Consider the following 71,439-nt stretch of genomic DNA (forward strand, 5'->3'; position numbering starts at 1 on the left):
GTGGAGTGTTGGGGGGGTGGGGGGGAGTGATGGGGGATTATTGGGGGGGGAGTGTTGGGAGGGAGTGTTGGGGGGGAGTGATGGGGAGTGTTGGGGGGAGTGTTGGGGGGGAGTGATGGGGGAGTGTTGGTGGGGGAGTGTTGGGGGGGCGAGTTTTGGTGGGGAGTGTTGCGGGGTAGTATTGGGGGGAGTGTTGGGGGGGAGTGTTGGGGGGGAGTGTTGGGGGGGAGTGTTGGGGGAGTGTTGGGAGAGGAGTGTTCGGGGGAGTGATGGGGGGAGTGTTGGGAGGGAGTGTCGGGGCGGCGCCTGTTGGTGGGGGAGTGTTGGGGGGAGTGTTGGGGGGGGAGTGATGGGGGAGTGTTGGTAGGAGTGTTGGGGCGGCTTCTTTTGGTGGGGGAGTGTTGCGGGGGAGTGTTGGGGGGAGTGATGGGGAGTGTTGGGGGAGTGTTGGGGGAGTGATGGGGGGCAGTGATGGGGGAGTGTTGGGGGAGTGTTGGGGGAGTGTTGGGGGGGAATGTTGAGGGTGGGAGTGTTGGGCGGAGTGTTGGGGGGGAGTGTTGGGGGGGAGTGATGGGGGAGTGTTGGGGGAGTGTTGGGGGAGTGTTGGGGGGGAATGTTGAGGGTGGGAGTGTTGGGCGGAGTGTTGGGGGGGGAGTGTTGGGGGGGAGTGATGGGGGAGTGTTGGGGGAGTGTTGGGGGAGTGTTGGGGGGGAATGTTGAGGGTGGGAGTGTTGGGGGGAGTGTTGGGGGGAGTGATGGGGGAGTGATGGGGGGAGTTTGTGGGGGAGTGTTGAGGGTGGGAGTGTTGGGCGGAGTGTTGGGGGAGTGTTGGGGGGAGTGTTGTGGGGGGAGTGTTGGTGGAAGTGTTGGGGGGAGTTTTGAGGGTGGGAGTGTTGTGCGGAGTGTTGGGGGGAGTGTTGGGGGGGAGTGTTGGGGGGGAGTGTTGGGGGGAGTGTTGGGGGGAGTGTTGGGGGGAGTGTTGGGGGGAGTGCTGGGGGGAGTGTTGGGGGGGGAGTGTTGGGGGGGGAGTGTTGGGGGGGAGTGTTGGGGGGGAGTGTTGGGGGGAGTGTTGGGGGGAGTGTTGGGGGGAGTGTTGGGGGGGAGTGTTGGTGGGGAGTGTTGGGGGGAGTGTTGGGGGGAGAGCGTTGGTGGGAGTGTTGAGGGTGGGAGTGTTGAGGGTGGGAGTGTTGGGGGGAGTGTTGGGGGGAGTGATGGGGGGGTGATGGGGGGAGTGTTGGGGGGGAGTGTTGGGCGGAGTGTTCGGGGGAGTGTTGGGGGGAGTGTTGGGGGGAGTGTTGGGGGGGAGTGTTGGGGGGGAGTGTTGGGGGGGAGTGTTGGGGGGAGTGTTGGGGGGAGTGTTGGGGGGGAGTGTTGGGGGGGAGTGTTGGGGGGAGTGTTGGGGGGAGTGTTGGGGGGGAGTGTTGGGGGGGAGTGTTGGGGGGGAGTGTTGGGGGGGAGCGTTGGTGGTAGTGTTGGGGGGAGTGTTGAGGGGAGTGTTGGCGGGGAGTGTTGGGGGGGAGTGTTGGTGGGAGTGTTGTGGGGAATGTTGGGGGGAGTGTTGGGGGGAGTGTTGGGGGGGGGTAGTGTTGGGGGGTTAGTGTTGGAGGGAGTGTTGGGGGAGTGTTGGGAAGGGGGAGTGTTGGGGGGGAGTGTTGGGGAGCGTTGGGGGGGAGTGTTGGTGGGGGAGTGTTGGTGGGAGTGTTGGGGGGGGGAGTGTTTGTGCGAGTGTTGGGGGGAGTGTTGGGGGGGGAGTGTTGGTGGGAGTGTTGGGGTGAGTGTTGAGGGGAGTGTTGGGGGGAATGTTGGTGGGAGTGTTGGGGGGGAGTGTTGGAGGGAGTGTTGGGGGGGAGTGTTGGGGGGGAGTGTTGGGGGGGTAGTGTTGTGGGGGAGTGTTGGGGGGGAGTGTTGGGGGGGAGTGTTGGGGGGGAGTGTTGGGGGGGAGTGTTGGGGGGGAGTGTTGGGGGGGAGTGTTGGGGGGGAGTGTTGGGGGGGAGTGTTGGGGGGGGAGTGTTGGGGGGGGGAGTGTTGGGGGGGGAGTGTTGGGGGGAGTGTTGGGGGGAGTGTTGGGGGGGAGTGTTGGGGGGAGTGTTGGGGGGAGTGTTGGGGGGGGGGGGATATTTCCTGAGCACAGTTTATGAAAAGTAGGTTCAGGTTCTGTGGTGTGGTGAAGGGGTCTCGCTCAGGGAATCGCTCTGCACCGGACCCCTGTCAGAAAACAGATGTGGGTTAATCGGACTGAGCGAGCGAGCTGAGGACAAACATTTCTGGACAAGGAAACCGTCTGAGTACAAGCTGTTGGATTTGTGAAATCTGTCGGGTCCGTGGGACGTGGAAGCTCTGGTCTGGGCTCAGTTCGGTTTTAGTCCCTGACAGCTGGGAACCGGGAGGTTTTCCTGTGAGTATAGCAGGAAAATCCCCACATTCCTGACAGAAACAAATAAACAGCCGTTTCAAACATCTGGACATTTGCCAGCTCCCTTGCTGAAAGCTGGTGGTTGCTGAGGATTCCTGAACCAGGAATCTAGTGTTCCTCTCCCTCTCGTGGAGCTCAGTCTCAATAATCCAGGCGGATAATCCGCGTGCTGCTCCTGGGGCCCTCCACTGGGAGTCAAGGTTCCCGCCGCTGCTGTTTGAGAAAGGTCAGGCCGAGCTTCAGTCGCTCAACCAATATCCCCAAAACCAGATTGTCCGGTCTGAATGGCTGAGCAAGAGTCTTACACCAATAGTGACAGGGGGAGTCTGACACCAATAGTGACAGGGGGAGTCTGACACCAATAGTGACAGGGGGAGTCTGACACCAATAGTGACAGGGGGAGTCTGACACCAATAGTGACAGGGGGAGTCTGACACCAATAGTGACAGTGGGAGTCTGACACCAATAGTGACAGGGGGAGTCTGACACCAATAGTGACAGGGGGAGTCTGACACCAATAGTGACAGGGGGAGTCTGACACAATAGTGACAGGGGGAGTCTGACACCAATAGTGAGAGGGGGAGTCTGACACCCCAATAGTGAGAGGGGGAGTCTGACAACAATAGTGACAGGAGGTGCATCACACTGCAATACTGACAGGAGGAGTTTTTTTTCTGAGTTCTTTGAGATGGTAACAATCAAGGTGGACAAAGGGGACCCCTGTAGATGTGGTGTACTTTGATTTCCAAAGATCTTTTGATAAGATGCCGTATCAAAGTTAATACAGAAAATAGGCGCTCATGGTACAAGAGGTAACATATTTGCATAGGCTTTGATAACGAGCAGGGAGTAGGGGTAATGGTCTTTTTAGTTCTTTAGAATGCGCTTTGTTGGCTGTGAGGCATTTTGCCGTACCCTGAGGGTCTGGTAGGCGCTATGGAAATGCGAGTCTATTTTACAGATGGGCGATGGTAACTGTAATCACGAGATGTCTCCCTGCAGAGTTCCCCATTGCAATTCTTTCTCTGAGTCTCGGCTCCTCCGTTCCCATCCTGCACCAGAGCCGGCTGGGAAAATATCCCGGAGGCAGCAGGTTGACGCGATCTGGAATGTTCTGCCTCGAATGTCGCTGGACACGGATCCACTGGTCAAACTCAGAAGGGAACTGGATAAATATTTCTCCAGTCACGTACCAGCACAGACATGATGGGAAGAATGGCCCCCAATTGTTCTCGGGTTTATCACGGATCGAATGGGACTGAGGGTCCCAGTCTTGCTGATGGTCTCCCTACCTGCCACGCCTCCTCCACATCTGGGGTCCAGTTCTCCTTTAATATGGGTTTCACCACAGCGATGAACTGCACACCAACATACTGGACAAGAAACACATTGTCATTACTGCAGGACCAACCCCCTCCTGTTGCCTCCAGATGCATCCTCGCCGAGCCGAAAACCTAGCAATAGGTGGCCAGCAGCTTCCAGATAAATGCAGAGGTCGAAAAGATTAGCTTGTGTCTAACAACACAGCAACACAGGCAGCAAGTAACTCTTGTGAAAGAGCTGTGGGAGGTTGGCTTCTAACATACAAATCCAACACTCCTACGCTCACATTGCACTCCCAAACACCACTAACCTCACAATTATGTGACTCCAAAGTTGGTGTAAACTTTGTAAATCCCAACGGAAGTTGGCATGAAAAAATGAAAATCACTTATTGTCACGAGTAGGCTTCAATGAAGTTACTGTGAAAAGCCCCTAGTCGCCACATTCCGGCGCCTGTTCGGGGAGGCTGTTACGGGAATCGAACCATGCTGCTGGCCTGCCTGGGTCTGCTTTCAAAGCCAGCTCTTTAGCCCTGTGCTAAACCAGCCGCTGGATCAGCATTTTGGATCAGCAGGAGGCGGGTACACTAGAGGCAGCCGCAAGGGTCATTTGCATGGGATTATTATTTAATTAGATCTGCGGCTATCGACGGACGAACCCAAAACGTTCTCCCAGGTGGCATCCGTGACGCACTTTTGATGTTGTAAGTGTGCAGCCTCTGTTTAAATAGAAGCGGCAAACCTTTAAGTGCTTCCGCTTCTCCAGGTTTCCCCCTGACCGCTGCCCCCCTGCCCCCCACCCCGCCCCCCCCCCCCCCCCCCCACCCCTCCCCCTCCTTGCGCATGAGGAGCTGAAGAGGTGGAACACAGTCGGATAAGATCCAGCCTTGCCAACACTCCCGACTCGTGGCGAAGGAAACCAGGAGCAGGGTGGGCAGGGGCGGTTTTGCCAGCCTCATGTTGCCAACTGAGCCACCCGCAACCCGGCCGTCACAGCCCCTCGCTACTCGAATAAGGTGCCTTTATCCCCACATGGTGCTCAGTCCTTGCAGTTTGGGAGCACACGCCATTCTGATAGGCCAACAGGCTGAGCATTATGCAGTCCAATTTCCAGGCTGCCATTTCTCCTGGTCCTTTCACCTTCAATCCCGACAGTGCAGATGCAGGCCATGCACCCTATCAAGTCTGCCGCCACCCACCCGCCCCCAAAAGAGGACCCTGCTTAGGCCCACTCCCCAGCCCTATCCTTGTAACATCCCTGGACACTAGGGGCAATTTATCACGGCCAGTCCATCTAACCTGCACATCTTTGTGGGAGGAAACCGGAGCACCCGGAGGAAACCCACGCTCACACGGGGAGGACTCCACACAGTCCGCCAGGGTCGCAATCGATTCTGGGTCCCTGGCGCTGTGAGGCAGCAGCGCTACCCAATGTACCTGTCAGAGGGTCAGTACTGAGGGAGTGCTGCACTGTCAGAGGGTCAGTACTGAGGGAGTGCCGCACTGTCAGAGGGTCAGTACTGAGGGAGCGCTGCACTGTCAGAGGGTCAGCACTGAGGAGGTGCTGCACTGCCAGAGGGTCAGTACTGAGGGAGTGCCGCACTGTCAGAGGGTCAGTCCTGAGGGAGTGCTGCACTGTCAGAGGGTCAGTCCTGAGGGAGTGCCGCACTGTCAGAGGGTCAGTACTGAGGGAGTGCCGCACTGTCAGAGGGTCAGTACTGAGGGAGTGCTGCACTGTCAGAGGGTCAGTACTGAGGGAGTGCCGCACTGTCAGAGGGTCAGTACTGAGGGAGTGCCGCACTGTCAGAGGGTCAGTACTGAGGGAGAGCCGCACTGTCAGAGGGTCTGTACTGAGGGAGTGCTGCACTGTCAGAGGGTCAATACTGAGGGAGTGCTGCACTGTCAGAGGGTCAGTCCTGAGGGAGTGCTGCACTGTCAGAGGGTCAGTACTGAGGGAGTGCTGCACTGTCAGAGGGTCAGTACTGAGGGAGTGCTGCACTGTCAGGGTGTCAGTAATGAGGGAGTGCTGCACTGTCAGAGGGTCAGTACTGAGGGAGTGCCGCACTGTCAGAGGGTCAGTACTGAGGGAGTGCCGCACTGTCAGAGGGTCAGTACTGAGGGAGAGCCGCACTGTCAGAGGGTCTGTACTGAGGGAGTGCTGCACTGTCAGAGGGTCAATACTGAGGGAGTGCTGCACTGTCAGAGGGTCAGTCCTGAGGGAGTGCTGCACTGTCAGAGGGTCAGTACTGAGGGAGTGCTGCACTGTCAGAGGGTCAGTACTGAGGGAGTGCTGCACTGTCAGGGTGTCAGTAATGAGGGAGTGCTGCATCATCAGAGGGTCAGTACTGAGGGAGTGCTGCACTGTCAGAGGGTCAGTACTGAGGGAGTACTGCACTGTCAGAGGGTCAGTACTGAGGGAGTGCTGCACTGTCAGAGGGTCAGTACTGAGGGAGTGCTGCACAGTCAGAGGTTCAGTACTGAGGGAGTGCTGCACTGTCAGAGGGTCAGTACTGAGGGAGAGCCGCACTGTCAGAGGGTCAGTACTGAGGGAGAGCCGCACTGTCAGAGGGTCAGTACTGAGGTTGTGCTGCACTGTCTGAGGGTCAGTACTGAGGGAGTGCCGCACTGTCAGAGGGTCAGTACTGAGGGAGTGCTGCACTGTCAGAGGGTCAGTACTGAGGGAGTGCCGCACTGTCAGAGAGTCAGTACTGAGGGAGTGCCGCACTGTCAGTGGGTCAGTACTGAGTGAGTGCCGCACTTTCAGAGGGTCAGTACTGAGGGAGTGCTGCACTGTCAGAGGGTCAGTAGTGAGGGAGTACTGCACTGTCAGAGGATCAGTACTGAGGGAGTGCTGCACTGTCAGAGGGTCAGTACTGGGAGAGTGCTGCACTGTCAGAAGCTCAGTACTGAGGGAGTGCTGCACTGTCAGAGGGCCAGTGCTGAGGGGGTGCCGCACTGTCAGAGGGTCAGTACTGAGGGAGTGCTGCACTGTCAGAGGGTCAGTACTGAGGGAGTGCCGCACTGTCAGAGGGTCAGTACTGAGGGAGTGTTGCACTGTCAGAGGGTCAGTGCTGAGGGTGTGCTGCACTGTCAGAGGGTCAGTACTGAGGGAGTGCCGCACTGTCAGAGGGTCAGTACTGAGGGAGAGCCGCACTGTCAGAGGGTCTGTACTGAGGGAGTGCTGCACTGTCAGAGGGTCAATACTGAGGGAGTGCTGCACTGTCAGAGGGTCAGTCCTGAGGGAGTGCTGCACTGTCAGAGGGTCAGTACTGAGGGAGTGCTGCACTGTCAGAGGGTCAGTCCTGAGGGAGTGCTGCACTGTCAGAGGGTCAGTCCTGAGGGAGTGCTGCACTGTCAGAGGGTCAGTACTGAGGGAGTGCTGCACTGTCAGAGGGTCAGTACTGAGGGAGTGCTGCACTGTCAGGGTGTCAGTAATGAGGGAGTGCCGCACTGTCAGAGGGTCAGTACTGAGGGAGTACTGCACTGTCAGAGGGTCAGTACTGGGGGAGTGCTGCACTGTCAGAGGCTCAGTACTGAGGGAGTGCTGCACTGTCAGAGGGCCAGTGCTGAGGGGGTGTTGCACTGTCAGAGGGTCAGTACTGAGGGAGAGCCGCACTGTCAGAGGGTCAGTACTGAGGGAGAGCCGCACTGTCAGAGGGTCAGTACTGAGGGAGTGCTGCACTGTCAGAGGGTCAGTACTGAGGGAGTGCCGCACTGTCAGAGAGTCAGTACTGAGGGAGTGCCGCACTGTCAGTGGGTCAGTACTGAGTGAGTGCCGCACTTTCAGAGGGTCAGTACTGAGGGAGTGCTGCACTGTCAGAGGGTCAGTAGTGAGGGAGTGCTGCACTGTCAGAGGATCAGTACTGAGGGAGTGCTGCACTGTCAGAGGGTCAGTACTGGGAGAGTGCTGCACTGTCAGAAGCTCAGTACTGAGGGAGTGCTGCACTGTCAGAGGGCCAGTGCTGAGGGGGTGCCGCACTGTCAGAGGGTCAGTACTGAGGGAGTGCTGCACTGTCAGAGGGTCAGTACTGAGGGAGTGCCGCACTGTCAGAGGGTCAGTACTGAGGGAGTGTTGCACTGTCAGAGGGTCAGTGCTGAGGGTGTGCTGCACTGTAAGAGGGTCAGTACTGAGGGAGTGCTGCACTGTCAGAGGGTCAGTACTGAGGGAGTGCTGCACTGTCAGAGGGTCAGTACTGAGGGAGTGCTGCACTGTCAGGGCGTCAGTACTGAGGCAGTGCTGCACTGTCAGAGGGTCAGTACCGAGGGAGTGCTGCACTGTCAGAGGGTCAGTACTGAGGGAGTGCTGCACTGTCAGAGGGTCAGTACTGAGGGAGTGCTGCACTGTCAGAGGGTCAGTACTGAGGGAGTGCGGCACTGTCAGAGGGTCAGTACTGAGGGAGTGCTGCACTGTCAGAGGGTCAGTGCTGAGGGAGTGCTGCACTGTCAGAGGGTCAGTACTGAGGGAGTGCCGCACTGTCAGAGGGTCAGTACTGAGGGAGTGCCGCACTGTCAGAGAGTCAGTACTGAGGGAGTGCTGCACTGTCAGAGGGTCAGTACTGAGGGAGTGCTGCACTGTCAGAGGGTAAGTACTGAGGGAGTGCTGCACTGTCAGAGGGTCAGTACTGAGGGAGTGCTGCACTGTCAGAGGGTCAGTACTGAGGGAGTGCTGCTCTGTTGGATGCGCCGTCTTCCGGATGAGTTGTAGTCAAATTCCCTCTGAAACGGGCATATAAAGATCCCCGGGCACGATTTTGAAATTTTCCCAAGTGTCCTTCGATCATGAACGATGATCCGGAAATGCCGGCCTGTCATTCTTCCGAAGCGCCTCACCCCTGTGGCTGCCACGCCCAAACATCTCATTCCAGGAAAGTTTCAAGTTTAATTTCCTTCCCATGAGCCGTGAGAAAATCAGCAGGAAACGGTCGATATTTCCATCAATTGGTTAGGAAATCTAAACTGCGGAACTGGTTTGAGTTTGCCCATTCATGAGCCCTTTGTACAGGTGAACACAGAGAAGAGAAACAGATAAACTCATGTTACCGTTCCGCCCCTCAATCCAAAGATGCTTAAAGACCATTCCAGCGATATCGGTGTTGGTGTTATGCCCATCCTATTGCTGAGGTTAATGACGGCCAGGCGGCGGTTGATTGATTGAAGCATCTTGAATACGACAAAGATATTCAGATTAACGGGTCCAGGCAGTGGGTGGGTGCAGCGGGGAAAATCTGTCTGTCTGCCCCTTGAACCCCAGATGTGTTCATGTCTCGGTGGCCCCGGAGAGGGACACACGATGTTCACTGGAACGCTTGAGATCTCCCGTGACCCGTTGACACCTCAGGGGGCTGGATAGCAACATCAGCTGCCGTAACTCCACTTTCATTCGATTTTAGAAACACAGGAAGGCATCTTACCAAAAAGCAGCAAGGTGTCAGTTCCGGTGAGAAGAACGATGGGAATCCCGAGGGATTTCTCCCGGGATTTTAAGCCCCTCTGTCAAAAAAAAAAGTGAGTCGGCTTGGTTTACACCATCGAACATTTTCCATTTCGTGGAAGTTGTCTTTCATAAATACCTGCTGCTCTGCGACTTTGTTTGCAATTGCTGGATTTGCTGAACTGATTGAAGTGTCCAGTCTTGCCCCAGGGGAAGCAATGGTGTCTACACTGGGTTTCTGCACCACAACACAAGCCTCTCACAAATGGCCGCTGGCGTGCAGTTTGTTTGGCAGGTTTCCTATGGGTGGGCCAATGCCCGTGAGTCTAGAGAATTGTGAGAGGTTTGGGTGTCATCATGAACAATGACCCAGTAAAAGGGAATCCACCATGGATTCCTGCACACCCTGTCTTGGGAGAATGCTGTCTGCTACCGGACCCCTACTGCATAAAGAAAGGAATTAACGGAGCTCCGGCTCTTTTCCGTGAAGGTGCTGCTCGATTCTGGGAAAATAGCGTTTCTATAGCTCGCACTGCTAGCCTCTCTGCAGGCCCTTGAGGCGGTCAAAGGAGGGGGTCAGAGGAAGAAACTGCTCATTTGGCACGGTCGTCGTTACCTCTCTCCAGTCCGCCTCCTTCTACCACCGAAATATCTCGAGCTGTTTTCAAAGGTGTCTTCTCTCTCTGTGGTTCCTTCATGGAGACCATCGCTGTCTCCATCCGCGTGTTCTGAGATTGGCTCCTTCTGCCTTGAACTCCACATCATGGATTAGCGCAGCCCCTCTGTTAACACTTCGCAAGACAGAGTCCCACATTTCTGGTGCTTTCGCCAGTGCCATGATAGGCCTGTCCCAACGCTTGTCAACAGGGTTTCCCGTTGTTGCTTCCTCTATCGCCAGGGAACCTGGGGCAGGCGGGGGTAGGGGGGGCTCGCTGTCGGCAGGGTTGGAATATCCCTCCAACAGGAGAGTGTGGAAAATCCCGCCCATGGACACAGAATAATAATCTTTATTATTGTCACAAGTAGGCTAACATTAACACTGCACTAAAGTAACTGAAAATCCCCTCGTCGCCACATTCCGGCGCCTGTTCGGGTACACAGAGGGAGAATTCAGAATGTTCAAATTACCTAACCCCCGTCCTTCGGGACTTGCGGGAGGAAACCGGAGCACCCGGAGGAAACCCACGCAGACACGGGGAGAACGTGCAGACTCCGCGCAGACAGTGACCCAAGCCGGGAATCGAACCTGGGACCCTGGCGCTGTGAAGCAACAGTGCTAACCACCGTGCTCCTGTGCCGCCCACGGAATAAGGAACAGAAAAGGGGAAAGAGGAAAATGGAAGATACGACAAGTGCTTGAGGCCACGCTGGTAGAATAGAGATTCTGGAATTTTTCAAAGTCTTTATAGAATGTAGAATCCATTACTTTGGAATACTTGTACATGAACCCCATCTATTCAAATGAAATACCTTTCTTCATTATTTGAATTAGTGGTGTTAACAAATTTAAAAGAAAACGATCAACAGACATGTTAAAATAGAGGCGGAAGGAATTTCCTAATCATTGTGCAGAATGTCAAGGTGTATGGGAGATGTTTGAGGTCCTTCCCTATCGTTACCATCAAAATATTGAGTGAGCTTTGTGGAATACAACAACAGTCTAATTCAACAACAAAATTGGGGACATACTAAATTCAGCACATCCTGCTTATGTTATTCACACTCCAAGAAATATTAGGCAGGTATTAATCTGGGTGGCATGTGGGAAAATGCAGGAACAATCTAACTGCTCCATCTGACCTGCCCCTCGCGGTCGTGATGCTTTATGCGAGGAATGGGAATTTCACCCAGTATTCCGGTTAAGTAGCTCGTAGTGGCTTTCGTATCAATCTTACCTCATAATATTTGGGTGGAGCATTGTATCTGAAATGACTTCGGCCAAGTTCGAAAGCCAACTGTTCCAGTTTGTCTTCTTGCTCAAGCCTTGCCACACTCTTCTCAATGAAGGACATTACGCTGAAAGAGACATGTGATAGGTCACAACCAGAAACCTCCAGTCGAGAGTGGGGTGTGCAACACAGCGCATTTGTTGTTATTCCGCAACACCAGGTAACGGGTTATTGGAGCTGGGGAGGGAGAATAGAAAATCTACCTGGTCACGAGACTGATCCTGGCTCATTGACCCTCAGTGTCCTCTTTCTCGAGGGATAGGAGGTGTTATATATTTGGGGTTGTTGTGTGGTCACTTTCGAAGTCTAGTCGCGTGTATAGCTGGTGACATCATTGTCTGCTTTTCATGAGCTTTGCCCCAGTTTAGATGAAGCCTTTGTGCAGTTAACTGCTCTTCAAGAAACCTGCGTTGTCATTTGCATGCAACCCCATGGGCTTCAACTACACGTTCTTGGCGGCACGTGGCACAGTGGTTAGCATTGCTGCCTACGGCACTGAGGACCCGGGTTCGAATCCCGGCCCTGGGTCACTGTCCGTGTGGAGTTTGCACATTCTCCCCGTGTCTGTGTGGGTTTCACCCCCACAACCCAAAAGATGTGCCGGGTAGGTGGATTGGCCACGCTAAATTGTCCCTAATTGGAAATTTTTTTTAAAAAATGGGTACTCTAATTTTTTTTTAAAACTACACGCTCTTTTCTCCTCAGAGTCCAGAACATGTCAGGAGGGTGGTGGAAAGGTTACTTTTAAAACATCTTTCACAAGGATGTGTGTAGCCACCTAAGTTGGCCAAGTCCCGATTTAAAATGGCGAACGGCAAAGGCTGAAGGGAAATTCAGCCAACACAGGCTGTTCAGTTTTGGTCTCCTTACCTGAGAAAGGACATACTGGCACTGGAGGGTGTGCAGAGGAGATTCACTAGGTTAATCCCAGAGCTGAAGGGGTTGGATTACGAGGAGAGGTTGAGTAGACTGGGACTGTACTCGCTGGAATTTAGAAGGATGAGGGGGGATCTTATAGAAACATATAAAATTATGAAGGGAATCGATAGGATAGATGCGGGCAGGTTGTTTCCACTGGCGGGTGAAAGCAGAACTAGGGGGCATTGCCTCAAAATAAGGGGAAGTAGATTTAGGACTGAGTTTAGGAGGAACCTCTTCACCCAAAGGGTTGTGAATCTATGGAATTCCCTGCCCAGTGAAGCAGTAGAGGCTCCTTCATTAAATGTTTTGAAGATAAAGATAGATAGTTTTTTGAAGAATAAAGAAATAAAGGGTTATGGTGTTCGGGCCGGAAAGTGGAGCTGAGTCCACAAAAGATCAGCCATGATCTCATTGAATGGCGGAGCAGGCTCGAGGGGCCAAATGGCCGACTCCTGCTCCTAGTTCTTATGTTCTAAACCAGCAGGTGCAGGTTTGTGGTGTATTTAACTCTGCAAAAGCCCAGACAGCATCGATACCAGCGACCATCAGCATAATAATGTAGCAGCCATCTACATACTAATGAGCAATACCCGGGAACAATAGCAACATTTGGGACAAACAAAACTAAGCCAGACTCCCCGGCGCCAGCAGGAGCCAACACAAAAGAGGTTAACGAACACCTCAAGACCGCCCATCGATCAGGGAACCGCTCCAGTATTGGAGAAATCGAACCAAGCGATTGGGACAAAGTCCAATCACCTAGAACCAGGTACAGGGTCCGCCCCGAGAGGCGGGGAGCCCCTGGGGACTATAAAGTTAAGCCCCCAAGTTCAACTCGCTCTCTTCTTCCTGCCCGGGTCACCCAGCAACGCAAACCAACCTTGACCGTGACCGGTGCAGTGACTGCCGAAAGATCGTAAGTCTGAATTCAACGCTCGCTACGAGATAGGCTCTCAGGCAGAAGGCAGAGAGTTGGGATAAAAGGTTCTTTTTCGGAATGGCAACCGGTGACGAGTGGTGTCCCGCAGGGTTCAGTGTTGGGGCCACAGCTGTTCTCTTTATATATTAACGATCTAGATGACGGGACTGGGGGCATTCTGGCTAAGTTTGCCGATGATACAAAGATAGGTGGAGGGGCAGGTAGTATTGAGGAGGTGGGGAGGCTGCAGAAAGATTTAGACAGTTTAGGAGAGTAGTCCAAGAAATGGCTGATGAAATTCAACGTGGGCAAGTGCGAGGTCTTGCACTTTGGAAAAAAGAATAGAGGCATGGACTATTTTCTAAACGGTGACAAAATGCATAATGCTGAAGTGCAAAGAGACTTGGGAGTCCTAGTCCAGGATTCTCTAAAGGTAAACTTGCAGGTTGAGTCCGTAATTAAGAAAGCAAATGTAATGTTGTCATTCATCTCAAGAGGCTTGGAATATAAAAGCAGGGATGTACTTCTGAAGCTTTATAAAGCATTAGTTAGGCCCCATTTAGAATACTGTGAGCAATTTTGGGCCCCACACCTCAGGAAGGACATACTGGCACTGGAGCGGGTCCAGCGGAGATTCACACGGATGATCCCAGGAATGGTAGGCCTAACATACGATGAACGTCTGAGGATCCTGGGATTATATTCATTGGAGTTTAGGAGGTTGAGGGGAGATCTAATAGAAACTTGCAAGATAATGAATGGCTTAGATAGGGTGGATGTAGGGAAGTTGTTTCCATTAGCAGGGGAGACTAGGACCCGGGGGCACAGCCTTAGAATAAAAGGGAGTCACTTTAGAACAGAGATGAGGAGAAATTTCTTCAGCCAGAGAGTGGTGGGTCTGTGGAATTCATTGCCACAGAGGGCGGTGGAGGCCGGGACGTTGAGTGTTTTTAAGAGATTTTTACTCATTTTACTTTTATACCTTTTTCAACTTGTGTGTGTGTGTGTGTGGGGGGGGGGGGGGGGGGGTGGCGGGGGGGGGGGGGGGGGGGAAACGGTGGGGGGGACTGAAATGACATCACAGAAAAGCTGTGACCTGAGTGGCTGGTTGGGAATCTACACTAAATTAAAAAAATTAAGCATTGGTAACTAATTAAACATAATTACTGAATTATAATTTAGAGGGGTATCGAAGCCAGAGATCGGAGAGTACTATATTTAGCTTTCGCATTTCTATTAGAAATCTAGTGCTAGGAAACAGATAGTTAACAGTAACTTTAAAAACATTTAAAAAAATTTTTACTTTTAATTTTAATTAATTGACGCAATGTCAGTTAGAGGGGTGCAGTGCTCTGACTGTGAGATGTGGCAGGTCCGGGAGGCTTCCAGCGTCCCAAATGGCTTCATCTGCAGAAAGTGCACCCAACTGGAGCTCCTCACAGACCGCTTGGTTCGGTTGGAGCAGCAATTGGATGCACTTAGGAGCATGCAGGTGGCGGAAAGCGTCATAGATCGCAGTTATGTAAATGTGGTCACACCCAAGGTGCAGGCAGAGAAATGGGTGACCACCAGAAAGGGCAGGCAGTCAGTGCAGGAATCCCCTGTGGTTGTCCCCCTCTCGAACAGGTATACCCCTTTGGATACTGTCGGGGGGGATAGCCTATCAGGGGAAAACAGCAGCAGCCAGAGCAGTGGCACCACGGCTGGCTCTGATGTTCAGAAGGGAGGGTCAAAGCGCAGAAGGGCAATAGTAATAGGGGACTCTATAGTCAGGGGCACAGATAGGCGCTTCTGTGGACGTGAAAGAGACTCCAGGATGGTATGTTGCCTCCCTGGTGCCAGGGTCCAGGATGTCTCCGAACGGGTAGAGGGCATCCTGAAGGGGGAGGGCAAACAGGCAGAGGTCGTTGTACATATTAGTACTAACGACATAGGCAGGAAGGGGCATAAGGTCCTGCAGCAGGAGTTCAGGGAGCTAGGCAGAGGAAGTTAAAAGACAGGACCTCTATGGTTGTAATCTCGGGATTACTCCCTGGGTCACGTGCCAGTGAGACTAGAAATAGGAAGATAGAGCAGCTAAACACGTGGCTAAACAGCTGGTGTAGGAGGGAGGGTTTCCGTTATCTGGACCACTGGGAGCTCTTCCGGGGCAGGTGTGACCTATATAAGAAGGACGGGTTGCATCTAAACTGGAGAGGCATAAATATCCTGGCCGCGAGGTTTGCTAGTGTCACACGGGAGGGTTTAAACTAGTATGGCAGGGGGGTGGGCACGGGAGCAATAGGTCAGAAGGTGAGAGCATTGAGGGAGAACTAGGGAATAGGGACAGTGGGGCTCTGAGGCAGAGCAGACAGGGAGAAGTTGCTAAACACAGCGGGTCTGGTGGCCTGAAGTGCATATGTTTTAATGCAAGAAGTATTACGGGTAAGGCAGATGAACTTAGAGCTTGGATTAGTACTTGGAACTATGATGTTGTTGCCATTACAGAGACCTGGTTGAGGGAAGGGCAGGATTGGCAGCTAAACGTTCCAGGATTTAGATGTTTCAGGCGGGATAGAGGGGGATGTAAAAGGGGTGGCGGAGTTGCACTACTGGTTAGGGAGAATATCACAGCTGTACTGCGGGAGGACACCTCAGAGGGCAGTGAGGCTATATGGGTAGAGATCAGGAATAAGAAGGGTGCAGTCACAATGTTGGGGGTTTACTACAGGCCTCCCAACAGCCAGCGGGAGATAGAGGAGCAGATAGGTAGACAGATTTTGGAAAAGAGTAAAAACAACAGGGTTGTGGTGATGGGAGACTTCAACTTCCCCAATATTAACTGGGACTCACTTAGTGTCAGGGGCTTAGACGGGGCAGAGTTTGTAAGGAGCATCCAGGAGGGCTTCTTAAAACAATATGTAGACAGTCCAACTAGGGAAGGGGCGGTACTGGACCTGGTATTGGGGAATGAGCCCGGCCAGGTGGTAGAGGTTTCAGTAGGGGAGCATTTCGGGAACAGTGACCACAATTCAGTAAGTTTTAAACTTACAAGGATATCTGTAACAGATCTGTAACAGATTTAAACTGGACAAGGATAAGAGTGGTCCTAGGATGAATGTGCTAAATTGGGGGAAGGCTAATTATAACAATATTAGGCGGGAACTGAAGAACATAGATTGGGGGCGGATGTTTGAGGGCAAATCAACATCTGACATGTGGGAGGCTTTCAAGTGTCAGTTGAAAGGAATTCAGGACCGGCATGTTCCTGTGAAGAAGAAGGATAAATACGGCAATTTTCGGGAACCTTGGATAACGAGAGATATTGTAGGCCTCGTCAAAAAGAAAAAGGAGGCATTTGTCAGGGCTAAAAGGCTGGGAACAGACGAAGCCTGTGTGGAATATAAGGAAAGTAGGAAGGAACTTAAGCAAGGAGTCAGGAGGGCTAGAAGGGGTCACGAAAAGTCATTGGCAAATAGGGTTAAGGAAAATCCCAAGGCTTTTTACACGTACACAAAAAGCAAGAGGGTAGCCAGGGAAAGGGTTGGCCCACTGAAGGATAGGCAAGGGAATCTATGTGTGGAGCCAGAGGAAATGGGCGAGGTACAAAATGAATACTTTGCATCAGTATTCACCAAAGAGAAGAAATTGGTAGATGTTGAGTCTGGAGAAGGGTGAGTAGATAGCCTGGGTCACATTGAGATCCAAAAAGACGAGGTGTTGGGAGTCTTAAAAAATATTAAGGTAGATAAGTCCCCAGGGCCTGATGGGATCTACCCCAGAATACTGATGGAGGCTGGAGAGGAAATTGCTGAGGCCTTGACAAAAATCTTTAATCCTCACTGTCTTCAGGTGATGTCCAGGAGGACTGGAGAATAGCCAATGTTGTTCCTCTGTTTAAGAAGGGTAGCAAGGATAATCCAGGGAACTACAGGCCGGTGAGCCTTACTTCAGTGGTAGGGAAATTACTGGAGAGAATTCTTCGAGACAGGATCTACTCCCATTTGGAAACAAATGGACGTATTAGTGAGAGGCAGCATGGTTTTGTGAAAGGGAGGTCGTGTCTCACTAACTTGATAAGAGTTTTTCGAGGAGGTCACAAAGATGATTGATGCAGGTAGGGCAGTGGATGTTGTCTATATGGACTTCAGTAAGGCCTTTGACAAGGTCCCTCATGGTAGACTAGTACAAAAGGTGAAGTCACACGGGATCAGGGGTGAGCTGGCAAGGTGGATACAGAACTGGCTAGGTCATAGAAGGCAGAGAGTAGCAATGGAAGGATGCTTTTCTAATTGGAGGGCTGTGACCAGTGGTGTTCCACAGGGATCAGTGCTGGGACCTTTGCTGTTTGTAGTATATCTAAATGATTTGGAGGAAAACATAACTGGTCTGATTAGTAAGTTTGCAGACGACACAAAGGTTGGTGGAATTGCGGATAGCGATGAGGACTGTCAGAGGATACAGCAGGATTTAGATTGTTTGGAGACTTGGGCGGAGAGATGGCAGATGGAGTTTAATCCGGACAAATGTGAGGTAATGCATTTTGGCAGATCTAATGCAGGTAGGGAATATACAGTGAATGGTAGAACCCTCAAGAGTATTAAAAGTCAGAGAGATCTAGGAGTACAGGTCCACAGGTCACTGAAAGGGGCAACACAGGTGGAGAAGGTAGTCAAGAAGGCATACGGCATGCTTGCCTTCATTGGCCGGGGCATTGAGTATAATAATTGGCAAGTCATGTTGCAGCTGTATAGAACCTTAGTTAGGCCACACTTGGAGTATAGTGTTCAATTCTGGTCGCCACACTACCAGAAGGATGTGGAGGCTTTAGAGAGGGTGCAGAAGAGATTTACCAGAATGTTGCCTGGTATGGAGATCATTAGCTATGAGGAGCAGTTGAATAAACTCGGTTTGTTCTCACTGGAACGAAGGAGGTTGAGGGGCGACGTGATAGAGGTCTACAAAATTATGAGGGGCATAGACAGAGTGGATAGTCAGAGGCTTTTCCCCGGGGTAGAGGGGTCAATTACTAGGAGGCATAGGTTTAAGGTGAGAGGGGCAAGGTTTAGAGTAGATGTACGAGGCAAGTTTTTTACACAGAGGGTAGTGGGTGCCTGGAACTCGCTACCGGTGGAGGTTGTGGAAGCAGGGACGATAGGGACATTTAAGGGGCATCTTGACAAATACATGAATAGGATGGGAATAGAGGGATACGGACCCAGGAAGTGTAGAAGATTGTAGTTTAGTCGGGCAGCATGGTCGGCACGGGCTTGGAGGGCCGAAGGGCCTGTTCCTGTGCTGTACATTTCTTTGTTCTTTGTTCTTTGTTCTAAGACAGAAGTTGATAAATTCTTGATTTCTCGAGGAATTAAGGGCTATGAAGAGAGAGCGGGTAAATGGAGTTGAAATCAGCCATGATTGAATGGTGGAGTGGGCTCGATGGGCCGAATGGCCTTACGTCCGCTCCAATGTCTTATGGTCTTATAGGCACTCCTAGCTACCAATCTGTACCAACTTCGAATCCCGCAGACTCAGAACCCGAACGAAAGGCCATTTGTTCCCCTGACCTGGTGGGCCAGTCCGAAGTTAAGTATAGGCCTGTTAGTTGTAGAAGTAACTTAGACGTAGAATTTGTGCATGAGTAGCGATTACTGTGTATAATAAATGTGCTTTGATTTGAATCTTACTAATCGGTGTATTGAGTTATTGATCATTACTTGAACTTGAACCTCGTGGCGGTATCATAAAGATACCTGGCGACTCGAGAGCAAAGGTAATAAAACAGAGCAATTGAACCAACCAAAAAGTTAGCAACATGTGGGCGTCATTGGTTAGTCCCAGCATTTATAGCCCATCCCTAATTGCCCTTGAGAAGGCGATGGTTTGCTGACTCCCTGAACCGCTGCAGTCCATTTGGTGTAGGTACACCCACTGTGCAGTTAGGGAGGGAGTTCCAGGTTCGGTACCAGCGACAGTGAAGGATTATATATTTCCAAGTCAGGATTGTAATTTTCTTGTCGGATGGCCTGATTTATTACAGGAACACTTGTAGCTAAAGCGATAAATGATTTATTAACATTAACTGTGGGTAAACTATCTACAAGGCAACAGATGAAAAACAGCAAAATCACGCCAAGCAACCTCTCTCTTCAGCTTCCTCCAGCCAGTCTGAGGTCAGCTGACTTTAACATTCACTTAGACACTATTGAGACCCCTAGTGGTCAGTCGGTGAATAACAACACAACCATGATATCAGCGTAAGGACGATGTGTTTCTTGGAGGGGAATTTGCAGGTGGTGGTGTTCCCCATGTGCCAGCTAAAATCTCACCTCTTCGTTGAATTTTAGGGTCACACAAATGAACGTTTGTCGGAAAACAGCAAACACTTCAGAAGCAATTCATTACTTTGAAACACAATTAAGCCGTGTGTTAATGGACAGAGTTACCCAAATATTTTAAAAGTCCACTTATTAGGATTTTCAATTGTTACAAAGAATTTGCAATGAGCAAGCAGACAAACGCAGAAAGGTAGCTCCAGGGCGAAAGTCTCCGGTATCGGCGCGATGTCCGCCGACTGGCGCCCAAAACGGCACAAATCAGTCGGGCATCGCGCCGCTCCAAAGGTGCGGAATGCTCCGCATCTTGGGGGGCCGAGCCCCAACCTTAAGGGGCTGGCCCGCGGCGGACGAATTTCCGCCCCGCCAGCTGGCGGAAAAGGCCTTTGGAGCCCCGCCAGCTGGCGGCATTCCCGCGCATGCGCAGTGGAGGGAGTCTCTTCCGCCTCCGCCATGGTGGAGACCGTGGCGAAGGCGGAAGGGAAAGAGTGACCCCACGGCACAGGCCCGCCTGCGGATCGGTGGGCCCCGATCGCGGGCCAGGCCACCGTGGGGGCACCCCCCGGGGCTAGATCACCCCGCCCCCCCCCCACCCCCCCCAGGACCCCGGAGCCCGCCTGCGCCGCCTTGTCCCGCCGGTAAGGTAGGTGGTTTAATCTACGCCGGCGGGACAGACATTTTAGCGGCGGGACTTCGGCCCATCCGGGCCGGAGAATCGCAGGGGGGGGGAGCCCGCCAACCGGCGCGGCGCGGGGGTCGGAGATCCTCGCTCCAGGTGTCAGAGTAAAGCAGATACAGCGCAAAACAACAGTCATTACATAACTGTCGCATCATAACACGGGGAGAACGTGCAGACTCCGCACAGACAGTGACCCGAGGCTGGGAATCGAACCTGGGACCCTGGCGCCGTGAAGCAACTGTGCCAACCACTGTGCTACCTACTGTGCAACCAATTTGCGAACAGCAAACTCCCCCAGACAGTGAACAGGTGATCTGGACTTGGTGTGGCTGGTTTGGGGGGACGGGGACGGACGACGACTCCATTTTTGAATAGCGCGGCGAGATGTTTGACACTACCACGTCGTTGCTTGTGGGACCTTGCTGTGCGCAACGCCACGGTCGTTCCTCCTGCACCAGTGACTACAGTTCAGAAGTATTTCATTGGCTTTAGGAGGCTCTCGGATATCTGGGGGGGGGGGGGGGGGGGGATGAAAGGTGCTCTAGAAACTGGAGTCTTTCTATTTACAGTGAGATAATTAAAGACCCATCATGAAGCAGATCGAGAGAGGTCTCTGACTCTCGACGTCCAGCTCACTGAGCCGACCGGCAAACACAACGTACTGCGTTATAAATAGCCGCTGTAAAACACTTGCGATTATACAAAAGACGTTCACTCGACGGTCCCCCCCATTCCTCCCCACCCGCGATGTTCCCGCTCCTTTAAACAGTCCGCACATTAACGCCCTCCCGTTGTCACTTTAATGTTAAAGTTACTGACCGGAGGCCGTGCGATTGGAGCTCCTTGCTCAGCCTCAGCTGCTGAAGATCGTCTATGTCCCGGAAGAGGAAGAAGACATCCTTGCATTCTGGGTGCGTTTCAAACAGTCTGAAAGAGAGCAACACCGTTCAGAGTTAGCTCAACCACCCCCCACAATGGCCTTGTATCCTCCATGCCACCTCAGGACCATGCTGGGATGAAATCAAATAAAAGCCCAAAATTGAAATCCAACCTTCACTATTCCCATTCATGAAAGCCCATTCAAACTTTTTACATGTCGAGTACTTAATCGCTGCTGAAACAATATTCTATTATTAACCTCCCATCAAAATCCTTCCATTACATCTTTGAGCCGCCAATGACACGGTGAATTTAGAACTACTCTAATGAGCTAATTATGGCTTGTGGAAATCAGCCAAGCATTCATCAGGATCTCTTTGGGAAATATCAGCAAGCTGTAACTCATAGAGAATCATAGACAAGTTACAGCACAGAAGGAGGCCATTCATCCCATCTTGTCCATGCTAGCCCAAGGACACCCAGGTGCCCTTTCTAACCCCACCTTCCTGCCCCCGCTCCATAGCCCCCAGTGACTGTCAGGAAAGAGTTTTACTATTCACTGTCACCAGGAACATTTAAAAAAATGTTAAACAGCTGGCTTCACGGTTATACAGACCTTATCCATCCTTAAAGAGCCTTTATGTCTACTCCTTAAATTCATGATTCCCTCATTATTGGTTAAGGCCCCTTGCAACAGCACAAAATGGGGTTCATTTGAAATCAGCGCGAAGTTCAAATCTGAGTTCACTCAGTGAATCGTTCCTCGCCCACTTTCCCCTCCTGGTAAATATGGGATCGGTTGGAAGTTGGGGCAGGATTTCCACATCCAGGTCCTGGCCACCATTTTGGAAGCTCCGTGGACTCTCCAAGACCCTGGGGAAAATCCCGCCCTCAATGTGCAGTGTACAATTCTGCTGCCGAGGATAATCCTTGTCTGTGCTTCAATCTGTCCCTTTAAGGTTCCATCTTGAAGCCGGGTTGCTGCCTCTCGTTCGATTGCAAATCGCCAAAGGCTCTTCAAGATCAGGAAACAAATAGTTTCTTTTTTCAAAACTTTGTGGATATTTTGAAGTGTGACACACGCTCATTAGCCGTGAAATTATATTTATCTATATTCCTACACTCGCTTGCAACTCGCTCACAGCCCAGCTGATGGTCGGTCAGTGTATCCGTTGTTTTAGCTAAAGGATCATTATTACTACTCAAACCACAATGCATTATCCTGCTGCTAAATTGAAGGTTAATGCCCCTTTAAGGCCAGGACATAGGATTCATCCCTGCACTGTGAGGTTATACAGAGAGTAATTACTGTTCAGACTGGAGTCAGAACTGTGTGTTTGTGTGAAAGCAGAATCTGCAGATATTGGGGACAATTCTCCCAAGCAATTTCTAAGTGATCTCCGGTGGGAAGCGAGATTCACTGGGTGATCCAGATCGCAACCCACCCACTCTTAGAAATTTGCCTGGGGTGATTCGCGGTCGGGTGATGTGTAGGACATGAACCCTCGGAGATTGGGGCGCCATTTTCAAAGAGCACCCCAATCTCAGAATAACTCTCCCAACCCCCTCAACTTCTCACCTACAAAGACCTCCCACAATCACTGTCATCAGCCCCCATCCAGCAAGTGAGCGTCATCCCGATATGGACTGCCCCCCCCCCCCCTCAGCCCCCCCCCCTTCAGGCCCTGTGCCTTGCATTGCTGACCTGGTAGTATCGGGCTGGCACTGTCAGGGCACCAGGGGACAGTGCCAGGGCACTGTCCAGCCATGTCTCTGACCACCCGGCGCTATAAAGACCTCCGAGACCCCCACTATAGTCATCACGTCTATCCAGTGAAGTCAATAGTGATCCTCATCGAGGAACCCTCGCACGTTATTGTCTGAGAGATGTCGGCTTCTTCTGAGCTGGAAGAGTTCCTCCAGTGCAGACGCACTGTTCAGGCATCAGGGGTTGAAAAAGATCCAGTCTAAAAGAAATGCACTCAGGCGGAGCACCTGTTCTTTCTAGGAAGCACTTCAGAGGAGAGGAAACTCCACTCGAACAAACGCAGTCAGACAGGACACCTGCTCAATAGAGTTAATGGACCGAACTCCTGCTCCTAAAACATTTTACTGGACCTGGCAAAATATTTCTTGGTTATTTGCATAAATTTGCATTAACCATTGAATACCGAATGTGGTAGTTAGGAGGTCTGCGTGCTATATATGGGGAGGCAGTGGTGTGGCGGTATTGTCACTGGATCAGACATTCAGGTTAATGCTCTGGTTCGAGTCCCACCACAGCAGTGGGTGGCAGTTTGGGGTTTAGCTCAGTTGGCTGGACAGCTGGTTCGTGATGCGGAACGGGGCCAACAGCGTGGGTTCAATTCCCGGACCGGCTGAGGTTATCCCATGAAGGCTCTGCCTTCTCAACCCTGCCTTCTTCAACCTTCTCATGTCCACCCTCAGACTCCTCTGCTCCAAGGAAAACAACCCCAGTCTATCCAATCGCTATCTGTAGTATAATAACTGTAGGGGTTTCAGATATATTGTATTGTGGGTGTTCGTGAAGTAAGGGTTAAAAACCTGGGTTAGTGTGTGTGTGTGACTGCTGCAGTCTTGTTGATAAGAATCCTGGTTTGAAAGGATTTGGGAGCCAGGGTGCAAGTAAGGCATCATAAAAGCTTGAGCTAGTGGAGTTTTGTATAGATAAGAGGGTTCCCCATGGAATTAATTCGATAGATGGCAGCTGGATAAAATGATGTAATTAATGGGAGGAGCTAAGGTAGCAGGCATTTTTCAGAAAACCAGTTCAGTTGAATTTTAGTTTGGATGTGAGCAGAAATCAAGCATCTGCCCTCACTGCAGCTCAATTAAAGATATGTCTGCCGACAGGTTAGTAGTTTCTTTCCAAGCAGTTCAGAATCGTGTGGCTGGACAGTGAGCTGCAACAAGCTGAGAAGCAACTTCTGAAATAATACACCCAGAGTTTCTGCATGGTTCTGGCAGGATTCAGGTCTTTCCTTTAAAACAGTCTCAAAGAACATCTCTGTAAAACAGGTATTCCTGACTGCTTACTGTATTCAAAAGTGGATTGAGAGCTGGGGTGGGTTTTGTGTTTTTGTTTGAGTGGGAATAAAGATAGCAGTTAAGGGTTATTGTGTCACTGTATTGATTAGAATTGTTTAAGGGGTAATTGACAGCTCTTTTCTTGTGTGATGTTAACAATATTTTAATACTGTGTTGGTAATAAGGGGCGGGATTCGTTCAGCCCAGGCCGGGCTGGAGAATCGCTGGGACAGGCACGACGCGGCCCCCTCCCTGCGATTCCCGTCCCAGGATGGGCCGAGCGGCCGTACAAAAAAGCCTGCGTCCCGCCGGCACCGTTCTAACCTGGTCTTACCCGACGGGACCTCAGCGTGATTGGATCTGGGGGAAGCCTGGTGGTGGTGGTGGGGAGGGGGGGTGTTCTGACCCCCGGGGGGGTGGGGGGGGAGAACGGCCTCCGATCGGCGGGCTGGGGGTCTCCTTTGTTCCTCGCCGGCCCCTGTGGCCCTGCGCCCTGTTGCGTCGGGGCCGGCGCGGAGAAGGGAGCCACCGTGCATGCGCGCATTGGCGGCGATGGCACTGCGCATGCACAGACCCAGCCCGCCCATCTGACGTGGGTCGCTCCAGTGCCGTGCTGGCCCCCGGTAGGGGTCAGAATTGCTGCTCCTGAGGCCATGGTGACGCCATTGGGAACCGCGACGGCGTTTACGGCGGTGTCAACACTTAGCCTCAGAATCAGAGAATCCCACCCAAGGTTTGTTTTAATTTACCATATCCCTATTTTGGGTGAAATCACTCCTGGAGCGAGATATCCCTGCCTCACAGTCTGACAAAATGACAATACAATATCGGGGTTTCTCTTCAGTATCCGAGACATTGTTGGGGTCTGGTCTGGCATCGTAATAATAGCAAAGTGTTAACAAACTTCTATCCATTGCAGTTGTGTACAGTCAGATTGTTTCTAACCACCTCATGGAAATACCTGGTGAGCTTTGACACACCTTTGTACAAAAATCCATGTGACCTTTTAAAGAACTCAAAGGGGGATATGCCTGAAAGGCAACACTCTGTTGTAAGCGCTCCAGAACTCCCCAGGCTCTGTTACACGGAGTGGATCCAGTGACATTGTAACAGGGAGGTTTGAGCTGCCGCTTACCTGCTCACAATGATATCCTCAGAAAAGGATTAATGGTTATGACACAATAGCATCTGGCTCTCCAATAAACAGCCGACAAGTGAACTTGGGTTGATTGATGAAGGCTGTTACTGTCTATCGTGAAGCTACGATAAAGGTTATGAGTGCTACACCCTCTGTCACGCTCCAAAGCATTCGCATTAAAGCGGATCTGATGCTTACACCTTATTCAAATCAGTCATAAAATGTAATAAAAAGAAAGACGCAGCAACATGTCACGTGGCCCTTTGATTACGTGGTGCCACTCAATAATATCATGGTTGATTTATCTCAAAGTCCCCACCAACCCCTTGATACCTTTACCCTCAAACTCGGTCTCCTTCTGTCTGCATCAGTGATGGGGCATTTCTGAGGTTGAAAGTTTCCGAGATTCATAACCCTCCGAGTGAAGAGGTTTCTCAGTCCTGACCCTCTGACAGTGCAGCACTCCCTCAGGACTGACCCTCTGACAGTGCAGCACTCCCTCAGTACTGACCCTCTGACAGTGCGGCACTCCCTCAGGACTGACCCTCTGACAGTGCAGCACTCCCTCAGTACTGACCCTATGACAGTGCGGCACTCCCCCAGTACTGACCCTCTGACAGTGCAGCACTCCTTCAGTACTGACCCTCTGACAGTGCAGCACTCCCTCAGTACTGACCCTCTGACAGTGCAGCGCTCCCTCAGTACTGACCCTCTGACAGTGCAGCACTCCCTCAGTACTGACCCTCTGACAGTGCGGCACTCCCTCAGTACTGACCCTCTGACAGTGCAGCACTCCCTCAGTACTGACCCTCTGACAGTGCGGAACTTCCTTAGTACTGACACTCTGACAGTGCAGCACTCCCTCAGTACTGACCCTCTGACAGTGCAGCACTCACTCAGTACTGACCCTCTGACAGTGCGGCACTCCCTTAGTACTGACCCTCTGACAGTGCACCACTCCCTCAGTACTGACCCTCTGACAGTGCAGCACTCCCTCAGTACTGACCCTCTGACAGTGCGGCACCCCCTCAGCACTGACCCTCTACAGTGCGGCGCTCCCTCAGTACTGACCCTCTGACAGTGCAGCACTCCCTCAGTACTGACCCTCTGACAGTGCGGCACTCCCTCAGTACTGACCCTCTGACAGTGCAGCACTCCCTCAGTACTGACCCTCTGACAGTGCAGCACTCCCTCAGTACTGACCCTCTGACAGTGTAGCACTCCCTCAGTACTGACCCTCTGACAGTGCAGCACTCCCTCAGTACTGACCCTCTGACAGTGCGGCACTCCCTCAGTACTGACCCTCTGACAGTGCAGCACTCCCTCAGTACTGACCCTCTGACAGTGCGGCACTCCCTCAGTACTGACCCTCTGACAGTGCGGCACTCCCTCAGTACTGACCCTCTGACAGTGCAGCACTCCCTCAGTACTGACCCTCTGACAGTGCGGCACTCCCTCAGTACTGACCCTCTGACAGTGCGGCACTCCCTCAGTACTGACCCTCTGAAAGTGCGGCACTCCCTCAGTACTGACCCTCTGACAGTGCGGCACTCCCTCAGTACTGAACCTCTGACAGTGCAGCACTCCCTCAGTACTGACCCTCTGACAGTGCGGCACTCCCTCAGTACTGACCCTCTGACAGTGCGGCACTCCCTCAGTACTGACCCTCTGACAGTGCGGCACTCCCTCAGTACTGACCCTCTGACAGTGCGGCACTCCCTCAGTACTGACCCTCTGACAGTGCGGCACTCCCTCAGTACTGACCCTCTGACAGTGCGGCACTCCCTCAGTACTGACCCTCTGACAGTGCGGCGCTCCCTCAGTACTTACCCTCTGACAGTGCAGCGCTCCCTCAGTACTGACTCTCTGACAGTGCAGCACTCCCTCAGTACTGACCCTCTGACAGTGCAGCACTCCCTCAGTACTGACCCTCTGACAGTGCAGCAGTCCCTCTGTACTGACCCTCTGGCAGTGCAGCACTCACTCAGTACCGACCCTCTGACAGTGCGGCGCTCCCTCAGTACTGACCCTCTGACAGTGCGGCACTCCCTCAGTACTTACCCTCTGACAGTGCAGCGCTCCCTCAGTACTGACTCTCTGACAGTGCAGCACTCCCTCAGTACTGACCCTCTGACAGTGCAGCTCTCCCTCAGTACTGACCCTCTGACCGTGCGGCACTCCCTCAGTACTGACCCTCTGACAGTGCAGCACTCCCTCAGTACTGACCCTCTGACAGTGCGGCACTCCCTCAGTACTGACCCTCTGACAGTGCAGCACTCCCTCAGTACTGACCCTCTGACAGTGTGGCACTCCCTCAGTACTGACCCTCTGACAGTGCAGCACTCCCTCAGTACTGACCCTCTGACAGTGCGGCACTCCCTCAGTACTGACCCTCTGACAGTGCAGCACTCCCTCAGTACTGACCCTCTGACAGTGCGGCACTCCCTCAGTACTGACCCTCTGACAGTGCAGCACTCCCTCAGTACTGACCCTCTGACAGTGCGGCACTCCCTCAGTACTGACCCTCTGACAGTGCAGCACTCCCTCAGTAGTGACCCTCTGACAGTGCAGCACTCCCTCAGTACTGACCCTCTGACAGTGCAGCACTCCCTCAGTACTGACCCTCTGACAGTGCAGCACTCCCTCAGTAGTGACCCTCTGACAGTGCAGCACTCCCTCAGTACTGACCCTCTGACAGTGCAGCACTCCCTCAGTAGTGACCCTCTGACAGTGCAGCACTCCCTCAGTACTGACCCTCTGACAGTGCAGCACTCCCTCAGTACTGACCCTCTGACAGTGCAGCACTCCCTCAGTACTGACCCTCTGACAGTGCGGCACTCCCTCAGTACTGACTCTCTGACAGTGCAGCACTCCCTCAGTACTGACCCTCTGACAGTGCAGCTCTCCCTCAGTACTGACCCTCTGACCGTGCAGCACTCCCTCAGTACTGACCCTCTGACAGTGCAGCACTCCCTCAGTACTGACCCTCTGACAGTGCGGCACTCCCTCAGTACTGACCCTCTGACAGTGCAGCACTCCCTCAGTACTGACCCTCTGACAGTGCGGCACTCCCTCAGTACTGACCCTCTGACAGTGCAGCACTCCCTCAGTACTGACCCTCTGACAGTGCGGCACTCCCTCAGTACTGACCCTCTGACAGTGCAGCACTCCCTCAGTACTGACCCTCTGACAGTGCAGCACTCCCTCAGTACTGACCGTCTGACAGTGTGGCACTCCCTCAGTACTGACCCTCTGACAGTGCAGCACTCCCTCAGTACTGACCCTCTGACAGTGCAGCACTCCCTCAGTACTGACCCTCTGACAGTGCGGCGCTCCCTCAGTACTGACCCTCTGACAGTGCAGCACTCCCTCAGTACAGACCCTCTGACAGTGCAGCACTCCCTCAGTATTGACCCTCTGACTGTGCGGCACTCCCTCAGTACTGACCCTCTGACAGTGCGGCACTCCCTCAGTACTGACCCTCTGACAGTGCGGCACTCCCTCAGTACTGACCCTCTGACAGTGTAGCTGAGGGAGTCTCAGCTGTACATTGAAGTGTGAAGAATGTGGTGAAACAGTTCTTGCATTATCTCTGATGTGAATGGGAACAGTTGATGCTGCTGGTGAGGTTTGAATACTGAGACGGGACTGGGTTGGCGAATGGACTGGACTCCCTCTCACCCGGACAGAGCAGAGATGCACAGAACGTGAACTGATTCCTGACTGAGATCCGATTCCTTGCCCTGCTGGAGCAGACTAACAGTCAGTGGCTGCGATGGGATCGCTCTGGAGGAGTTTTTTCCTGATAGTGGGATGGCAGCAATTCCGAAAGGGTAAAAGCACATTCCCGTGTTGTGGGTGGTCCACAAATACCCCCCCCCCCCCCCCCCACCGCAATGATGCTCAATCAAGCAGTTAGTAACAGGACAGATTAATGGAAAAAAGCTGCCTTTCTGTAGCGCCAGTCATGACCTTGGGAGCGCCCTCAAAGTGCTTTTTGAAGTCCAGCCACTGTTAATGTCAGGATGTCACAGGAACTGTGTGATACACCCTGGGAAGATCTATATTTCTGAAATGTAATCGGTGTCAATGTCAGGCCCAACATTTGTTGACGTCATGAACAGTCGCCAATTCTGAAGAGACATCTTTATAATTGAACAAACCATGTCACTAATTACATCCAGGCATTAATCCTCTTTGATTAGGGGGCAGCAGGGTAGCACAATGTCTAGCACTGCTGCCGCACAGCTCCAGGGTCCCAGGTTCAATCCCCGGCTTGGGTCACTGTCTGTGCGGAGTCTGCACATCCTCCCCGTGTCTGCGTGGGTTTCCTCCGGGCGCTCCGGTTTCCTCCCACAGTCCAAGGACCTGCAGATTAGGTGGATTGGCCCGTGCTAAATTGCCCCTTAGTGTCCAAAAGGCTAGGTGGGGTTATGGGGACAGGGCGGGGGGAGTGGGCCGAAGTAGGGTGCTCTTTCAGAGGGCCAGTGCAGTCTCGATGGGCTGAATGGCCTCCTTCTGCACCGTAGGAATTCTACAATTGATTGCAGGATGGGAATTAAGAATTGTTAAAGGCGCTGTTGTGATCTGGAAGGCGCTGCCTGAAAGGGCGTTGGACGCAGATTCAATAGGAACTTTGGAAATTGGTTGCGTAATTGAAAAAGGGGGGAAAAAATAAATGAAGAGGGAGGGGCAGGAAGCGAGAGCTCTTTGTAGGAGCTGCCGCAGGTTTGCTGGGCACTGTGGCCTTACTCTGTGCTGCGTCTTTCTCCTGTGTGCCTCCAGCGGAGTAGCAGTAAAGGCTGATCGTCATTAGTTTTTGCCTGGTAAGCAGAATAGGCCTTTTTCATCCTCCACTCTCAAACCAATTACAGCTTATCGGGGCAGTTAAATCAACATTATCACCAGTGTGATTGGATTTTGCAAGCACTTAAGAGAAAGTTGATTTGGCTGAAGTTAGCAAGGCTGCTGTAGTTCTGGTTACTGTGTACAATTTCTGGAGAGCAAACACCTGTGCTCAGCATTGGGACACGGGCCAATTGCATGCTGGAATCGAACACTCCCAGGTGTGGGTTTGGGGCGGCGGAATAGAAAAAGAAAGTTATATCATGCCTCTGACCACCTCGGGGTGCCTGACAGCGCGGTGGAGACAAATACAGGAAATGCGGTCGTCATTCTGCGCACAGCAATATTCCACAAGTAGCAATGTGATCATGACTCGATAACGTGCGCCTGGGCGAGGATGGTGGATGGATAGGGGCCAATCCCAGTGATCAGCGAACACAACCCAAAGCGGGGATTGAATCTGATGTGTGCGCGGATAAGAAATAAAACCTTGCCCTCATACGGCGCCTTTCACAGCCCGCCAGATGTCCCTGCGCGCTGTGCAGCCAACGAGGCGGCAATCACTGCTGCAATGGAGGGAACGCAGCGGCTAATGCATGCACAGCAAGATCCCAGAAACAGCAACGAGGGAATGAGCAGATCGTCTATTCTTGTGATGTCGATTGGGGGATAAATATTGGCCAGGGCACCGGGAGAACTCGGCACTGCTCAACTTTGAGAAGTAATTAATGCAAAATCTCCCTTGCCTTATAAATGTCAGAAAGCTTTGCAACTGAAGTCTTGCATGTTGCACATCGTCTGTAAACGTCATGTATGAATGTAGGAACTCGGAACCAAAGGAAAACACCCTTCCTGCAAAGACGTTTGCATGTTTCAGTGGGATAACCTCTCATTATTCTAAACTCTAGGGGTACAGGTCCAGTCGCCTCAATATTTCCTTACAGGGTAACCCCGCCATCGCTGGTGAACCTCCATTGCACTCCCTCTGTGGCCAGAATATCCTTCCTTAAATAAGGAGACTGATTGTACCCAATGCTCCAGATGCAATCTCACCAGGTGTTCACTCACTTGCAGCTTTACCCCTGGACTCAACTCCCCTTGCAGTAAAGGCAAACCCATCACTTGCCTTCCCTTCTGTTGCTTTCTGCACCCGGCTGTTAGCTTTCAGGGACACCTGAATAAGCCCATCCAGGTTTCTCAATCTCTTAACATTTAACAAAAGAACAAAGAACAAAGAAATGTACAGCACAGGAACAGGCCCTTCGGCCCTCCAAGCCCGTGCCGACCATGCTGCCCAACTAAACTACAATCTTCTACACTTCCTGGGTCCGTATCCCTCTATTCCCATCCTATTCATGTATTTGTCAAGATGCCCCTTAAATGTCACTATCGTCCCTGCTTCCACCACCTCCTCCGGTAGCGAGTTCCAGGCACCCGCTACCCTCTGCGTAAAAAACTTGCCTCGTACATCTACTCTAAACCTTGTCCCTCTCACCTTAAACCTATGCCCCCTAGTAATTGACCCCTCAACCCCGGGGAAAAGCCTCTGACTATCCACTCTGTCTATGCCCCTCATAATTTTGTATACCTCTATCAGGTCTCCCCTCAACCTCCTTCGTTCCAGTGAGAACAAACCGAGTTTATTCAACCTCTCCTCATAGCTAATGCCCTCCATACCAGGCAACATTCTGGTAAATCTCTTCTGCACCCTCTCTAAAGCCTCCACATCCTTCTGGTAGTGTGGCGACCAGAATTGAACACTATACTCCAAGTGTGGCCTAACTAAGGTTCTATACAGCTGCAACATGACTTGCCAATTCTTATACTCAATACCCCGGCCAATGAAGGCAAGCATGCCGTATGCCTTCTTGACTACCTTCTCCACCTGTGTTGCCCCTTTCAGTGACCTGTGGACCTGTACTCCTAGATCTCTCTGACTTTCAATACTCTTGACGGTTCTACCATTCACTGTGTATTCCCTACCTGCATTAGACCTTCCAAAATGCATTACCTCACATTTGTCCGGATTAAACTCCAACTGCCATCTCTCTCTAAATCCTGCTGTATCCTCTGACAGTCCTCATCGCTATCTGGAATTCCACTAACCTTTGTGTCGTCTGCAAACTTACTAATCAGACCAGTTACATTTTCCTCCAAATCATTTATATATACTCCAAACAGCAAAGGTCCCAGCACTGATCCCTGCGGAACACCACTGGTCACAGCCCTCCAATTAGAAAAGCATCCTTCCATTGCTACTCTCTGCCTTCTATGACCTAGCCAGTTCTGTATCCACCTTGCCAGCTCACCCCTGATCCCGTGTGACTTCACCTTTTGTACTAGTCTACCATGAGGGACCTTGTCAAAGGCCTTACTGAAGTCCATATAGACAACATCCACTGCCCTACCTGCATCAATCATCTTTGTGACCTCCTCGAAAAACTCTATCAAGTTAGTGAGACACGACCTCCCCTTCACAAAACCATGCTGCCTCTCACTAATACGTCCATTTGCTTCCAAATGGGAGTAGATCCTGTCTCGAAGAATTCTCTCCAGTAATTTCCCTACCACTGAAGTAAGGCTCACCGGCCTGTAGTTCCCTGGATTATCCTTGCTACCCTTCTTAAACAGAGGAACAACATTGGCTATTCTCCAGTCCTCCGGGACATCACCTGAAGACAGTGAGGATCCAAAGATTTCTGTCAAGGCCTCAGCAATTTCCTCTCCAGCCTCCTTCAGTATTCTGGGGTAGATCCCATCAGGCCCTGGGGATTTATCTACCTTAATATTTTTTAAGACGCCCAACACCTCGTCTTTTTGAATCTCAATGTGACCCAGGCTATCTACACACCCTTCTCCAGACTCAACATCTACCAATTCCTTCTCTTTGGTGAATACTGATGCAAGTACTTTGCCTGACTTTATATTCCATCTGCCACGTTCCTGCCCACTCGCTCAGTCTAAATCCCCCGGAAGCCTCCTTGCATCCTCCTCATGACTCACATTCCCGCCTGGGGCTGGTTTAGCACAGTGGGCCAAACAGCTGGCTTGTGATGCAGAACACGACCAGCAGCACGGGTTCAATTCCTGTACCGGCCCCAGCCCGCTCCTTGCGTTACCCCCACTAGTCACAGCCTGAGAATGACCCGTTTCAGTGCCACCCTGAGAATGATCCATTTATTCCTGGCGCCAGGGTCCCAGGTTCGATTCCCCGCTGGGTCACTGTCTGTGTGGAGTCTGCACATTCTCCCCGTGTCTGTGTGGGTTTCCTCCGGGTGCTCCGGTTTCCTCCCGAGGTCCAAAGATGTGCAGGTTAGGAGGATTGGCCATGCTAAATTGCCCTTAGTGACCAAAAAGGTTAGGAGGGATTATTGGGTTACGGGGATAGGGTGGAAGTGAGGGCTTAAGTGGGTCGGTGCAGACTCGATGGGCCGAATGGCCTCCTTCTGCACTGTATGTTCTATGTTCTATTCCTACTCTCTGTTTTCTGTCCATTAACCAATCCTCAATCCGTGCCACTATATTTCCCCAATCCCATGCGCTCTGATTTTGTTTACTAACCTCCTGCGTGGGACCTTATCGCAAACCTTCTGAAAATCTAAATACATCACATCCACTGGTTCCCCCTTATCTATTCTGTCAGTAACATTCTCAGTAAACTCCAACAGGTTTGTCAAACATGATTTCCCTTGCATAAATCCTTGGGGAAGGGCAGCACGGTGGCGCAGTGGTTAGCACCGCGGCCTCACGGCGCCGAGGACCCGGGTTCAATCCCGGCCCCGGGTTACTGTCCGTGTGGGGTTTGCATGTTCTCCCCGTGTCTGCGTGGGTCTCACCCCCCCCAAAACGATGTGAGGGTAGGTGGATTGGCCACGCTAAATTGACAAAAAAGAATTGGATACTCTAAATTAATTTAATAAAGTAAATCCTTGTGGAGCCCAATCCTACTCTTACTTTCTAGGTTATCACATCCTTTATAACAGGTTCTAGCATTTTCCCCACTACTGATGTACGGCTAACTGGGTTGCAGCTCCTCCTTTTCTCTCTCCCCCCTTTCTTAAATATTGGGGTTACATTTGCTACCTTGTCAAAGCTTACCAGAACACTTTCCGCCTAATGCTTTGTTGATAACATTATGATGGTTTTAAGACTGTGCAGCTTCCTGTTGACTACGAGCAACTCCGATGACTGGAAGACTTTAGGAATGCTGGATTCTAGGTGTTGGGCAATTTAAGGGTTAGTGGGGTGAGAGTGTGTTTGACTGAAGTGGCCATGTTTTTGTTTAAGAATTCTGTTTTGCAGCGCCTGGGTGCTTTTAACAGCCAGAAGGTGAAATTGACAAAGGGATTTGTTATTCAATCTGGGCTAGTGGACTGTGGTTTGACTGGGGAGTCCCTGGGGAGTTAATGTGCTGTTGCAGCCTGCTGGACTCTACAGGGGTGGATTCTGCGCTGTCGGGATTCTCCGTTACTCCAGCAGCGCACCCACGCTCGGAGATTTCCCGATGGCATGTGGCTGCCCATAGCGAAAATCCCATTGGCCGGCTGGCGGGATGGAGAATCTCGCTATCAGAAAAATGGTGCGGCGGGACGGAGAATCGTGCCACGTTTGTTTTTCAGCTGGGGAGGTGTGGTTATTGTTGGGTGGAGCCAATTTGTTTTAGAGAGGCAGTTTTTGGAGATGTTTTGGAGGGAGGAGTTAAATTCTGGGGCGAAATTCTCCCGAAACGGCGCGATGTCCGCCGACTGGTGCCCAAAACGGCGCCAATCAGACGGGCATCGCACCGCCCCAAAGGTGCGGAATGCTCCGCATCTTTGGGGGCCGAGCCCCAACATTGAGGGGCTAGGCCGACGCCGGAGGAATTTCCGCCCCGCCAGCTGGCGGAAACGGCCTTTGTTGCCCCGCCAGCTGGTGCGGAAATGACATCTCCGGGCGGCGCATGCGCGGGAGCGTCAGCGGCCGCTGACAGTTTCCCGCGCATGCGCAGTGGGGAGAGTCTCTTCCACCTCTGCCATGGTGGAGGCCGTGGCGGAGGCGGAAGGGAAAGAGTGCCCCCACGGCACAGGCCCGCCCGCGGATCGGTGGGCCCCGATCGCGGGCCAGGCCACCGTGGGGGCACCCCCCGAGGTCAGATCGCCCCGCGCCCCCCCCCCCCCAGGACCCTGGAGCCCGCCCACGCCGCCTTGTCCCGCCGTTCAAAAGGTGGTTTAATCCACGCCGGCGGGACAGGCAATTTATCGGCGGGACTTCGGCCCATCCGGGCCGGAGAATCGCGGGGGGGCCCGCCAACCGGCGCGATTCCCGCCCCCGCCGAATATCCGGTACCGGAGACTTCGGCAACCGGCGGGGGCGGGATTCACGCCAGCCCCCGGCGATTCTCCGACCCGGCGGGGGCGCGGAGAATGACGCCCCTGATCTGCCTGCGGCTGGGTCCACAATCCTGCCGCAGTAAGGTGGATTGGGAGCTGAATGTTTCTTTTTTTTGTTGTTTAATGGGGAATTGAGTAGAAGTGTTTAAAGCCCTGTTTTTCAGGCTTTTATTTCATTGGGTCCCACTTCTACCAACTGGCCGAACTTTGGGATCCACGCCCGCCGACCTTTGTAACACATGCCAGCTGAACTTTATGATGTATGCTGGCTGACCTCCACAACACCAATTTTGCTAACCTGTCATGCAACAAATGGGCCTTCTTGATCTTCAGGATCTCACTTGTGATTCAATGTTCACTCATCAGTCGAAGATTGAAGTTCTCGCTGCATTCTTTGAAAAGTCGAGAGATTTGTCCCCGAACTGGCCATGTCTTTGAAGTTTTGAGGGTTTTAAACTTCCATTTGTCAGTACTTCTCTGCATATAACACACATGGGCTTTGCATCCTGATTTGCATTGGCACAATTAACAAAGCCACACCTCAAGAAATCATCTTTATCCTGCTTTGTTCCCAGTATGTTCCCAAAAGGATAGAATGGACGGTAAGGGCGGTGGTGTAGCTTTGTTGTTTAAGGATGGCATCCGGGCAATAGTAAGGGATGATATTGGTGCTATGGAGGACAAGGTTGAATCAATTTGGGTGGAAATCAGGAACAGTAAGGCAAAAAGGTCACTGATAGGAGTAGTCTATAGGCCACCAAATAGTAACAGGATGGTAGGGCAGGCAATAAGCAAAGAAATAATGGATGCATGTAGAAATGGTACAGCGGTTATCATGGGAGATTTTAATCTGCATATCGATTGGTTTAACCAGGTTGGTAAAGGCAGCCTGGAGGAGGAGTTTATAGAATGTGTCCGGGATAATTTCCTGGAACAGTATGTAATGGAACCTACAAGGGAACAAGCGGTCCTAGATCTGGTCCTGTGCAATGAGGCGGGATTGATTAATGATCTCATAGTTCGGGATCCTCTTGGAAGGAGCGACCACAATATGGTGGAATTTAAAATACAGTTGGAGGATGACAAGGTAAAATCAAACACTAGTGTTTTGTGCTTAAACAAAGGCGATTACAATGGGATGAGAGAAGAACTAGCTAAGGTAGACTGGGAGCAAGGACTTCATGGTGAAGCAGTTGAGGAACAGTGGAGAACCTTCCGAGCTATCTTTCACAGTGTTCAGAAAAGGTCCATACCGACAAAAAAGAAAGACGGTAGAAAGGGGAAAAATCGACCGTGGATATCTAAGGAGGTGAGGGAGAGTATCAAATTGAAGGAAAAAACATCCAAAGTGGCAAAAATTAGTGGGAGACTAGAGGACTGGGAAGTCTTTAGGGGACAACAGAAAGCTACTAAAAAAGCTATAAAGAAGAGTAAGGTAGACTATGAAAGTAAACTGGCTCAGAACATAAAAGCAGATAGTAAAAGCTTCTACAAATATATAAGACAAAAAAGAGTGGCTAAGGTAAATATTGGTCCTTTGGAAGATGAGAAGGGAGATTTAATAATAGGAGACGGGGAAATGGCTGAGGAACTGAACAGGTTTTTTGGGTCGGTCTTCACAGTGGAAGACACAAATAACATGCCAGTGACTGATGGAAATAAAGATATGATAAGTGAGGACCTTGAGATGATTGTAATCACTAAGGAGGCAGTATTGGGCAAGCTAATGGGGCTAAAGGTAGACAAGTCTCCTGGCCCTGATGGGATGCATCCCAGAGTGTTAAAAGAGATGGCTAGGGAAATTGTAAACGCACTAGTGATAATTTATCAAAATTCACTAGACTCTGGGGTGGTCCCAGAGGATTGGAAAGTAGCAAACGTGACACCACTGTTTAAAAAAGGTCGGCAGAAAGCGGGTAATTATAGGCCGGTAAGCTTAACTTCGGTTGTAGGGAAAATGCTGGAATCTATCATTAAGGAGGAAATAGCGGGGCACCTGGAGGGAAATTGTCCCACTGGGCAGATGCAGCATGGGTTCATAAAGGGTAGGTCGTGTCTGACTAATTTGGTAGAATTTTTTGAGGACGTTACCAGTGCAGTAGATAATGGGGAGCCAATGGATGTGGTATATCTGGATTTCCAGAAAGCTTTTGACAAGGTGCCACACAAAAGGTTGCTGCATAAACTAAAGATGCATGGCATTGAGGGTAAAGTGGTAGCATGGGTAGAGAATTGGTTAACTAACAGAAAGCAGAGAATGGGGATAAATGGGTGTTTCTCTGGTTGGCAACCTGTAACTAGTGGGGTCCCACAAGGATCAGTGTTGGGCCCGCAGTTGTTCACAATTTACATAGATAATTTGGAGTTGGGGACCAAGTGCAATGTGGCAAAGTTTGCAGACGACACTAAGATGAGTGGGAAAGCAAAAAGTGCAGAGGATACCGGAAGTCTGCAGAAGGATTTGGATAGGTTAGGTGAATGGGCTAGGGTCTGGCAGATGGAATTCAATGTTGCCAAGTGTGAGACTATCCATTTTGGGAGGAATAACAACAGAATGGATTATTATTTAAACGGTAAGATGTTAAAACATGCTGCTGTGTAGAGGGACCTAGGTGTGCTGGTGCACGAGTCGCAAAAGGTTGGTGTGCAGGTGCAACAGGTGATTAAGAACATAAGAACATAAGAACTAGGAGCAGGAGTAGGCCATCTGGCCCCTCGAGCCTGCTCCACCATTCAATGAGATCATGGCTGATCTTTTGTGGACTCAGCTCCACTTTCCGGCCCGAACACCATAACCCTTAATCCCTTTATTCTTCAAAAAACTATCTATCTTTATCTTAAAAACATTTCATGAAGGAGCCTCTACTGCTTCACTGGGCAAGGAATTCCATAGATCCACAACCCTTTGGGTGAAGAAGATCCTCCTAAACTCAGTCCTAAATCTACTTCCCCTTATTTTGAGGCTATGCCCCCTAGTTCTGCTTTCACTCACCAGTGGAAACAACCTGCCCGCATCTATCCTATCTATTCCCTTCATAATTTTATATGTTTCTATAAGATCCCCCCTCATCCTTCTAAATTCCAACGAGTACAGTCCCAGTCTACTCAACCTCTCCTCATAATCCAACCCCTTCAGCTCTGGGATTAACCTAGTGAATCTCCTCCCCACTCCCTCCAGTGCCAATATGTCCTTTCTCAGGCAAGGAGACCAAAACTGAACACAATACTCCAGGTGTGGTCTCAAAAGAGGCTAATCGAGTTTTGTCTTTCATTGCTAGAGGGATGGAGTTCAAGACTAGTGAGGTTATGCTGCAATTGTATAGGGTGTTGGTGAGGCCGCATCTGGAGTATTGTGTTCAGTTTTGGTCTCCTTGCCTGAGAAAGGACATATTGGCACTGGAGGGAGTGCAGAGGAGATTCACTAGGTTGATCCCAGAGTTGAGGGGATTAGATTATGACGAGAGGTTGAGTAGACTGGGACTGTACTCATTGGAGTTTAGAAGGATGCGGGGGGATCTTATTGAAATATATAAAATTATGAAAGGAATAGATAGGATAGATGCGGGCAGGTTGTTTCCACTGGTCGGGGAAAGCAGAACTAGGGGGCATAGCCTCAAAATAAGGGGAAGTAGATTTAGGACGGAGTGTAGGAGGAACTTCTTCACCCAAAGGGTTGTGAATCTCTGGAATTCCTTGCCCAGTGAAGCAGTTGAGGCTCCTTCTTTAAACGTTTTTAAGAAAAAGATAGATGCCTTTCTAAAGAATAAAGGGATTTGGGGATATGGTGTACGGGCCGGAGAGTGGAGCTGAGTCCACAAAGATCAGCCATGATCTCATTAAATGGCGGAGCAGGCTCGAGGCGCCAGATGGCCTACTCCTGCTCCTGGTTCTTATATCAGTTTCTTCTCAATGGATTGTTCACCAAAGGCCCTGAGCTCTGCTTTGTCCTGCCATGGGCTCTCTGAACAGCTCTCTCCAGCAGATTCAGATGTGCGATTCTGGCCCGTTTCTGTCTCTGGCCCTCTCTCCTCCTTATTATGAAATGATCCATCTTCAATAGATGTAGATTAGTACAGTCATAGATTATCATAGAATTTACAGTGCAGAAGGAGGCCATTCGGCCCATCGAGTCTGCACCGGCTCTTGGAAAGAGCACCCTACCAAAGGTCAACACGTCCAGCCTATCCCCATAACCCAGTAACCCCACCCAACACCAACGGCAATTTCGGACACTAAGGGCAATTTACCGTGGCCAATCCACCTAACCTGCACATCTTTGGACTGTGGAAGGAAACCGGAGCACCCGGAGGAAACCCACGCAGACACGGGGAGGATGTGCAGACTCCGCCAGTCAGTGACCCAAGCCGGAATCGAACCTGGGACCCTGGAGCTGTGAAGCAATTGTGCTATCCACAATGCTACCGTGCTGCCCAAGTCCCGCTGCCTTGTTTTCTGGCAGTTGCAAAATGAGGAATTTTGCCTCCGTGATGTGACAGCCAAAGCAGAGACGTACAGGACGCGTGCCCCATCCTGCTGTCTGCCGTAGTTCCTGGCGGGAAGGCTCCATCGTTTGTATTTAAAAACAGGTCACGGCCGGCAATGTTTTGTTTTCAAGAGATTTGGTATTTGGACAGAGCGCAGACATCAGGAAGAGACGGTACTGGGACAGGGCGCTGATGTCAGGAGGAGACGGGACTGGGACAGCGCGCTGATGCCAGGAGGAGACGGTACTGGGACAGGGCGCTGATGTCAGGAGGAGACGGTACTGGGACAGCGCGCTGACGCCAGGAGGAGACGGGACTGGGACAGCGCGCTGACGCCAGGAGGAGACGGTACTGGGACAGCGCGCTGATGTCAGGAGGAGACGGGACTGGGACAGCGCGCTGACGCCAGGAGGAGACGGGACTGGGACAGCGCGCTGACGTCAGGAGGAGACGGGACTGGGACAGCGCGCTGACGCCAGGAGGAGACGGGACTGGGACAGGGCGCTGATGTCAGGAGGAGACGGGACTGGGACAGAGCGCTGACGTCAGGAAGAGACGGTACTGGGACAGGGCGCTGATGTCAGGAGGAGACGGGACTGGGACAGCGCGCTGACGCCAGGAGGAGACGGTACTGGGACAGGGCGCTGATGTCAGGAGGACACGGGACTGGGACAGAGCGCTGACGTCAGGAGGAGACGGTACTGGGACAGGGCGCTGACGTCAGGAGGAGACGGTACTGGGACAGGGTGCTGACGTCAGGAGGAGACGGTACTGGGACAGAGCGCTGACGTCAGGAGGAGACGGTACTGGGACAGAGCGCTGACGTCAGGAAGAGACGGGACTGGGACAGAGCGCTGACGTCAGAAGGAGACGGTACTGGGACAGGGCGCTGACGTCAGGAGGAGACGGTACTGGGACAGGGTGCTGACGTCAGGAGGAGACGGTACTGGGACAGAGCGCTGACGTCAGGACGAGACGGGACTGGGACAGAGCGCTGACGTCAGCAAGAGACGGTACTGGGACAGAGCGCTGACGTCAGGAGGAGACAGTACTGGGACAGGGCGCTGACGTCAGGAGGAGACGGTACTGGGACAGAGCGCTGACATCAGGAAGAGACGGTACTGGGACAGAGCGCTGACGTCAGGAGGAGACGGTACTGGGACAGCGCGCTGACGTCAGGAGGAGACGGTACTGGGACAGGGCGCTGACGCCAGGAGGAGACGGTACTGGGACAGCGCGCTGACGTCAGGAGGAGACGGTACTGGGACAGAGCGCTGACGTCAGGAGGAGACGGTACTGGGACAGAGCGCTGACGTCAGGAGGAGGCGAAACTGGGACAGAGCGCTGACGTCAGGAGGAGACGGTACTGGGACAGCGCGCTGACGTCAGGAGGAGACGGTACTGGGACAGCGCGCTGACGTCAGGAGGAGACGGTACTGGGACAGCGCGCTGACGTCAGGAGGAGACGGTACTGGGACAGCGCGCCGACGTCAGTAGGAGACGGTACTGGGACAGCGCGCTGACGTCAGGAGGAGACGGTACTGGGACAGCGCGCTGACGTCAGGAGGAGACGGTACTGGGACAGCGCGCTGACGTCAGGAGGAGACGGTCCTGGGACAGCGCGCTGACGTCAGGAGGAGACGGTACTGGGACAGCGCGCTGACGTCAGGAGGAGACGGTACTGGGACAGCGCGCTGACGTCAGGAGGAGACGGTACTGGGACAGCGCGCTGACGTCAGGAGGACACGGTACTGGGACAGCGCGCTGACGTCAGGAGGAGGCGAAACTGAGACAGAGCGCTGACATCAGGAGGAGGCGGTACTGGGACAGAGCCCTGACGTCCGGAGGAGACGGGACTGGGACAGCGCGCTGACATCAGGAGGAGACGGTACTGGGACAGAGCGCTGACGTCAGGAGGAGACGGTACTGGGATAGGGCGCTGACGTCAGGAGGAGACGGTACTGGGGCAGGGCGCTGACGTCAGGAGGAGACGGTACTGGGACAGGGCGCTGACGTCAGGAGGAGACGGTACTGGGCCAGCGCGCTGACATAACGAGGAGACGGTACTGGGCCAGAGCGCTGACGTCAGGAGGAGACGGTACTGGGACAGAGCGCTGACATCAGGAAGAGACGGTACTGGGACAGAGCGCTGACGTCAGGAGGAGACGGTACTGGGACAGAGCGCTGACGTCAGGAGGAGACGGTACTGGGACAGAGCGCTGACGTCAGGAGGAGACGGTACTGGGACAGCGCGCTGACGTCAGGAGGAGACGGGACTGGGACAGCGCGCTGACGTCTGGAGGAGACGGTACTGGGACAGCGCGCTGACGTCAGGAGGAGACGGTACTGGGACAGCGCGCTGACATCAGGAGGAGGCGAAACTGGGACAGCACGCTGACGGCAGGAGGAGATGGCACTGGGACAGCGCGCTGACGGCAGGAGGAGACGGTACTGGGACAGCGCGCTGACGTCAGGAGGAGACGGTATTGGGACAGCGCGCTGACGTCAGGAGGAGACGGCACTGGGACAGGGCGCTGACGTCAGGAGGAGACGGCACTGGGACAGAGCGCTGACGTCAGGAGGAGACGGTACTGGGACAGCGCGCTGACGACAGGAGGAGATGGTACTGGGACAGCGCACTGACGTCAGGAGGAGACGGCACTGGGACAGCGCGCTGACGTCAGGAGGAGACGGTACTGGGACAGCTCGCTGACATCAGGAGGAGACGGGACTGGGACAGCGCGCTGACGTCAGGAGGAGACGGGACTGGGACAGCGAGCTGACGTCAGGAGGAGACGGTATTGGGACAGCGCGCTGACGTCAGGAGGAGACGGTACTGGGACAGGGCGCTGACGTCAGGAGGAGACGGCACTGGGACAGCGCGCTGACGTCAGGAGGAGACGGTACTGGGACAGCGCGCTGACGTCAGGAGGAGACGGTACTGGGACAGCGCGCTGACGTCAGGAGGAGACGGTACTGGGACAGCGCGCTGACGTCAGGAGGAGATGGTACTGGGACAGGGCGCTGACGTCAGGAGGAGACGGGACTGGGACAGCGCGCTGAGGTCAGGAGGAGACGGTACTGGGACAGAGCGCTGACATCAGGAGGAGACGGTACTGGGACAGGGCGCTGACGTCAGGAGGAGACGGTACTGGGACAGCGCGCTGACGTCAGGAGGAGACGGTACTGGGACAGGGCGCTGACGTCAGGAGGAGACGGTACTGGGACAGCGCGCTGACGTCAGGAGGAGACGGTACTGGGACAGAGCGCTGACATCAGGAGGAGACGGGACTGGGACAGCGCGCTGACGTCAGGAGGAGACGGTACTGGGACAGAGCGCTGACGTCAGGAGGAGACGGTACTGGGACAGGGCGCTGACGTCAGGAGGAGACGGTACTGGGCCAGCGCGCTGACATCAGGAGGAGACGGTACTGGGCCAGCGCGCTGACGTCAGGAGGAGACGGGACTGGGACAGAGCGCTGACATCAGGAGGAGATGGTACTGGGACAGAGCGCTGACATCAGGAAGAGACGGTACTGGGACAGAGCGCTGACGTCAGGAGGAGACGGTACTGGGACAGCGCGCTGACGTCAGGAGGAGACGGTACTGGGACAGAGGGCTGACATCAGGAAGAGACGGTACTGGGACAGAGCGCTGACGTCAGGAGGAGACGGTACTGGGACAGCGCGCTGACGTCAGGAGGAGACGGTACTGGGACAGCGCGCTGACGTCAGGAGGAGACGGTACTGGGACAGGGCGCTGACGCCAGGAGGAGACGGTACTGGGACAGGGCGCTGACGCCAGGAGGAGACGGTACTGGGACAGCGCGCTGACGTCAGGAGGAGACGGTACTGGGACAGCGCGCTGACGTCAGGAGGAGACGGTACTGGGACAGCGCGCTGACGTCAGGAGGAGACGGTACTGAGACAGCGCGCTGACGTCAGGAGGAGACGGTACTGGGACAGCGCGCTGACGCCAGGAGGAGACGGTACTGGGACAGGGCGCTGACGTCAGGAGGAGACGGTACTGGGACAGCGCGCTGACGTCAGGAGGAGACGGTACTGGGACAGCGCGCTGACGTCAGGAGGAGACGGTACTGGGACAGCGCGCTGACGTCAGGAGGAGACGGTACTGGGACAGCGCGCTGACGTCAGGAGGAGACGGTCCTGGGACAGCGCGCTGTCGTCAGGAGGAGACGGTACTGGGACGGCGCGCTGACGTCAGGAGGAGACGGTACTGGGACAGCGCGCTGACGTCAAGAGGACACGGTACTGGGACAGCGCGCTGACGTCAGGAGGAGGCGAAACTGAGACAGCGCGCTGACGGCAGGAGGAGACGGTACTGGGACAGAGCCCTGACATCAGGAGGAGACGGGACTGCGACAGCGTGCTGACGTCAGGAAGAGACGGTACTGGGACAGCGCGCTGACGTCCGGAGGAGACGGTACTGGGACAGCGCCCTGACATCAGGAGGAGACGGGACTGCGACAGCGTGCTGACGTCAGGAGGAGACGGTACTGGGACAGCGCGCTGACGTCAGGAGGAGACGGTACTGGGACAGAGCGCTAACGTCAGGAGGAGACGGTACTGGGACAGCGCGCTGACGTCATGAGGAGACGGTACTGGGACAGAGCGCTGACGTCAGGAGGAGACGGGACTGCGACAGCGTGCTGACGTCAGGAGGAGACGGTACTGGGACAGCGCGCTGACGTCAGGAGGAGACGGTACTGGGACAGAGCGCTGACGTCAGGAGGAGACGGGACTGGGACAGAGCGCTGACGTCAGGAGGAGACGGTACTGGGACAGAGCGCTGACGTCAGGAGGAGACGGTACTGGGACAGAGCGCTAACGTCAGGAGGAGACGGTACTGGGACAGAGCGCTGACTTCAGGAGGAGACGGTACTGGGACAGCGCGCTGACGTCATGAGGAGACGGTACTGGGACAGAGCGCTGACGTCAGGAGGAGACGGTACTGGGACAGCGCGCTGACGTCAGGAGGAGACGGGACTGGGACAGAGCGCTGACGTCAGGAGGAGACGGTACTGGGACAGAGCGCTGACGTCAGGAGGAGACGGTACTGGGACAGAGCGCTAACGTCAGGAGGAGACGGTACTGGGACAGAGCGCTGACTTCAGGAGGAGACGGTCCTGGGACAGCGCGCTGACGGCAGGAGGAGACGGTACTGGGACAGAGCGCTGACGGCAGGAGGAGACGGTACTGGGACAGCGCCCTGACGTCAGGTGGAGACGGTACTGGGACAGCGCGCTGACGGCAGGAGGAGACGGTACTGGGGCAGCGCGCTGACGTCAGGAGGAGACGGTACTGGGACAGCGCGCTGACGTCAGGAGGAGACGGGACTGGGACAGGGTGCTGACATCAGGAGGAGACGGTACTGGGACAGCGCGCTGACGTCAGGAGGAGACGGGACTGGGACAGCGCGCTGACGTCAGGAGGAGACGGTACTGGGACAGGGCGCTGACGTCAGGAGGAGACGGTACTGGGACAGCGCGCTGACGTCAGGAGGAGACGGTACTGGGACAGCGCGCTGACGTCAGGAGGAGACGGTACTGGGACAGCGCGCTGACGTCAGGAGGAGACGGTACTGGGACAGCGCGCTGACGTCAGGAGGAGACGGTACTGGGGCAGCGCGCTGACGTCAGGAGGAGACGGGACTGGGACAGCGCCCTGACGTCAGGAGGAGACGGGACTGGGACAGAGACCTGACGTCAGGAGGAGACGGGACTGCGACAGCGTGCTGACGTCAGGAGGAGACGGTACTGGGACAGCGCGCTGACGTCAGGAGGAGACGGCACTGGGACAGAGCCCTGACATCAGGAGGAGACGGGACTGCGACAGCGTGCTGACGTCAGGAGGAGACGGTACTGGGACAGCGCGCTGACGTCAGGAGGAGACGGTACTGGGACAGAGCGCTAACGTCAGGAGGAGACGGTACTGGGACAGCGCGCTGACGTCAGGAGGAGACGGTACTGGGACAGAGCGCTGACGTCAGGAGGAGACGGTACTGGGAGAGGGCGCTGACGGCAGGAGGAGACGGTACTGGGACAGAGCGCTGACGGCAGGAGGAGACGGTACTGGGACAGAGCGCTGACGTCAGGAGGAGACGGGACTGGGACAGCGCGCTGACGTCAGGAGGAGACGGTACTGGGACAGGGCGCTGACGGCAGGAGGAGACGGTACTGGGACATGGCGCTGACGGCAGGAGGAGACGGTACTGGGACAGAGCGCTGACGGCAGGAGGAGACGGTACTGGGACAGAGCGCTGACGGCAGGAGGAGACGGTACTGGGACAGCGCCCTGACGTCAGGTGGAGACGGTACTGGGACAGCGCGCTGACGGCAGGAGGAGACGGTACTGGGACAGAGCGCTGACGTCAGGAGGAGACGGTACTGGGACAGGGCGCTGACGGCAGGAGGAGACGGTACTGGGACAGCGCGCTGACATCACGAGGAGACGGTACTGGGCCAGAGCCCTGACGTCCGGAGGAGACGGGACTGGGACAGCGCGCTGACATCAGGAGGAGACGGTACTGGGACAGAGCCCTGACGTCCGGAGGAGACGGGACTGGGACAGAGCCCTGACGTCCGGAGGAGACGGGACTGGGACAGCGCGCTGACATCAGGAGGAGACGGTACTGGGACAGAGCGCTGACGTCAGGAGGAGACGGTACTGGGATAGGGCGCTGACGTCAGGAGGAGACGGTACTGGGACAGCGCGCTGACGTCAGGAGGAGACGGGACTGGGACAGCGCGCTGACGTCTGGAGGAGACGGTACTGGGACAGCGCGCTGACGTCAGGAGGAGACGGTACTGGGACAGCGCGCTGACATCAGGAGGAGGCGAAACTGGGACAGCACGCTGACGGCAGGAGGAGATGGCACTGGGACAGCGCGCTGACGGCAGGAGGAGACGGTACTGGGACAGCGCGCTGACGTCAGGAGGAGACGGTATTGGGACAGCGCGCTGACGTCAGGAGGAGACGGCACTGGGACAGGGCGCTGACGTCAGGAGGAGACGGCACTGGGACAGAGCGCTGACGTCAGGAGGAGACGGTACTGGGACAGCGCGCTGACGACAGGAGGAGACGGTACTGGGACAGCGCACTGACGTCAGGAGGAGACGGCACTGGGACAGCGCGCTGACGTCAGGAGGAGACGGTACTGGGACAGCGCGCTGACATCAGGAGGAGACGGGACTGGGACAGCGCGCTGACGTCAGGAGGAGACGGGACTGGGACAGCGAGCTGACGTCAGGAGGAGACGGTATTGGGACAGCGCGCTGACGTCAGGAGGAGACGGTACTGGGACAGGGCGCTGACGTCAGGAGGCGACGGCACTGGGACAGCGCGCTGACGTCAGGAGGAGACGGTACTGGGACAGCGCGCTGACGTCAGGAGGAGACGGTACTGGGACAGCGCGCTGACGTCAGGAGGAGACGGTACTGGGACAGCGCGCTGACGTCAGGAGGAGATGGTACTGGGACAGGGCGCTGACGTCAGGAGGAGACGGGACTGGGACAGCGCGCTGAGGTCAGGAGGAGACGGTACTGGGACAGAGCGCTGACATCAGGAGGAGACGGTACTGGGACAGGGCGCTGACGTCAGGAGGAGACGGTACTGGGACAGGGCGCTGACGTCAGGAGGAGACGGTACTGGGACAGGGCGCTGACGTCAGGAGGAGACGGTACTGGGACAGGGCGCTGACGTCAGGAGGAGACGGTACTGGGACAGCGCGCTGACGTCAGGAGGAGACGGTGCTGGGACAGCGCGCTGACGTCAGGAGGAGACGGGACTGGGACAGCGCGCTGACGTCAGGAGGAGACGGTACTGGGACAGCGCGCTGACGTCAGGAGGAGACGGTACTGGGACAGCGCGCTGACGTCAGGAGGAGACGGGACTGGGACAGAGCGCTGACATCAGGAGGAGATGGTACTGGGACAGAGCGCTGACATCAGGAAGAGACGGTACTGGGACAGAGCGCTGACGTCAGGAGGAGACGGTACTGGGACAGCGCGCTGACGTCAGGAGGAGACGGTACTGGGACAGAGGGCTGACATCAGGAAGAGACGGTACTGGGACAGAGCGCTGACGTCAGGAGGAGACGGTACTGGGACAGCGCGCTGACGTCAGGAGGAGACGGTACTGGGACAGCGCGCTGACGTCAGGAGGAGACGGTACTGGGACAGGGCGCTGACGCCAGGAGGAGACGGTACTGGGACAGGGCGCTGACGCCAGGAGGAGACGGTACTGGGACAGCGCGCTGACGTCAGGAGGAGACGGTACTGGGACAGCGCGCTGACGTCAGGAGGAGACGGTACTGGGACAGCGCGCTGACGTCAGGAGGAGACGGTACTGGGACAGCGCGCTGACGTCAGGAGGAGACGGTACTGGGACAGCGCGCTGACGTCAGGAGGAGACGGTCCTGGGACAGCGCGCTGTCGTCAGGAGGAGACGGTACTGGGACGGCGCGCTGACGTCAGGAGGAGACGGTACTGGGACAGCGCGCTGACGTCAAGAGGACACGGTACTGGGACAGCGCGCTGACGTCAGGAGGAGGCGAAACTGAGACAGCGCGCTGACGGCAGGAGGAGACGGCACTGGGACAGAGCCCTGACATCAGGAGGAGACGGGACTGCGACAGCGCGCTGACGTCAGGAAGAGACGGTACTGGGACAGCGCGCTGACGTCCGGAGGAGACGGTACTGGGACAGCGCCCTGACATCAGGAGGAGACGGGACTGCGACAGCGTGCTGACGTCAGGAAGAGACGGTACTGGGACAGCGCGCTGACGTCCGGAGGAGACGGTACTGGGACAGAGCCCTGACATCAGGAGGAGACGGGACTGCGACAGCGCGCTGATGTCAGGAGGAGACGGTACTGGGACAGCGCGCTGACGTCAGGAGGAGACGGTACTGGGACAGAGCGCTAACGTCAGGAGGAGACGGTACTGGGACAGCGCGCTGACGTCAGGAAGAGACGGTACTGGGACAGCGCGCTGATGTCCGGAGGAGACGGTACTGGGACAGAGCCCTGACATCAGGAGGAGACGGGACTGCGACAGCGCGCTGATGTCAGGAGGAGACGGTACTGGGACAGCGCGCTGACGTCAGGAGGAGACGGTACTGGGACAGAGCGCTAACGTCAGGAGGAGACGGTACTGGGACAGCGCGCTGACGTCAGGAGGAGACGGTACTGGGACAGAGCGCTGACGTCAGGAGGAGACGGTACTGGGACAGAGCGCTAACGTCAGGAGGAGACGGTACTGGGACAGAGCGCTGACTTCAGGAGGAGACGGTCCTGGGACAGCGCGCTGACGGCAGGAGGAGACGGTACTGGGACAGAGCGCTGACGGCAGGAGGAGACGGTACTGGGACAGCGCCCTGACGTCGGGTGGAGACGGTACTGGGACAGCGCGCTGACGGCAGGAGGAGACGGTACTGGGGCAGCGCGCTGACGTCAGGAGGAGACGGTACTGGGACAGCGCGCTGACGTCAGGAGGAGACGGGACTGGGACAGGGTGCTGACATCAGGAGGAGACGGTACTGGGACAGCGCGCTGACGTCAGGAGGAGACGGGACTGGGACAGCGCGCTGACGTCAGGAGGAGACGGTACTGGGACAGGGCGCTGACGTCAGGAGGAGACGGTACTGGGACAGCGCGCTGACGTCAGGAGGAGACGGTACTGGGACAGCGCGCTGACGTCAGGAGGAGACGGTACTGGGACAGCGCGCTGACGTCAGGAGGAGACGGTACTGGGACAGCGCGCTGACGTCAGGAGGAGACGGTACTGGGGCAGCGCGCTGACGTCAGGAGGAGACGGGACTGGGACAGCGCCCTGACGTCAGGAGGAGACGGGACTGGGACAGAGCCCTGACGTCAGGAGGAGACGGGACTGCGACAGCGCGCTGACGGCAGGAGGAGACGGTACTGGGGCAGCGCGCTGACGTCAGGAGGAGACGGTACTGGGACAGCGCGCTGACGTCAGGAGGAGACGGGACTGGGACAGGGTGCTGACATCAGGAGGAGACGGTACTGGGACAGGGTGCTGACGTCAGGAGGAGACGGTACTGGGACAGCGCGCTGACGGCAGGAGGAGACGGTACTGGGGCAGCGCGCTGACGTCAGGAGGAGACGGTACTGGGACAGCGCGCTGACGTCAGGAGGAGACGGTACTGGGGCAGCGCGCTGACGTCAGGAGGAGACGGTACTGGGACAGCGCGCTGACGTCAGGAGGAGACGGGACTGGGACAGGGTGCTGACATCAGGAGGAGACGGTACTGGGACAGCGCGCTGACGTCAGGAGGAGACGGGACTGGGACAGCGCGCTGACGTCAGGAGGAGACGGTACTGGGACAGGGCGCTGACGTCAGGAGGAGACGGTACTGGGAGAGGGCGCTGACGGCAGGAGGAGACGGTACTGGGACAGCGCTGACGGCAGGAGGAGACGGTACTGGGACAGAGCGCTGACGTCAGGAGGAGACGGGACTGGGACAGCGCGCTGACGTCAGGAGGAGACGGTACTGGGACATGGCGCTGACGGCAGGAGGAGACGGTACTGGGACAGAGCGCTGACGGCAGGAGGAGACGGTACTGGGACAGAGCGCTGACGTCAGGAGGAGACGGTACTGAGACAGCGCGCTGACGTCAGGAGGAGACGGTACTGGGACAGCGCGCTGACGCCAGGAGGAGACGGTACTGGGACAGGGCGCTGACGTCAGGAGGAGACGGTACTGGGACAGCGCGCTGACGTCAGGAGGAGACGGTACTGGGACAGCGCGCTGACGTCAGGAGGAGACGGTACTGGGACAGCGCGCTGACGTCAGGAGGAGACGGTACTGGGACAGCGCGCTGACGTCAGGAGGAGACGGTCCTGGGACAGCGCGCTGTCGTCAGGAGGAGACGGTACTGGGACGGCGCGCTGACGTCAGGAGGAGACGGTACTGGGACAGCGGCTGACGTCAAGAGGACACGGTACTGGGACAGCGCGCTGACGTCAGGAGGAGGCGAAACTGAGACAGCGCGCTGACGGCAGGAGGAGACGGTACTGGGACAGAGCCCTGACATCAGGAGGAGACGGGACTGCGACAGCGTGCTGACGTCAGGAAGAGACGGTACTGGGACAGCGCGCTGACGTCCGGAGGAGACGGTACTGGGACAGCGCCCTGACATCAGGAGGAGACGGGACTGCGACAGCGTGCTGACGTCAGGAGGAGACGGTACTGGGACAGCGCGCTGACGTCAGGAGGAGACGGTACTGGGACAGAGCGCTAACGTCAGGAGGAGACGGTACTGGGACAGCGCGCTGACGTCATGAGGAGACGGTACTTGGACAGAGCGCTGACGTCAGGAGGAGACGGTACTGGGACAGCGCGCTGACGTCAGGAGGAGACGGGACTGGGACAGAGCGCTGACGTCAGGAGGAGACGGTACTGGGACAGAGCGCTGACGTCAGGAGGAGACGGTACTGGGACAGAGCGCTAACGTCAGGAGGAGACGGTACTGGGACAGAGCGCTGACTTCAGGAGGAGACGGTACTGGGACAGCGCGCTGACGTCATGAGGAGACGGTACTGGGACAGAGCGCTGACGTCAGGAGGAGACGGTACTGGGACAGCGCGCTGACGTCAGGAGGAGACGGGATTGGGACAGAGCGCTGACGTCAGGAGGAGACGGTACTGGGACAGAGCGCTGACGTCAGGAGGAGACGGTACTGGGACAGAGCGCTAACGTCAGGAGGAGACGGTACTGGGACAGAGCGCTGACTTCAGGAGGAGACGGTCCTGGGACAGCGCGCTGACGGCAGGAGGAGACGGTACTGGGACAGAGCGCTGACGGCAGGAGGAGACGGTACTGGGACAGCGCCCTGACGTCAGGTGGAGACGGTACTGGGACAGCGCGCTGACGGCAGGAGGAGACGGTACTGGGGCAGCGCGCTGACGTCAGGAGGAGACGGTACTGGGACAGCGCGCTGACGTCAGGAGGAGACGGGACTGGGACAGGGTGCTGACATCAGGAGGAGACGGTACTGGGACAGCGCGCTGACGTCAGGAGGAGACGGGACTGGGACAGCGCGCTGACGTCAGGAGGAGACGGTACTGGGACAGGGCGCTGACGTCAGGAGGAGACGGTACTGGGACAGCGCGCTGACGTCAGGAGGAGACGGTACTGGGACAGCGCGCTGACGTCAGGAGGAGACGGTACTGGGACAGCGCGCTGACGTCAGGAGGAGACGGTACTGGGACAGCGCGCTGACGTCAGGAGGAGACGGTACTGGGGCAGCGCGCTGACGTCAGGAGGAGACGGGACTGGGACAGCGCCCTGACGTCAGGAGGAGACGGGACTGGGACAGAGCCCTGACGTCAGGAGGAGACGGGACTGCGACAGCGTGCTGACGTCAGGAGGAGACGGTACTGGGACAGCGCGCTGACGTCAGGAGGAGACGGTACTGGGACAGAGCCCTGACATCAGGAGGAGACGGGACTGCGACAGCGTGCTGACGTCAGGAGGAGACGGTACTGGGACAGCGCGCTGACGTCAGGAGGAGACGGTACTGGGACAGAGCGCTAACGTCAGGAGGAGACGGTACTGGGACAGCGCGCTGACGTCAGGAGGAGACGGTACTGGGACAGAGCGCTGACGTCAGGAGGAGACGGTACTGGGACAGAGCGCTGACGGCAGGAGGAGACGGTACTGGGACAGAGCGCTGACGGCAGGAGGAGACGGTACTGGGACAGAGCGCTGACGTCAGGAGGAGACGGGACTGGGACAGCGCGCTGACGTCAGGAGGAGACGGTACTGGGACAGGGCGCTGACGGCAGGAGGAGACGGTACTGGGACATGGCGCTGACGGCAGGAGGAGACGGTACTGGGACAGAGCGCTGACGGCAGGAGGAGACGGTACTGGGACAGAGCGCTGACGGCAGGAGGAGACGGTACTGGGACAGCGCCCTGACGTCAGGTGGAGACGGTACTGGGACAGCGCGCTGACGGCAGGAGGAGACGGTACTGGGACAGAGCGCTGACGTCAGGAGGAGACGGTACTGGGACAGGGCGCTGACGGCAGGGGGAGACGGTACTGGGACAGCGCGCTGACGTCAGGAGGAGGCGAAACTGAGACAGAGCGCTGACATCAGGAGGAGGCGGTACTGGGACAGAGCCCTGACGTCCGGAGGAGACGGGACTGGGACAGCGCGCTCACATCAGGAGGAGGCGGTACTGGGACAGAGCCCTGACGTCAGGAGGAGACGGTACTGGGATAGGGCGCTGACGTCAGGAGGAGACGGTACTGGGGCAGGGCGCTGACGTCAGGAGGAGACGGTACTGGGACAGGGCGCTGACGTCAGGAGGAGACGGTACTGGGACAGGGCGCTGACGTCAGGAGGAGACGGTACTGGGCCAGAGCGCTGACGTCAGGAGGAGACGGTACTGGGACAGAGCGCTGACATCAGGAAGAGACGGTACTGGGACAGAGCGCTGACGTCAGGAGGAGACGGTACTGGGACAGAGCGCTGACGTCAGGAGGAGACGGTACTGGGACAGAGCGCTGACGTCAGGAGGAGACGGTACTGGGACAGCGCGCTGACGTCAGGAGGAGACGGTACTGGGACAGCGCGCTGACGTCTGGAGGAGACGGTACTGGGACAGCGCGCTGACGTCAGGAGGAGACGGTACTGGGACAGCGCGCTGACATCAGGAGGAGGCGAAACTGGGACAGCACGCTGACGGCAGGAGGAGACGGCACTGGGACAGCGCGCTGACGGCAGGAGGAGACGGTACTGGGACAGCGCGCTGACGGCAGGAGGAGATGGCACTGGGACAGCGCGCTGACGGCAGGAGGAGACGGTACTGGGACAGGGCGCTGACGTCAGGAGGAGACGGCACTGGGACAGAGCGCTGACGTCAGGAGGAGACGGTACTGGGACAGCGCGCTGACGACAGGAGGAGACGGTACTGGGACAGCGCACTGACGTCAGGAGGAGACGGCACTGGGACAGCGCGCTGACGTCAGGAGGAGACGGTACTGGGACAGCGCGCTGACATCAGGAGGAGACGGGACTGGGACAGCGCGCTGACGTCAGGAGGAGACGGGACTGGGACAGCGAGCTGACGTCAGGAGGAGACGGTATTGGGACAGCGCGCTGACGTCAGGAGGAGACGGTACTGGGACAGGGCGCTGACGTCAGGAGGAGACGGCACTGGGACAGCGCGCTGACGTCAGGAGGAGACGGTACTGGGACAGCGCGCTGACGTCAGGAGGAGACGGTACTGGGACAGCGCGCTGACGTCAGGAGGAGACGGTACTGGGACAGCGCGCTGACGTCAGGAGGAGACGGTACTGGGACAGGGCGCTGACGTCAGGAGGAGACGGGACTGGGACAGCGCGCTGAGGTCAGGAGGAGACGGTACTGGGACAGAGCGCTGACATCAGGAGGAGACGGTACTGGGACAGGGCGCTGACGTCAGGAGGAGACGGTACTGGGACAGGGCGCTGACGTCAGGAGGAGACGGTACTGGGACAGGGCGCTGACGTCAGGAGGAGACGGTACTGGGACAGCGCGCTGACGTCAGGAGGAGACGGTGCTGGGACAGCGCGCTGACGTCAGGAGGAGACGGGACTGGGACAGCGCGCTGACGTCAGGAGGAGACGGTACTGGGACAGCGCGCTGACGTCAGGAGGAGACGGTACTGGGACAGCGCGCTGACGTCAGGAGGAGACGGGACTGGGACAGAGCGCTGACATCAGGAGGAGATGGTACTGGGACAGAGCGCTGACATCAGGAAGAGACGGTACTGGGACAGAGCGCTGACGTCAGGAGGAGACGGTACTGGGACAGCGCGCTGACGTCAGGAGGAGACGGTACTGGGACAGAGGGCTGACATCAGGAAGAGACGGTACTGGGACAGAGCGCTGACGTCAGGAGGAGACGGTACTGGGACAGCGCGCTGACATCAGGAGGAGACGGTACTGGGACAGAGCGCTGACGTCAGGAGCAGACGGTACTGGGACAGGGCGCTGACGTCAGGAGGAGACGGTACTGGGACAGGGCGCTGACGCCAGGAGGAGACGGTACTGGGACAGCGCGCTGACGTCAGGAGGAGACGGTACTGGGACAGGGCGCTGACGCCAGGAGGAGACGGTACTGGGACAGCGCGCTGACGTCAGGAGGAGACGGTACTGGGACAGCGCGCTGACGTCAGGAGGAGACGGTACTGGGACAGCGCGCTGACGTCAGGAGGAGACGGTACTGGGACAGCGCGCTGACGTCAGGAGGAGACGGTACTGGGACGGCGCGCTGACGTCAGGAGGAGACGGTCCTGGGACAGCGCGCTGTCGTCAGGAGGAGACGGTACTGGGACGGCGCGCTGACGTCAGGAGGAGACGGTACTGGGACAGCGCGCTGACGTCAAGAGGACACGGTACTGGGACAGCGCGCTGACGTCAGGAGGAGGCGAAACTGAGACAGCGCGCTGACGGCAGGAGGAGACGGCACTGGGACAGAGCCCTGACATCAGGAGGAGACGGGACTGCGACAGCGCGCTGACGTCAGGAAGAGACGGTACTGGGACAGCGCGCTGACGTCCGGAGGAGACGGTACTGGGACAGCGCCCTGACATCAGGAGGAGACGGGACTGCGACAGCGTGCTGACGTCAGGAGGAGACGGTACTGGGACAGCGCGCTGACGTCCGGAGGAGACGGTACTGGGACAGAGCCCTGACATCAGGAGGAGACGGGACTGCGACAGCGCGCTGATGTCAGGAGGAGACGGTACTGGGACAGCGCGCTGACGTCAGGAGGAGACGGTACTGGGACAGAGCGCTAACGTCAGGAGGAGACGGTACTGGGACAGCGCGCTGACGTCAGGAGGAGACGGTACTGGGACAGAGCGCTGACGTCAGGAGGAGACGGTACTGGGACAGAGCGCTAACGTCAGGAGGAGACGGTACTGGGACAGAGCGCTGACTTCAGGAGGAGACGGTCCTGGGACAGCGCGCTGACGGCAGGAGGAGACGGTACTGGGACAGAGCGCTGACGGCAGGAGGAGACGGTACTGGGACAGCGCCCTGACGTCGGGTGGAGACGGTACTGGGACAGCGCGCTGACGGCAGGAGGAGACGGTACTGGGGCAGCGCGCTGACGTCAGGAGGAGACGGTACTGGGACAGCGCGCTGACGTCAGGAGGAGACGGGACTGGGACAGGGTGCTGACATCAGGAGGAGACGGTACTGGGACAGCGCGCTGACGTCAGGAGGAGACGGGACTGGGACAGCGCGCTGACGTCAGGAGGAGACGGTACTGGGACAGGGCGCTGACGTCAGGAGGAGACGGTACTGGGACAGCGCGCTGACGTCAGGAGGAGACGGTACTGGGACAGCGCGCTGACGTCAGGAGGAGACGGTACTGGGACAGCGCGCTGACGTCAGGAGGAGACGGTACTGGGACAGCGCGCTGACGTCAGGAGGAGACGGTACTGGGGCAGCGCGCTGACGTCAGGAGGAGACGGGACTGGGACAGCGCCCTGACGTCAGGAGGAGACGGGACTGGGACAGAGCCCTGACGTCAGGAGGAGACGGGACTGCGACAGCGCGCTGACGGCAGGAGGAGACGGTACTGGGGCAGCGCGCTGACGTCAGGAGGAGACGGTACTGGGACAGCGCGCTGACGTCAGGAGGAGACGGGACTGGGACAGGGTGCTGACATCAGGAGGAGACGGTACTGGGACAGGGTGCTGACGTCAGGAGGAGACGGTACTGGGACAGCGCGCTGACGGCAGGAGGAGACGGTACTGGGGCAGCGCGCTGACGTCAGGAGGAGACGGTACTGGGACAGCGCGCTGACGTCAGGAGGAGACGGTACTGGGGCAGCGCGCTGACGTCAGGAGGAGACGGTACTGGGACAGCGCGCTGACGTCAGGAGGAGACGGGACTGGGACAGGGTGCTGACATCAGGAGGAGACGGTACTGGGACAGCGCGCTGACGTCAGGAGGAGACGGGACTGGGACAGCGCGCTGACGTCAGGAGGAGACGGTACTGGGACAGGGCGCTGACGTCAGGAGGAGACGGTACTGGGAGAGGGCGCTGACGGCAGGAGGAGACGGTACTGGGACAGAGCGCTGACGGCAGGAGGAGACGGTACTGGGACAGAGCGCTGACGTCAGGAGGAGACGGGACTGGGACAGCGCGCTGACGTCAGGAGGAGACGGTACTGGGACATGGCGCTGACGGCAGGAGGAGACGGTACTGGGACAGAGCGCTGACGGCAGGAGGAGACGGTACTGGGACAGAGCGCTGACGGCAGGAGGAGACGGTACTGGGACAGCGCCCTGACGTCAGGTGGAGACGGTACTGGGACAGCGCGCTGACGGCAGGAGGAGACGGTACTGGGACAGAGCGCTGACGTCAGGAGGAGACGGTACTGGGACAGGGCGCTGACGGCAGGAGGAGACGGTACTGGGACAGCGCGCTGACGTCAGGAGGAGACGGTACTGGGACAGCGCGCTGACGTCAGGAGGAGACGGTCCTGGGACAGCGCGCTGACGTCAGGAGGAGGCGGTACTGGGACAGCGCGCTGACGTCAGGAGGAGACGGGACTGGGACAGCGCGCTGACGGCAGGAGGAGACGGTACTGGGACAGCGCCCTGACGTCAGGAGGAGACGGGACTGGGACAGCGCGCTGACGTCAGGAGGAGACGGTACTGGGACAGCGCCCTGACGTCAGGTGGAGACGGAACTGGGACAGCGCGCTGACGGCAGGAGGAGACGGTACTGGGACAGAGGGCTGACGTCAGGAGGAGACGGTACTGGGACAGCGCGCTGACGTCAGGAGGAGACGGGACTGGGACAGGGTGCTGACGTCAGGAGGAGACGGGACTGGGACAGGGTGCTGACGTCAGGAGGAGACGGTACTGGGACAGCGCGCTGACGTCAGGAGGAGACGGTACTGGGACAGCGCGCTGACGTCAGGAGGAGACGGTACTGGGACAGGGCGCTGACGTCAGGAGGAGACGGTACTGGGACAGCGCGCTGACGTCAGGAGGAGACGGTACTGGGACAGCGCGCTGACGTCAGGAGGAGACGGTACTGGGACAGCGCGCTGACGTCAGGAGGAGACGGTACTGGGGCAGCGCGCTGACGTCAGGAGGAGACGGGACTGGGACAGCGCGCTGACGTCAGGAGGAGGCGAGACTGGGACAGGGCGCTGACGTCAGAAGGAGGCGGGACTGGGACAGGGCACTGACGTCAGGTGGAGACGGTACTGGGACAGGGCGCAGGCGTCAGGAGGAGACGGGACTGGGACAGAGCGCTGACGTCAGGAGGAGACGGTACTGGGACAGAGCGCTGACGTCAGGAGGAGACGGTACTGGGACAGAGCGCTGACGTCAGGAGAAGACGGTACTGGGACAGCGCGCTGACGTCAGGAGGAGACGGTACTGGGACAGCGCGCTGACGTCCGGAGGAGACGGTACTGGGACAGCGCGCTGACATCAGGAGGAGGCGAAACTGGGACAGCGCGCTGACGGCAGGAGGAGACGGTACTGGGACAGTGCGCTGACGGCAGGAGGAGACGGCACTGGGACAGAGCGCTGACGTCAGGAGGAGACGGCACTGGGACAGCGCGCTGACGTCAGGTGGAGACGGGACTGGGACAGCGCGCTGACGTCAGGTGGAGACGGGACTGGGACAGGGCGCAGGCGTCAGGAGGAGACGGGACTGGGACAGCGCGCTGACATCAGGAGGAGATGGGACTGGGACAGCGCGCTGACGCCAGGAGGAGACGGGACTGGGACAGCGCGCTGACGTCAGGAGGAGACGGTACTGGGACAGCGCGCTGACGTCAGGAGGAGACGGTACTGGGACAGCGCGCTGACGGCAGGAGGAGACGGTACTGGGACAGCGCGCTGACGTCAGGAGGAGACGGTACTGGGGCAGCGCGCTGACGTCAGGAGGAGGCGAAACTGGGACAGCGCGCTGACGGCAGGAGGAGACGGTACTGGGACAGAGCGCTGACGTCAGGATGAGACGGTACTGGGACAGCGCGCTGACGTCAGGAGGAGACGGTACTGGGACAGAGCGCTGACATCAGGAGGAGGCGAAACTGGGACAGCGCGCTGACGGCAGGAGGAGACGGTCCTGGGCCAGCGTGCTGACGGCAGGAGGAGACGGCACTGGGACAGAGCGCTGACGTCAGGAGGAGACGGCACTGGGACAGCGCGCTGACGTCAGGTGGAGACGGGACTGGGACAGCGCGCAGGCGTCAGGAGGAGACGGGACTGGGACAGCGCACTGACGTCAGGAGGAGACGGTACTGGGACAGCGCGCTGACGTCAGGTTGAGACGGGACTGGGACAGCGCGCTGACGTCAGGAGGAGACGGTACTGGGACAGGGCGTTGACGTCAGGAGGAGACGGGACTGGGACAGAGCGCTGACGTCAGGTGGAGACGGGACTGGGACAGCGCGCAGGCGTCAGGAGGAGACGGGACTGGGACAGCGCGCTGACGTCAGGAGGAGACGGGACTGGGACAGCGCGCTGACGTCAGGAGGCGACGGGACTGGGACAGGGCGCTGACGTCAGGAGGAGACGGGACTGGGACAGGGCGCTGACGTCAGGAGGAGACGGGACTGGGACAGGGCGCTGACGTCAGGAGGAGGCGGGACTGGGACAGGGCGCTGACGTCAGGTGGAGACGGTACTGGGACAGGGCGCTGACGTCAGGTGGAGACGGTACTGGGACAGGGCGCAGGCGTCAGGAGGAGACGGGACTGGGACAGGGCGCTGACGTCAGGAGGAGGCGGGACTGGGACAGGGCGCTGACGTCAGGTGGAGACGGTACTGGGACAGGGCGCAGGCGTCAGGAGGAGACGGGACTGGGACAGCGCGCAGGCGTCAGGAGGAGACGGGACTGGGACTGCGCGCTGACGTCAGGAGGAGACGGTACTGGGACAGAGCGCTGACGTCAGGAGGAGACGGTACTGGGACAGCGCGCTGACGTCAGGAGGAGACGGTACTGGGACAGCGCGCCGACGTCAGGAGGAGACAGTCCTGGGCCAGCGCGCTGACGTCAGGAGGAGACGGGACTGGGACAGCGCGCTGACGTCAGGAGGAGACGGTACTGGGACTGCGCGCTGACGTCAGGAGGAGACGGTACTGGGACAGCGCGCCGACGTCAGGAGGAGACGGTACTGGGACAGCGCGCTGACGTCAGGAGGAGACGGTACTGGGACAGCGCGCTGACGTCAGGAGGAGGCGAAACCGAGACAGCGCGCTGACGTCAGGTGGAGACGGGACTGGGACAGCGCGCTGACGTCAGGAGGAGACGGTCCTGGGCCAGCGCGCTGACGTCAGGAGGAGGCGAAACCGAGACAGCGCGCTGACGTCAGGTGGAGACGGGACTGGGACAGCGCGCTGACGTCAGGAGGAGATGGGACTGGGACAGCGCGCTGACGTCCGGAGGAGACGGGACTGGGACAGCGCGCTGACGTCAGGAGGAGACGGTACTGGGACAGCGCGCTGACGTCAGGAGGAGGCGAAACCGAGACAGCGCGCTGACGTCAGGAGGAGACGGGACTGGGACAGCACGCTGACGTCAGGAGGAGACGGTACTGGGACAGCGCGCTGACCGCAGGAGGAGACGGTACTGGGACAGCGCGCTGACGGCAGGAGGAGACGGTACTGGGACAGCGCGCTGACGTCAGGAGGAGACGGAACTGGGACAGAGCGCTGACGTCAGGAGGAGGCGGGACTGGGACAGGGCGCTGACGTCAGGTCGAGACGGTACTGGGACAGGGCGCAGGCGTCAGGAGGAGACGGGACTGGGACAGCGCGCTGACGTCAGGAGGAGACGGTACTGGGACAGAGCGCTGACGTCAGGAGGAGACGGTACTGGGACAGAGCGCTGACGTCAGGAGGAGACGAAACTGGGGCAGCGCGCTGACAGCAGGAGGAGACGGTACTGGGACAGCGCGCTGACGGCAGGAGGAGACGGCACTGGGACAGAGCGCTGACGTCAGGAGGAGACGGCACTGGGACAGCGCGCTGACGTCAGGAGGAGACGGCACTGGGACAGCGCGCTGACGTCAGGAGGAGACGGCACTGGGACAGCGCGCTGACGTCAGGAGGAGACGGGACTGGGACAGCGCGCTGACGGCAGGAGGAGACGGTACTGGGACAGCGCGCTGACGGCAGGAGGAGACGGTACTGGGACAGCGCGCTGACGTCAGGAGGAGACGGAACTGGGACAGCGCGCTGACGTCAGGCGGAGACGAGACTGGGACAGGGCGCTGACGTCAGGAGGAGACGGTACTGGGACAGGGCGCAGGCGTCAGGTGGAGACGGTACTGGGACAGGGCGCAGGCGTCAGGAGGAGACGGGACTGGGACAGCGCGCTGACGTCAGGAGGAGACGGTACTGGGACAGAGCGCTGACGTCAGGAGGAGACGGTACTGGGACAGAGCGCTGACGTCAGGAGGAGACGAAACTGGGACAGCGCGCTGACGGCAGGAGGAGACGGTACTGGGACAGCGCGCTGACGGCAGGAGGAGACGGCACTGGGACAGAGCGCTGACGTCAGGAGGAGACGGCACTGGGACAGCGCGCTGACGTCAGGTGGAGACGGGACTGGGACAGGGCGCAGGCATCAGGAGGAGACGGGACTGGGACAGCGCGCTGACGTCAGGAGGAGACGGGACTGGGACAGCGCGCTGACGTCAGGAGGAGACGGTACTGGGACAGCGCGCTGACGCCAGGAGGAGACGGGACTGGGACAGCGCGCTGACGTCAGGAGGAGACGGGACTGGGACAGCGCGCTGACGTCAGGAGGAGACGGTACTGGGACAGCGCGCCGACGTCAGGAGGAGACGGTACTGGGACAGGACGTCAGGAGGAGACGGTGCTGGGCCAGCGGACTGACGTCAGGAGGAGACGGGACTGAGACAGCGCGCTGACGTCAGGAGGAGACGGTACTGGGACAGAGCGCTGACGTCAGGAGGAGACGGTACTGGGACAGAGCGCTGACGTCAGGAGGAGGCGAAACTGAGACAGCGCGCTGACGTCAGGAGGAGACGGGACTGGGACAGCGCGCTGACGTCAGGAGGAGACGGTAGTGGGACAGGGCGCTGACGGCAGGAGGAGACGGTACTGGGACAGCGCGCTGACGTCAGGAGGAGACGGTACTGGGGCAGCGCGCTGACGTCAGGAGGAGACGGGACTGGGACAGCGCGCTGACGTCAGGAGGAGACGGGACTGGGACAGCGCGCTGACGTCAGGAGGAGACGGGACTGGGACAGCGCGCTGACGTCAGGAAGAGACGGGACTGGGACAGCGCGCTGACGTCAGGAGGAGGCGGGACTGGGACAGCGCGCTGACGTCAGGAGGAGGCGGGACTGGGACAGCGCGCTGACGTCAGGTGGAGACGGTACTGGGACAGCGCGCTGACGTCAGGAGGAGACGGTACTGGGACAGCGCGCTGACGTCAGGAGGAGACGGGACTGGGACAGGGCGCTGACGTCAGGAGGAGTCGGTACTGGGACAGGGCGCTGACGTCAGGAGGAGACGGTACTGGGACAGAGGGCTGACATCAGGAAGAGACGGTACTGGGACAGAGCGCTGACGTCAGGAGGAGACGGTACTGGGACAGCGCGCTGACGTCAGGAGGAGACGGTACTGGGACAGCGCGCTGACGTCAGGAGGAGACGGTACTGGGACAGGGCGCTGACGCCAGGAGGAGACGGTACTGGGACAGGGCGCTGACGCCAGGAGGAGACGGTACTGGGACAGCGCGCTGACGTCAGGAGGAGACGGTACTGGGACAGCGCGCTGACGTCAGGAGGAGACGGTACTGGGACAGCGCGCTGACGTCAGGAGGAGACGGTACTGGGACAGCGCGCTGACGTCAGGAGGAGACGGTACTGGGACAGCGCGCTGACGTCAGGAGGAGACGGTCCAGGGACAGCGCGCTGTCGTCAGGAGGAGACGGTACTGGGACGGCGCGCTGACGTCAGGAGGAGACGGTACTGGGACAGGGCGCTGACGTCAGGAGGAGGCGAAACTGAGACAGCGCGCTGACGGCAGGAGGAGACGGTACTGGGACAGAGCCCTGACATCAGGAGGAGACGGGACTGCGACAGCGTGCTGACGTCAGGAAGAGACGGTACTGGGACAGCGCGCTGACGTCCGGAGGAGACGGTACTGGGACAGCGCGCTGACGTCAGGAGGAGACGGTACTGGGACAGAGCCCTGACATCAGGAGGAGACGGGACTGCGACAGCGTGCTGACGTCAGGAGGAGACGGTACTGGGACAGCGCGCTGACGTCAGGAGGAGACGGTACTGGGACAGAGCGCTAACGTCAGGAGGAGACGGTACTGGGACAGCGCGCTGACGTCAGGAGGAGACGGTACTGGGACAGAGCGCTGACGTCAGGAGGAGACGGTACTGGGACAGAGCGCTAACGTCAGGAGGAGACGGTACTGGGACAGAGCGCTGACTTCAGGAGGAGACGGTCCTGGGACAGCGCGCTGACGGCAGGAGGAGACGGTACTGGGACAGAGCGCTGACGGCAGGAGGAGACGGTACTGGGACAGCGCCCTGACGTCAGGTGGAGACGGTACTGGGACAGCGCGCTGACGGCAGGAGGAGACGGTACTGGGGCAGCGCGCTGACGTCAGGAGGAGACGGTACTGGGACAGCGCGCTGACGTCAGGAGGAGACGGGACTGGGACAGGGTGCTGACATCAGGAGGAGACGGTACTGGGACAGCGCGCTGACGTCAGGAGGAGACGGGACTGGGACAGCGCGCTGACGTCAGGAGGAGACGGTACTGGGACAGGGCGCTGACGTCAGGAGGAGACGGTACTAGGACAGCGCGCTGACGTCAGGAGGAGACGGTACTGCGACAGCGCGCTGACGTCAGGAGGAGACGGTACTGGGACAGCGCGCTGACGTCAGGAGGAGACGGTACTGGGACAGCGCGCTGACGTCAGGAGGAGACGGTACTGGGGCAGCGCGCTGACGTCAGGAGGAGACGGGACTGGGACAGCGCCCTGACGTCAGGAGGAGACGGGACTGGGACAGAGCCCTGACGTCAGGAGGAGACGGGACTGCGACAGCGTGCTGACGTCAGGAGGAGACGGTACTGGGACAGCGCGCTGACGTCAGGAGGAGACGGTACTGGGACAGAGCGCTAACGTCAGGAGGAGACGGTACTGGGACAGCGCGCTGACGTCAGGAGGAGACGGTACTGGGACAGAGCGCTGACGTCAGGAGGAGACGGTACTGGGAGAGGGCGCTGACGGCAGGAGGAGACGGTACTGGGACAGAGCGCTGACGGCAGGAGGAGACGGTACTGGGACAGAGCGCTGACGTCAGGAGGAGACGGGACTGGGACAGCGCGCTGACGTCAGGAGGAGACGGGACTGGGACAGGGCGCTGACGGCAGGAGGAGACGGTACTGGGACATGGCGCTGACGGCAGGAGGAGACGGTACTGGGACAGAGCGCTGACGGCAGGAGGAGACGGTACTGGGACAGAGCGCTGACGGCAGGAGGAGACGGTACTGGGACAGCGCCCTGACGTCAGGTGGAGACGGTACTGGGACAGCGCGCTGACGGCAGGAGGAGACGGTACTGGGACAGAGCGCTGACGTCAGGAGGAGACGGTACTGGGACAGGGCGCTGACGGCAGGAGGAGACGGTACTGGGACAGCGCGCTGACGTCAGGAGGAGGCGAAACTGAGACAGAGCGCTGACATCAGGAGGAGGCGGTACTGGGACAGAGCCCTGACGTCCGGAGGAGACGGGACTGGGACAGCGCGCTGACATCAGGAGGAGACGGTACTGGGACAGAGCGCTGACGTCAGGAGGAGACGGTACTGGGATAGGGCGCTGACGTCAGGAGGAGACGGTACTGGGGCAGGGCGCTGACGTCAGGAGGAGACGGTACTGGGACAGGGCGCTGACGTCAGGAGGAGACGGTACTGGGCCAGCGCGCTGACATCACGAGGAGACGGTACTGGGCCAGAGCGCTGACGTCAGGAGGAGACGGTACTGGGACAGAGCGCTGACATCAGGAAGAGACGGTACTGGGACAGAGCGCTGACGTCAGGAGGAGACGGTACTGGGACAGAGCGCTGACGTCAGGAGGAGACGGTACTGGGACAGAGCGCTGACGTCAGGAGGAGACGGTACTGGGACAGCGCGCTGACGTCAGGAGGAGACGGGACTGGGACAGCGCGCTGACGTCTGGAGGAGACAGTACTGGGACAGCGCGCTGACGTCAGGAGGAGACGGTACTGGGACAGCGCGCTGACATCAGGAGGAGGCGAAACTGGGACAGCACGCTGACGGCAGGAGGAGATGGCACTGGGACAGCGCGCTGACGGCAGGAGGAGACGGTACTGGGACAGCGCGCTGACGTCAGGAGGAGACGGTATTGGGACAGCGCGCTGACGTCAGGAGGAGACGGCACTGGGACAGGGCGCTGACGTCAGGAGGAGACGGCACTGGGACAGAGCGCTGACGTCAGGAGGAGACGGTACTGGGACAGCGCGCTGACGACAGGAGGAGACGGTACTGGGACAGCGCACTGACGTCAGGAGGAGACGGCACTGGGACAGCGCGCTGACGTCAGGAGGAGACGGTACTGGGACAGCGCGCTGACATCAGGAGGAGACGGTACTGGGACAGCGCGCTGACGTCAGGAGGAGACGGGACTGGGACAGCGAGCTGACGTCAGGAGGAGACGGTATTGGGACAGCGCGCTGACGTCAGGAGGAGACGGTGCTGGGACAGGGCGCTGACGTCAGGAGGAGGCGGCACTGGGACAGCGCGCTGACGTCAGGAGGAGACGGTACTGGGACAGCGCGCTGACGTCAGGAGGAGACGGCACTGGGACAGCGCGCTGACGTCAGGAGGAGACGGTACTGGGACAGAGGGCTGACATCAGGAAGAGACGGTACTGGGACAGAGCGCTGACGTCAGGAGGAGACGGTACTGGGACAGCGCGCTGACGTCAGGAGGAGACGGTACTGGGACAGCGCGCTGACGTCAGGAGGAGACGGTACTGGGACAGGGCGCTGACGCCAGGAGGAGACGGTACTGGGACAGGGCGCTGACGCCAGGAGGAGACGGTACTGGGACAGCGCGCTGACGTCAGGAGGAGACGGTACTGGGACAGCGCGCTGACGTCAGGAGGAGACGGTACTGGGACAGCGCGCTGACGTCAGGAGGAGACGGTACTGGGACAGCGCGCTGACGTCAGGAGGAGACGGTACTGGGACAGCGCGCTGACGTCAGGAGGAGACGGTCCTGGGACAGCGCGCTGTCGTCAGGAGGAGACGGTACTGGGACGGCGCGCTGACGTCAGGAGGAGACGGTACTGGGACAGCGCGCTGACGTCAAGAGGACACGGTACTGGGACAGCGCGCTGACGTCAGGAGGAGGCGAAACTGAGACAGCGCGCTGACGGCAGGAGGAGACGGCACTGGGACAGAGCCCTGACATCAGGAGGAGACGGGACTGCGACAGCGTGCTGACGTCAGGAAGAGACGGTACTGGGACAGCGCGCTGACGTCCGGAGGAGACGGTACTGGGACAGAGCCCTGACATCAGGAGGAGACGGGACTGCGACAGCGTGCTGACGTCAGGAGGAGACGGTACTGGGACAGCGCGCTGACGTCAGGAGGAGACGGTACAGGGACAGAGCGCTAACGTCAGGAGGAGACGGTACTGGGACAGCGCGCTGACGTCAGGAGGAGACGGTACTGGGACAGAGCGCTGACGTCAGGAGGAGACGGTACTGGGACAGAGCGCTAACGTCAGGAGGAGACGGTACTGGGACAGAGCGCTGACTTCAGGAGGAGACGGTCCTGGGACAGCGCGCTGACGGCAGGAGGAGACGGTACTGGGACAGAGCGCTGACGGCAGGAGGAGACGGTACTGGGACAGCGCCCTGACGTCAGGTGGAGACGGTACTGGGACAGCGCGCTGACGGCAGGAGGAGACGGTACTGGGGCAGCGCGCTGACGTCAGGAGGAGACGGTACTGGGACAGGGTGCTGACATCAGGAGGAGACGGTACTGGGACAGGGCGCTGACGTCAGGAGGAGACGGTACTGGGACAGCGCGCTGACGTCAGGAGGAGACGGGACTGGGACAGCGCGCTGACGTCAGGAGGAGACGGTACTGGGACAGGGCGCTGACGTCAGGAGGAGACGGTACTGGGACAGCGCGCTGACGTCAGGAGGAGACGGGACTGGGACAGCGCGCTGACGTCAGGAGGAGACGGTACTGGGACAGGGCGCTGACGTCAGGAGGAGACGGTACTGGGACAGCGCGCTGACGTCAGGAGGAGACGGTACTGGGACAGCGCGCTGACGTCAGGAGGAGACGGTACTGGGACAGCGCGCTGACGTCAGGAGGAGAGGGTACTGGGACAGCGCGCTGACGTCAGGAGGAGACGGTACTGGGACAGCGCGCTGACGTCAGGAGGAGACGGTACTGGGGCAGCGCGCTGACGTCAGGAGGAGACGGGACTGGGACAGCGCCCTGACGTCAGGAGGAGACGGGACTGGGACAGGGCGCTGACGTCAGGAGGAGACGGTACTGGGACAGAGCCCTGACATCAGGAGGAGACGGGACTGCGACAGCGTGCTGACGTCAGGAGGAGACGGTACTGGGACAGCGCGCTAACGTCAGGAGGAGACGGTACTGGGACAGCGCGCTGACGTCAGGAGGAGACGGTACTGGGACAGAGCGCTGACGTCAGGAGGAGACGGTACTGGGAGAGGGCGCTGACGGCAGGAGGAGACGGTACTGGGACAGAGCGCTGACGGCAGGAGGAGACGGTACTGGGACAGAGCGCTGACGTCAGGAGGAGACGGGACTGGGACAGCGCGCTGACGTCAGGAGGAGACGGTACTGGGACAGGGCGCTGACGGCAGGAGGAGACGGTACTGGGACATGGCGCTGACGGCAGGAGGAGACGGTACTCGGACAGAGCGCTGACGGCAGGAGGAGACGGTACTGGGACAGAGCGCTGACGGCAGGAGGAGACGGTACTGGGACAGCGCCCTGACGTCAGGTGGAGACGGTACTGGGACAGCGCGCTGACGGCAGGAGGAGACGGTACTGGGACAGCGCGCTGACGTCAGGAGGAGACGGTACTGGGACAGCGCGCTGACGTCAGGAGGAGACGGTCCTGGGACAGCGCGCTGACGTCAGGAGGAGGCGGTACTGGGACAGCGCGCTGACGTCAGGAGGAGACGGGACTGGGACAGCGCGCTGACGGCAGGAGGAGACGGTACTGGGACAGCGCCCTGACGTCAGGAGGAGACGGGACTGGGACAGCGCGCTGACGTCAGGAGGAGACGGTACTGGGACAGCGCCCTGACATCAGGTGGAGACGGAACTGGGACAGCGCGCTGACGGCAGGAGGAGACGGTACTGGGACAGAGGGCTGACGTCAGGAGGAGACGGTACTGGGACAGCGCGCTGACGTCAGGAGGAGACGGGACTGGGACAGGGTGCTGACGTCAGGAGGAGACGGTACTGGGACAGCGCGCTGACGGCAGGAGGAGACGGTACTGGGACAGCGCGCTGACGTCAGGAGGAGACGGTACTGGGACAGCGCGCTGACGTCAGGAGGAGACGGTCCTGGGACAGCGCGCTGACGTCAGGAGGAGGCGGTACTGGGACAGCGCGCTGACGTCAGGAGGAGACGGGACTGGGACAGCGCGCTGACGGCAGGAGGAGACGGTACTGGGACAGCGCCCTGACGTCAGGAGGAGACGGGACTGGGACAGCGCGCTGACGTCAGGAGGAGACGGTACTGGGACAGCGCCCTGACGTCAGGTGGAGACGGAACTGGGACAGCGCGCTGACGGCAGGAGGAGACGGTACTGGGACAGAGGGCTGACGTCAGGAGGAGACGGTACTGGGACAGCGCGCTGACGTCAGGAGGAGACGGGACTGGGACAGGGTGCTGACGTCAGGAGGAGACGGGACTGGGACAGGGTGCTGACGTCAGGAGGAGACGGTACTGGGACAGCGCGCTGACGTCAGGAGGAGACGGGACTGGGACAGGGTGCTGACGTCAGGAGGAGACGGGACTGGGACAGGGTGCTGACGTCAGGAGGAGACGGTACTGGGACAGCGCGCTGACGTCAGGAGGAGACGGTACTGGGACAGCGCGCTGACGTCAGGAGGAGACGGTACTGGGACAGGGCGCTGACGTCAGGAGGAGACGGTACTGGGACAGCGCGCTGACGTCAGGAGGAGACGGTACTGGGACAGCGCGCTGACGTCAGGAGGAGACGGTACTGGGACAGCGCGCTGACGTCAGGAGGAGACGGTACTGGGGCAGCGCGCTGACGTCAGGAGGAGACGGGACTGGGACAGCGCGCTGACGTCAGGAGGAGGCGAGACTGGGATAGGGCGCTGACGTCAGAAGGAGGCGGGACTGGGACAGGGCACTGACGTCAGGTGGAGACGGTACTGGGACAGGGCGCAGGCGTCAGGAGGAGACGGGACTGGGACAGAGCGCTGACGTCAGGAGGAGACGGTACTGGGACAGAGCGCTGACGTCAGGAGGAGACGGTACTGGGACAGAGCGCTGACGTCAGGAGGAGACGGTACTGGGACAGCGCGCTGACGTCAGGAGGAGACGGTACTGGGACAGCGCGCTGACGTCAGGAGGAGACGGTACTGGGACAGCGCGCTGACATCAGGAGGAGGCGAAACTGGGACAGCGCGCTGACGGCAGGAGGAGACGGTACTGGGACAGTGCGCTGACGGCAGGAGGAGACGGCACTGGGACAGAGCGCTGACGTCAGGAGGAGACGGCACTGGGACAGCGCGCTGACGTCAGGTGGAGACGGGACTGGGACAGCGCGCTGACGTCAGGTGGAGACGGGACTGGGACAGGGCGCAGGCGTCAGGAGGAGACGGGACTGGGACAGCGCGCTGACGTCAGGAGGAGATGGGACTGGGACAGCGCGCTGACGCCAGGAGGAGACGGGACTGGGACAGCGCGCTGACGTCAGGAGGAGACGGTACTGGGACAGCGCGCTGACGTCAGGAGGAGACGGTACTGGGACAGCGCGCTGACGGCAGGAGGAGACGGTACTGGGACAGCGCGCTGACGTCAGGAGGAGACGGTACTGGGGCAGCGCGCTGACGTCAGGAGGAGGCGAAACTGGGACAGCGCGCTGACGGCAGGAGGAGACGGTACTGGGACAGAGCGCTGACGTCAGGATGAGACGGTACTGGGACAGCGCGCTGACGTCAGGAGGAGACGGTACTGGGACAGAGCGCTGACATCAGGAGGAGGCGAAACTGGGACAGCGCGCTGACGGCAGGAGGAGACGGTCCTGGGCCAGCGTGCTGACGGCAGGAGGAGACGGCACTGGGACAGAGCGCTGACGTCAGGAGGAGACGGCACTGGGACAGCGCGCTGACGTCAGGTGGAGACGGGACTGGGACAGCGCGCAGGCGTCAGGAGGAGACGGGACTGGGACAGCGCACTGACGTCAGGAGGAGACGGTACTGGGACAGCGCGCTGACGTCAGGTTGAGACGGGACTGGGACAGCGCGCTGACGTCAGGAGGAGACGGTACTGGGACAGGGCGTTGACGTCAGGAGGAGACGGGACTGGGACAGCGCGCTGACGTCAGGTGGAGACGGGACTGGGACAGCGCGCAGGCGTCAGGAGGAGACGGGACTGGGACAGCGCGCTGACGTCAGGAGGAGACGGGACTGGGACAGCGCGCTGACGTCAGGAGGAGACGGGACTGGGACAGGGCGCTGACGTCAGGAGGAGGCGGGACTGGGACAGGGCGCTGACGTCAGGATGAGACGGTACTGGGACAGGGCGCAGGCGTCAGGAGGAGACGGGACTGGGACAGCGCGCAGGCGTCAGGAGGAGACGGGACTGGGACAGCGCGCTGACGTCAGGAGGAGACGGTACTGGGACAGAGCGCTGACGTCAGGAGGAGACGGTACTGGGACAGCGCGCTGACGTCAGGAGGAGACGGTACTGGGACAGCGCGCTGACGTCAGGAGGAGACGGTACTGGGACAGAGCGCTGACGTCAGGAGGAGACGGTACTGGGACAGAGCGCTGACGTCAGGAGGAGACGGTACTGGGACAGCGCGCTGACGTCAGGAGGAGACGGTACTGGGGCAGCGCGCTGACGTCAGGAGGAGGCGAAACCGAGACAGCGCGCTGACGTCAGGAGGAGACGGTCCTGGGCCAGCGCGCTGACGTCAGGAGGAGACGGTACTGGGACAGCGCGCTGACGTCAGGAGGAGGCGAAACCGAGACAGCGCGCTGACGTCAGGAGGAGACGGGACTGGGACAGCGCGCTAACGTCAGGAGGAGACGGTACTGGGACAGCGCGCTGACGGCAGGAGGAGACGGTACTGGGACAGCGCGCTGACGGCAGGAGGAGACGGTACTGGGACAGCGCGCTGACGTCAGGAGGAGACGGAACTGGGACAGAGCGCTGACGTCAGGAGGAGGCGGGACTGGGACAGGGCGCTGACGTCAGGTCGAGACGGTACTGGGACAGGGCGCAGGCGTCAGGAGGAGACGGGACTGGGACAGCGCGCTGACGTCAGGAGGAGACGGTACTGGGACAGAGCGCTGACGTCAGGAGGAGACGGTACTGGGACAGAGCGCTGACGTCAGGAGGAGACGAAACTGGGGCAGCGCGCTGACAGCAGGAG

At 57.8% G+C, this 71,439-nt stretch overlaps 1 protein-coding gene across 1 annotated transcript; it reads right to left on the reverse strand.

Annotated features, from left to right (window-relative positions):
* Positions 1–3,654: 3,654 nt before the first annotated feature.
* On the reverse strand, positions 3,655–29,863 carry LOC140406215 (cytoglobin-2-like). The gene is made up of 4 exons (XM_072494356.1): positions 29,766–29,863; positions 20,768–20,875; positions 11,062–11,182; positions 3,655–3,786 (listed from the first exon to the last, which is right to left on the reverse strand). The coding sequence occupies exons 1-4, from the start codon at positions 29,861–29,863 to the stop codon at positions 3,655–3,657; spliced, it is 459 nt and encodes a 152-aa protein (XP_072350457.1).
* Positions 29,864–71,439: the final 41,576 nt, after the last annotated feature.

Source organism: Scyliorhinus torazame, unplaced genomic scaffold (assembly GCF_047496885.1).
Source record: "Scyliorhinus torazame isolate Kashiwa2021f unplaced genomic scaffold, sScyTor2.1 scaffold_370, whole genome shotgun sequence".
Lineage (NCBI taxonomy): Eukaryota > Metazoa > Chordata > Chondrichthyes > Carcharhiniformes > Scyliorhinidae > Scyliorhinus > Scyliorhinus torazame.

What these genes read in the sequence shown, in the direction of transcription:
- LOC140406215 (XM_072494356.1), bottom strand. Translation starts at nt 29,863, where the DNA reads ATGAAAAAGGCCTATTCTGCTTACCAGGCAAAAACTAATGACGATCAG. An exon ending in CTCCAATCGCACGGCCTCCG is followed by an intron (nt 11,183 to 20,767) that starts GTCAGTAACTTT and finishes TGTCTCTTTCAG; the next exon opens with CGTAATGTCCTTCATTGAGA. An exon ending in CTCCACCCAAATATTATGAG is followed by an intron (nt 3,787 to 11,061) that starts GTAAGATTGATA and finishes TTTCTTGTCCAG; the next exon opens with TATGTTGGTGTGCAGTTCAT.